Source organism: Hyaena hyaena, unplaced genomic scaffold (assembly GCF_003009895.1).
Source record: "Hyaena hyaena isolate Hyena2069 unplaced genomic scaffold, ASM300989v1 scaffold_0, whole genome shotgun sequence".
Taxonomy (NCBI): Eukaryota; Metazoa; Chordata; class Mammalia; order Carnivora; family Hyaenidae; genus Hyaena; species Hyaena hyaena.
The window spans coordinates 188889-260977 of NW_024080632.1; the positions used below are offsets into that span (position 1 = coordinate 188889).

Here is a 72089-nt window from a genome sequence, read left to right on the forward strand (position 1 = left end):
ACACAAATAGTCACTGTGAGGACTGGAGATCGTAGCGTGCGCTTTCTCTGAAAGGGAAGGATGAGGAGCGTGGTGCAGAAACAGCCATGCGAGTAGATCTCCATGTATTGATGGGGAACAGCATTTAAGATTTATAACTGAGCAAGACAAAGTGAGGGCCAGGACTCAGGGTAGGGTCTGTCCCATACGTCTATTTTTAACGGTGGTAAATACTTGGATATGCACCGCATATAGTTCTGGAAGAGCACGCACACACAACTGAATAACGACTCTGTGGAAAGCAGGGGGTCGCGGAAAAGCTGTAAGATAACGTGAAGAAAATTTAAAAAATTGTACTTTCGCCCTGTATGCTCCTTTGTGCTGTGTAATTTACTTTTATCATGGGCATTATATTTTTATCACGGATACATATGGGTTTATTTTATTGTCCCCTCCTTAAATAACAATAACAGAGTGTATATTGCAAAACATGTCTCCCCTTTGTGCCTGACGTCAGCCTACGGACTTACTCCATGTTGTTTCATTTAATCTTCATGGCATTCCCCCAGGAAAGGGATCTATTAAATAGTCCTGTTTTGCAGATTGAGAAATGGAGGCTGGTGGCTTAAACATTACCTGCGGACACACAGATACACAGATGTCACACTGCGTGCTAACCGTCCACACTCACCGATGACTGCCAGACTCCGAGCTCTTTCCATTTCAAACAGGCTCTGGGCTCCATCTTGCGCATGTACATTTCTGACCCAGGAGTACACATCTCTAGTGTTTTAAAGGTTATTTCAAGGAAAACTAGGCTATAAATGTAAGATAATTTCCAGCAGAAAAGTTTTTATTGGAGTTTAAGCACCTCAGACTTATTTTGTGTTTTAACTTTTTTCAGTATCAATAACCAAAGAAAGAAATCTTATTCATTTTTCCAAATTGCTGAAATTATTTAAAAATTTTTTTAATGTCTTTATTTTATTTTGAGAGAGAGACAGAGTGCAAGTGGGGAGGGGCAGAGAGAGAGGGAGACACAGAATCCGAAGCAGCTCCAGGCTCTGAGCTGTCAGCACAGAGACCGATGCAGAGCTTGAACCCACGAACCGTGAGGTCACCACTTGAGCCGAAGTCGAACGCTCCACCAACTGAGCCACCCAGGCGCCCCAGTTTTTAAAAAACAGCAGTTTTGTTTTTCACAGCAGCTAATTTCTGGAGCCACGGTACCATTTTGGACTGAATTGCCTGATGATAATTTGCATATCATTAAGTAATTGCTTGCAAATTTCACTAGTAAAGTGCAGCTTGGAGCAGTGACATTTTCCTCAAGCAAGTCATTCAGTGAAGGCAGCTTGCATTTACTGATCTAAAATTAAGTAAATATTTGACAAAATCCACTGTGTGTCTGACTTGGGGGAACAAAAGGAACTCAGTCTCCGGGGCTGGGCGTAAACTTCCCGGAACTGTCACGTTTCACTTGGTAAATCTTGCTATACGTGGTTAACCTTAACAGTAATTACAATCTCTCTCTCTCTCTCTCTCTTATTTATTTATTTATTTATTTATTTTTTTGCAAGAAAGTATCTGGATGGAATACTTAGTGATGGCATTCAAAATCTACGTTTTTCCTGTTCTCGGATTGCTCACTAGGAGAAAAGGAAGCGATGGGTCTCATAAGTAAAACAATACTAATTTAGCATAGCCTTAGAGAAACATAAAATTTTCTATTTACTTACTTAAGGACAAGAAATATGAAGCTATTTACTAATGATGACTAATCTTCTTTTCGGTTCTGTATTAGGGCCCATGAAGGACGAGAGCTAAGGGAGAGAGAAACAGCCCACAGAAAGAAGACAGACTGGCGGCCCAGGCAGGAATCGCGAGCCCCGGTCTGCCTGGCCCGGGCCCCATCCCACAAGGAACATTTACTCCAGCTGCCGAGGGAGACAGAAGAGCTGCGTGGTCTCATTCTGCTTCACCCGCGAGTCGGTCAGAGACGGGAGAATCAGGGGCGAAGGAAGCAGGAGAGAAACACACAGGGAGGCATCTGGACGGGGAAGGGGACTTCCAGCTTGTGGAAGGGATCCGTCGGGGAGCGTACAGAACGGTTTTTCTTTTTTCTTTTTAATTTTTTTAATGTTTATTCATTTTTGAGAGATGGAGAGAGACAGCGCGAGTGGAAGAGAGGCAGAGACAGAGGGAGAGACAGAATCTGAAGCAGCTCCAGGGTGTGAGCTCCGAGCCTGGAACTGTCTCTCTCTCCGTCCCTCCCCTATTACATTCTCTCTCTTAAAAATAAACAAACATTAATTGAAAAAAATAGAATGGAGGGGCGCCTGGGTGGCTTAGTCGGTTAAGCGTCCGACTATCGCTAAGGTCATGATCTCGCGGTTCGTGGGTTCGAGCCCCGCGTCGGGCTCTGTGCTGACTGCCAGCTCAGAGCCTGGAGCCTGTTTCAGTCTGTGACTCCCTCTCTCTCTGACCCTCCCCTGCTCACGCTGTCTCTCTCTCTCTCCTAGAAATAAATAAAGCATTTAAAAAAAAAAAAAGAAAAAAATAGAATGGAATAGAATAGGATAGGATAGGATAGGATAGGATAGAATAGAATAGAATAGAACAGAACAGAATAGAATAGAATAGAATTTATAGGCGAGAAGTTTGGGCCAAGAATTTCTGTCTGTTTGTCCAAATGCTCAGTGGGTTAATCGCCTAACTCTTGATTTCGGCTCACGCCGTGATCTTGAACTTTGTGCGGCGACTCTGCATTTACAGGAGCACCTGTGGCCCTTACAGGGCCCACACCTGCGGGTCACGGGTGTGCAAGCCGACGTGCCAGGCTGAGCTCCCCGGGAAGGTTTCTGGCTGACAAAGGAAGGGGTTCAGGAGGAGGCGACCACACTCTCCATCCATTTCTGCTGCAAACGCATCCTCCGCTCCAGGACTGCTCAGGGGTAAGTCATGTTTTCCAGACTTTTGAGGGAATGAAAGAATGTGAGACCAAGTGAGTGATGAGTCCCAGGAGGTGAGTATCGGTGGATGGGAGTTAATCACCTCCACGAAGTCCATCTTCTGTCCATCAGACTGAGTTACAACGGGGAAGACAGGTGGGACCACACAGCGACCGTAGGGGACAAGGCTTGGGCGTGTCCCCTGAAGTGGGGACCCATCCTAACGTCAGCCTCAGTCCTCCAGGACATGGACTTCAGGGCACAGAGGACGTCCCTTGCGAGTGCCGCCTGTGAAGGGGAGGGGAAGGGAGGCTCGGTGGGAAGGGAGACACTTACTGTCGTGCAGGTATGGCTTCTGCCCCCGGAGAGGGTCAGGTGGGCAGACCCCAGACCCGAGCGCAGTGCTGGGAGCACGGGCCAGCCCGGCTGGGGCCCCTGTGCACAGAACCCCGCCAGGGACAGGTGTCCGCTTGGGTGACACGGCCTGGCCCGCCCCCAGCTGTGCTGCTCAGGGGCACAGGGGACAACCGGCTGCACCCCAGGCACCTGCCAGTGACTGTCCTTCCTAAAGGGAGACCTGACCACAGCCCAATGGCACATCAGCCACACATGCCTTTCCAAAATATTTGATGTGAAATATCATGTGATATTACTGTTTTATTAATACTATAAAGTACCATGTAAAAATCCCCTAATAGCCAATCATTTTAGGAAAATCAAGTAGACCATGTAAATAAAAAATAAGACAAACAAGCTGCTCAGTCCCTATGCCACTCAAAGTTTAGGGGCGTCTGGGTGGCTCACTCAGGTAAGCATCCGACTTCGGCTCAGGTCATGATTTCCTGGTTCAGAAGTTCAAGCCCCGCGTCAGGTTCTGTGCTGACAGCTCAGAGCCTGGAGCCCACCTCGGATTCTGTGTCTCCCTCTCTGTCTGCCCCTCCCTCGCTTGTGTTCTCGCACTCTGTCAAAAATAAATAAACATTAAAAAATTAAAAACAAAACATTTGAGTATTTCAGTGTTATTTCCACGGACACGTAAACCTGTCCCTAAGGAGATCTGTGAGGTGGGAGAGTTACAACAGCGTTGCTTTCAATTGTTAAGTAATTTCGGTTTCAAATAACATTGTAAATATGACGTCACATGTGCAAAAGATAAGATCCCAAACCAATTTTTTTTTTTTTTTTTTTTTATTTCTAGGAGAGAGAGAGATAGCGTGAGCAGGGGAGGGTCAGAGAGAGAGGGAGTCACAGACTGAAACAGGCTCCAGGCTCTGAGCTGGCAGTCAGCACAGAGACCAACGAGGGGCTCGAACCCACGAACCGCGAGATCATGACCTAAGCGAAAGTCGGACGCTTAACCGACTAAGCCACCCAGGCGCCCCGATCCCAAACCAATTTTAACAGGCAACAATGAAGGAGGTTACCGTGGTTCTCTGATTTATGACACACGGGTGTCGGGCCGAGTTTCCACGATGCACCCGCGTCTTACAGACCGAACTCTATTGCAGCCTGGTCATGGCATTCGGAGCCTGCGCTGAACTCTGCTGACCGGAAGCAGTTTTCTAGCATAGGCCTCATTTGCGGGGCTATAATGCTCAGCTCCACAAGGTATGTGAGAACCTCTCAGAGGCCAAGCCAGTAGCTTTTTACCGCATCTCCTCTACTAAAAGCAATACCCCATTTGTTCTTTGAATCCCCTGCATCTTCTGAATTTGAAAAGACATCTGCTGCCCCTCATTCCCGGTCAGTTCTGGATGACCGCGTGCCGTTCAGACAACAGGCACACGGCCGGGCAGGAGCGGGTTTCAGTAAAAGCCTAAAAATTAAGACTTGAGTTGTTTCCCCTGACTCTGCCCCCGAATTAATTAACAGCACTTGCAAAAGCCTTTTCGTGGAAATAAGCGAGCAGGTGGCCACGATTCTTTTTATTTGTCACATTGTGAGCCTGTCGCTGTGACTTCCGTGATTTTTCTTCCTCTTCGATACCTTTTTAACAAAACCTTTGATGTACAGTTATTTATATTGCGTGGGTTTTCTCTGTCAGCCATTTACATGGGAAGATTTAGTGAGAAATGAAATCACTGTTTCCCTATTTGCAAGAAAGGTAATGAGCAAAAATGTGAACTTCTTGTCACACACAAACAAACACACGTGCGCGCACACACGCACGGCATTTGTGGAAATGGTGGGGATGGATGAGCTGTGGTTTTGCACTGCAGCCTGCGTGGCCTTCTTCTCGGTCATCTTGATGCCGTCAGAACAGTAAACATTCTCTCCCTTGGAAAAAAGAAAAGAGGGAATCTAAGACCCTCAAGAAAGTAGAAAGACAGACGGTATCAGATGTTAACACAAAACTGAGTAAGTTCCAAGAAGGAAATACTTGTATTAAATAGTGAAGAGAGGTGCTGTTTTCTAGTAACGAAATGTTTTCCTTTTTCTTCTGCTCCTGTTTTCTTTTCCCACTTAAAGGAGTGCATGACAGTGACCCTGGCGATGAGTTGGGATGTGTATACGTTTGGTTTTGACATCCAAGGAATGAAATGGGTGCCTTTCCTGCCCTTCTGTGGACATGAGCCATCACAGGCGCCCACTTCCATAGAATAACCCTCCCCCCTTTTATGGCTCCTGATAGTTTTACCGTATTTCTTTGCTGTCAAGGCCGCGCTGGACCACAGACATCACGGCCACCACCACCATCACATCCACCGTCACCGCCAAGGTTTGCACCCGTATCTGCCTCCAGGTCACTCCCAAGGATCTGCTCCCAGGAATAACCCGGTTGCTCCATCTCTTGGTTCGAATGCTGACTTTGCCTCCAAGTGACCGTGTGGTTTCCAGGAGGTCACCCTGTCCATTCTGGCTGCCCAGGTAGCCATCTCTCGACTCAGGACCCTGCAGGAGGTGATGCTTAACGTTTCTTCCAGCTAGAACTACCTGTGCCCATCATTTGCCAAAGTGACATTTATAAAATACCTGAAGGCTACATGGCAGCCTCAGCAGGAAGAATTATATTTCCTGTGAAACACAGGGCGGTAAACATGTAAAAATCGACACCACGCCGCATGTGCATGCACAAACGCAAGTAATAGAGAGGGTTCCCACTTTAAAATGTTCTTTCAGGGATGCCGTGGGCGGGGGTGTAAGTGGATAACAGTCCGACTCTTGATTTTGGTTCAAGTCATGATCTCAAAGTTCGTGGGTTCAAGCCCCACGTCGGGCTCTGCACTGACAGCCTGGAGCCTGCTTGGGATTCTCTGTCTTTCTCTCTTTCTGCCCCTCTCTGTTCTCTCTCTCTCTCTCTCTCTCTGTCTCCCACTGTTTCTCCAAATAAGTAAATACACATTTAAAAAATAAAATAAAGTTTTCTTTCAAAGTTGTGAGATATTCATTCACTGTTTTCCTAAGTAATTACCAGGTATCTCAATTAGGTTTTGATAACCAACCAAACCCTAAGTGGCTTAAAAGAGCAATCATGAACTAGAGCACATTCTGTGAGCGTTGCTCACAATTCTGCAGGCTGGTGGCTTGGCCCAGGTTTGGCTGGACAGCTTGCCCATGCCTCCTACGGTGTGGGCTGTCATCAGGCAGTTCTCGTGTCTACTGACAACTGGCCATACTCACATGTCGTTCATGATGCAAAGAAAAATATGATCCGTAAGGAGGAGAACATCAATCCATAGAAATAGACACAGAGATGAGACAGCATAGAATCAGCAGAAGCTATTAAAATAGCTGTTGTGAAGGTGCTCCATGTGCCCAAGGAACTGCAGGTACATGTGTTAGTAGAGATATGGAAAGAAAGACCCAAATTAAACTTCTAGAAATGAAGCATAGATAGATAGATAGCTCTCTTAGGCCAGATAAATATTGCAGACTTTAGGCCAGATGGTCTCTGCTGTGATCCATCGCCTCTGCTCTCGCGTGGGCAAGCACCTTGAAAGTTAAGTGAAGCCTTGGGAACAGCGCCTTCCAGCCAGACTCTATAAAAGCAGTAGGTAGATTCGAGTTGGCTCTCGGGCCACGGTTTGCAAGACCATCTTTAAGCTGCGGAGACCTGAGGATCAGTAACCCAGCATGGCCTCACCCATCTTGCTGGACCCAAGAACCACCCTTCCCTGGACACCCTATTAGGTACGCAAACACGATGCTGAACAAGGGCGTCTCTAACCTCAAGGAACCGGGTGTCTGGTAAGAATGGCTACGAAGTACTGGAGAGCCAGTGCCCTTGGAGTAGCTTATGGATGCTGTCACCTAGCATCACAGAAGATGAATATTCTACTCAAACGTGTCTTGGCCTCATATGCATTTCCCCCAATATACCTCGTTGTTGTAATAACCTCTCATTCATGACAGAACTGAATGACTGCTCACCTTCCTGGACTTTTCCTGCTGCCTTTCTTCTCACCCACCCCTAAAAGTGAGCATGGGAGCCGCCCCGGGTCCTGTCCGCCAGCAAGTGTGCTGTGCACATATGCTTCTTTGGATCCAGCTCTCCCTTCAGACAGGGATCCATCCAGTAAATAGCAGACAAATTTGATGTCTTGAGTCATTTGCAAGTAGTCTTCTAAGTCACCACTGAGCTTGGAAGAAATGTGTACTCTTCAGGACGCAGACATGCATTTAGATCATCTTATCACCCCCATATGTGAATTCCAAACTATCTAAAGAAATTGACTTCAAGATAGCATTAGGGTTTTTACATGGATGGTGGGATTCGGTGTAACAATCACTTTTCTTTTTTTCTTTTTTTAATATTTATTTATTTTTGAGAGACAGGGGGTAGGGGAGGAGCAGAGAGAGAGGGAGACACAGAATCCGAAGCAGGCTCCAGGCTCTGAGCTGTCAGCACAGAGCCCGACGTGGGGCTCAATCCCATGATGAACAAGATAATGACTGACTGAACTGCCCAGGCACCCCTAATAATCACTTTCCTATGTACTTTTTGATGTCTTCCAAATTTTCTCTAGAGAATGTATATTACACTGATACTAAAAAAGGAATTTATATGAAAGGACATGAATTGCTATTGCTATTTTAATAAGTCTTCTGATTATTGGACACCTGCTGCATTTGGCACCAACTGCACATTCGACGTCTGCAGAATTCTCCAGAGCTAAGTTGGTGAATTGGGCTCGAGCTTCTATGCACACTCCCCCCCCCATACCCCCCAGAGAGAGGTTTGCCTCAGGTTACTTGGTGAGAGGAGGTCAGAGAGCAGAGCTTTGTGTCAGAGAGTTAGGACTGATTATTTTTTTTAATTACCTTCTTTTTTTTCTTATGTTTTTATTTATTTCTGAGAGAGAGAGAGAGAAAGCGTGAGCAGGGAAGGGTCAGAGAGAGAGGGAGACACAGAATCTGAAAACAGGCTCCAGGCTCTGAGCTATCAGCACAGAGCCTGACGCAGGGCTCGAACCCACGAACAGCGAGATCATGAATTGAGCCGAAGTTGGACGCTTAACAGACTGAGCCACCCAGGCGCCCCAAGTTAGGAGTGATTATTAACATCCGCTTTGGACATAGGAGGGGTGGGCGTGGCCCTGCACCTTGCTGCCCCAAATTTACCGCGCCGAGCTAAGACAAGAGTGATTATGCATCCTTACAGACGCTGTAGGCGTCCACCTAAATCATTTTTGTTTCACAGAAGAAACTCCATGTTAGCAGAATACATAGAAAGCCAGTACTGCGACTCACCCTTCTACCATGAAGTCCTCACCAGCCTGAGTCTAACGTGTGACACTCAGAGCACTAGCTGAACGGCACCAGGTAGCAGAGACTGAACGAGGCCCTAGACACGATGGCGTCTCTCTTATTACCACTGCGTGAGTAACACTGAAGGCAATATTAAAAATGCCACTGAACATGTATTCATAGATGCAAATCATGTTTCCAGAAAATAAATTGGGAAATTAAATTCATCAGCTCAACCCTAAGCTAAAAATTACATGATGAATCCTTACTCTGTTTTCCTTTAGGCAGTGGATAGACTCTCCAAAATTTGAATCTGATGGGTTCCTAAATGAATTGTTCCAGGAAAGCAATACTTTCAATCTTGCATATTTTACCACAATCGCAGGGCAGGAAAGCCATTTAGTCACCCAGTTAGGGGTGCGTTCTCACAGAGTAATTTATTTCTCCCCATCTAAATGACGTTGTATCACCCTTCAAAATTATCCCTTTTGATAGCATTATTGAATTGTAATTGACCAGTATTAAATTTTGTATATTTAAAGCGTACAACTGGATCCGTTTCTACATTTACGTCCACGAAAGCTTTCCCACGATCAAGAAGACATGTGTCCGTGGCTCTCAGCGTTTCTCATTGTCCCTTCCAGACTCTTTCCTTCTGCCCTCAGCAACTGCCGATTGGCTTCCTGTTGTTGATTAGTTGACATATTTTATTTTATTTTATTTTTTAATATTTTTATTTATTTCTAGGAGAGAGAGAGAGAGACAGCATGAGCAGGGGAGGGGCAGAGGGAGAGGGAGTCACAGACTCTGAAACAGGCTCCAGGCTCTGAGCTGGCAGTCAGCACAGAGCCCGACGCGGGGCTCGAACCCACGAACTGCGAGATCATGACCCAAGCGAAAGTCGGACGCTTAACTGACTAAGCCACCCAGGCACCCCGATTAGTTGACATATTTTAAAGTTTATACAAATGGAATGACGCAGCCCCTCTTGCCTGCCTCCTTCCGCTCAGCACATTTGTTTGGACATCCCCTCCTGTGGTTGGGGAGAGCGATTGTCGATTCCTTCTCACTGCTGAGTAGTAAGGACTCCGTCCTAAGGCTGCGCTGCCACATATCTGCGTACCTGTTGATGGACCTTGGAGATGTTTCCAGTGATCAATCTGTACACAGTCACATAAAATGTGTGAACACCTCCTTTTATTTCTCCTGGGTAAACACTTTGGGGTGTAGTAGTTGAGTCATAAGGTAAGCGCATATGCCACTTTTAAAAAAGAAATCGCCAGACTGATTCCACACGTTCCAAAGAAAGTGCATTGTTACATCTGCACAAGGAAGGTCTGAGGGTCACAGTGGTCCTGCAGCCCAACCAAGAGTTGACATGGTCACTGGTTTTAATCTTGGGTATTCTTCTTTAAAATCTTTTTTTAAAATGTTTGTTTATTTGTTTGTTTATTTATTTATTTATTTTGAGAGACAGAGAGAGAGAGGGAGGGAGAGCAAGGGAGGGGCAGAGAGGAGAGAGAGAATCCCAAGCAGGCTCTGTGCTAACAGCCCTGAACCTTGATATCATGACGTGAGCTGAAATCAAGAGTCAGATGCTCAACCTACTGAGCCACCCAGGTGCCCCTAACTTGGGGTTTTTTAATAGTAATAGCAGCAGAGTGGTGTCTCTTGTGGTTTTAATTTGCATTTCCCCTGTGGCTAATGATGTTTAGCATCTTTACAGACTTTATTTTACATCTTACTTTTTAAATGTTTATTTGGTTCTTTTGAAAGAGAGCACAAGCTAGGGAGAGAGAGTGAGAGACAGAGAGAGAATGAGAGAGAGAGAGGAGAGACTGAGAATCCCAAGCAGGCTCTGCACTGTCAGCACAGAGCCCGACACAGGGCTTGATCCCACGAACCTCAAGATCATGACTTGAGCCGAAATCAAGAGTCAGACGCTTAACTGCCTGAGCCACCCAGGCATCCCAATTTTCCATCCTTTAAAAATGTTTTTTGTTAGGTTACCTGGCTTCATATTATTTGAGGGGAGTTTTTCTGTGCTGTGGACGCAGGCCCTGTGTCAGACGCATGCAACATTCAGAGCATTTACACCTGCCTATGTCTTGTCTATTTATTCCCTTAACAGCTGCTTTTGAACAGCAGGTCTTAATTTTCTTAAGTCAGATGCATGCTTGTATTCGTGCGTTGTGTGTAGTAAAGGACCCTCTGACTTGCGTGTCAGCTGACAAAATTTTCTCCTACATTTCCTGAGCAGCCCGGGTCTATGGCCGGCATTGAGTTCGAGCCCCTGTACGATGGGGAATGAGTAAGGACATAGAATTCTTGCAGCTCTCCCTTCTCAGCCCCACAAGCCCTGGTCTCCCGAAGCTCTGCCTGGCCGTCCGCTTCCACCTCGCAGCCTGGACACCCTCTCGGGCAGCCCTTACTCTCCCCTCTCCGGGACCGCCGTCCCACTGCCTGACGCCCAACGTCCGAAACTCCCGTTTCATGGATTTTCTCCTCTTGTCCATGTTGTCGAAGCCAGAAAGGTAAATTCAGGCTTTGTTATCTTATCTTGGCCAGAAACAGAAATTCCTTTAGGTGAAGGAACACAAATAAAATTAAAGTGAATGTATCCGGAACAATTAAACGTATTTTAAAAAATCGATTCCCTGCTAGTATTAAAAAACCACAGCACATTCTAGAAACCACAGAGTCATAGGCTATCAGTGGCTGGCAGGAGCCCAAGGTCGTGCTTAACGTACATACAGAGTTTGTGCGGCAAACTGCTCTCCTCCTCAGTCGTGATTAACTTTCCTGGCAGCCTCGCTCATCCTTAATACGGGCACCGGAAAGACCTTCACTTACATGGGGGGCGGCATCTGGAGATCAGCCTGAGATGTAAGTCTCCCCAAATTGGTGTCATGCCAGGTGGGTTCATTCCTTCAGCAAAGTGACCTTGCTGTACGGGATTATAAAGGTGCACACTCGTTCACACACACACACGGTGTGTGTACCTGCACCCTGAGTGTGTCAGACACTTAGCATGGCACTTCTAGCACGCCTCATTCCTGCCACCTGTTTGATGTGCTCATAAAGACCGAGATATTGACACAGACGCTATGGTGTGCAGCGCCGCGCAGCCCGTGTGGCTCCTCACGCTTCCCCATAAAATAAGCCGAGCATGTAGTTCCCATTGACCTGCCTTTCCTCTTAATGCTTCGTCCAATGCTCCTGAGACTTTGGAAGCTATAAATGGAGTATCAATTACAGAGAGAAATGAGGAAATACAATGTATGGTTCTGTCCTTATTTGTGGCATTTTAATTTTTAAAAATGTGTTGGGGCGCCTGGGTGGCTCAGTCAGTTAAACATCCAACTTCGGCTCAGGTCATGATCTCATGATTCATGAGTTTGAGCCCCGCGTCGGGCTCTGTGCTGACAGCTCAGGAACCTGCTTCAGATTCTGTGTCTCCCTCTCTCTCTGCCCCTCACCCACTAGTATTCTGTCCTTCTCTCTCTCTCAAATAAATAAATAAATAAACATTTTTTAAAGGTGACTTTTTGCCTATTATCAAGATGCGTTATTTCTTTGTGGTCTTTAGGATCACGGTGTGGGAACGAGAGTAACCAAACTGACCAAAGGCAGTAATCCGGCTGCCCGGACACATAGGGGCCTTTGATATTTGATAGCATTGGCCATGACACTCAGTTGGCAAATAATAGCAATTTAATAAATAGATTGGCTTCCTGTACATCAGCATTCCTGCACGTAGGTCCCCAGATCAGTCCACACACCACCTGCAGCGCAAAGTCTCCTTGCAGAGAAGAACCTTTTATACCAAGATCGGGAAGGGAATCAAGATCACAAAAGTGGCCAAGAGCTAAAATTTCAAGAAATGTGGAAGGAATGACCCGGGAGCCTACAGGGGACTGAAACATGGGTGGGGACAGATGGTATAACCAGAGTGTCAAAGCTGGAGCATTTTAGGAGGGTTGAAAGCAAGGTTCCAGAAATGCTGAGCGACAAGCAGGGCATCCCCCTATCTGCCAGCCGCCGAGTCCTTGCGCGCGAGAGATAAACCAGCCAGCCACCTAAAGCCACCAGAGAAACCTGTGTCCCCAGGGGAGGAGGACTCCTCTGAGGGAATTTGGGCTCAAAAGGCAGAGGGGATGTTCCAGAGAAAGAGAGGCTGAAGCGTTTCCTGTGTCAACACGGATTATGAACTGTGCTCAACAAAGTGTGGAAAATCAATGATCTCAAACGAATGTCAGAGTGTAATCCTTGCTATCTATAAGCTAGGTAACGAGGGTTAGATCCTGTCAAGAAATCAGGTCCTGTTGTGGATTAAAAGTTATTCTCTGTGACGAAAGGAGACTTCTCTCGGGGTGCAGCAACCGAAGTGAGACTGATTGATGTAAAATACGTTCAAGGTGAGAAACCATACACTTGCATCCATAGACTACAATCAAGCCTCCGTTTACATTCAGAACATCCCCCTGAAACAAATAAAATAAAAAAACAAGCAGACCTAACCAGAAGCCACATATCCTCAATAATCTAGAAATGATATAAATTTCTTACATCTGGTAGAGTAGCCATCAGGAGCATACAAATTACATAGAAAATCTAATAAAATCCACTAAGCACGTCGGAAACCCCTCCGTGACCATGTCCTTCCCTATTCTGCCTGTCCCTCCCTTGGGCAGCTTCCCATCTCCTGCTTGTTAGCAGCCCAGCACCCCAATCTGGCTGGGGGTCGGGGGGTCCCCTCCAATGACCTGGCTTAGATCATGCTTGGGGCAGAGCCCAGTCCCCGGCCTGCGATCTGGAATCTGGGAATTCACCCGGCCTCCAATATCCTTAATGCAACCCAACTTTCACCTTCCTAGGCTGCCGTGCCCTGAGCCAGCCCCTGTCCCGGCCACGACAGGCTCCTCAGACACACCCCCGTCCCTGCAGACCCCTGGTCCCACGGGTTGGGGGGGCGCTGCATGAGGCACCTGCCAGCCCGAAGTGCCCCTGACACTCTGCTACCTCCTCCCCAGGCACTTCCTGGGGTGACGCCCAGCCTCTGGGTCCGGACCAGAACCTGCTCACACAGATGCGTGCCGTCCACAGAATCTAGTGAGTGTCCCGTTGTCCGTGGGATTCGTGCAGGGTGTTCGGCTGTGAGCAAATTTAGGGAACAGATGGCCGACTCTGAGAGCAGAAACCAAGGTTGGGTGACACAGGCGGGTGGGAGACCCAGCACCGTCCCTGATGCCCCCGAGCCACGTGCAGGGCTCCGCGGCCGTGTCCTGACCTCTGCACTGTGCGGAGGTGGGGGCCGGGCACTCCGAGATCACGGGAACACTGTCACCTAACAGTGGGGTCTTTACCTGAGCACTCGTCACCATGAGGCCCTTTGTCACACGGTTGGTCACTGTATGAGTTAGTGGCTGGCCGTCTCTTCCTGACATTTTATTATTATTTTACTACAAACTCTCTCTGAGAGGGAAGACGTTTCCCGATAACACCCTGTACTCTCGGAAGACCCCAACCGACACCCCAATACTGGAGGTTACTCAACAGCTGCAGGCGCCTAAGTGCCCTTCCCCAAGCCCCAGCGCTTTCTCTGCACTGGCAGACAACCACTCTTCCGAATCTGGTGTATCGTTCCTGGTGGGTGTTCCGATGTGGGGCACGGGGCTGCTGCAGCATACGGATTAAACACCACTGCCCCCCTTCCCCGGATCAAAGTGACTGTCTACAGAAGAGATGATTCACAGTCAGACTTATAGGCACCCCCGCCGAATGAGTCCCCTTATTTCATATCAAAGGCGCAATGCAATTACTTCATCCCGTCTTTCGTTACTTAGTCTAATACGTCCCACACCACGAGCAGTGCTGACGCATCGCACAGACTTCGTATGTACTTGGTCGATATTGGATCGCTCATGCATTATTCTGGGTTTGGGAGCAGGCCTCCTGTACCGACATCTGTGTAGCTTTCTTGCAAATAATCCATCATTTCTAATTATCATCGATTTCAGATGTGACAAGGTGTTTCATGCCATCAGATGGCGAGGTTTGCCAAACACAAAAATGAAGTTGCTTCTCATTACTAGTTTTGATAATCCTGACTTCATTTACAGCTCCCCAACCACACATTGAATGTTACTGAAGAATTATGGGGCGCCTGGGTGGCTCAGTCCGTTAAGCGTCTGACTTCGGCTCAGGTCATGATCTCGCGGTTCGTGGGTTCGAGCCCTGCGTCGGGCTCTGTGCTGACAGCTCTGAGCCTGGAGCCTGCTTCGGATTCTTTGTCTCCCTCTCTCTCTGCCCCTCCCCTGCTCATGCTGTCTCTCTCTCAAAAGTAAATAAAGCATTTAAAATTTTTTTTTAAAGAGTTAAAAATATAAAGAGATGAGCAGAGTTTAGAGCAATGAGCTACATTCAGAATTTGCATTGCTGAATTCGCAAAAGAAAATACAGTCGTTGGATTTTGGGTGGCATGAGCCTCATACAATAACAACACTTTGGCGAACACTTTGGTTCGTATCCACTCTGGGTGTACGGTTATTTGGGGTTTCTTGGCGGATCTTGGGGGTCAGGGCTGTGACAGCCCCTTCAAGCCACCTGCAGATGTCCCACCATGGTGGATGCAGGCAGTACCGGGAGGCGCGCACGAAGGCCCATGGACTGTTCCACCAGGGGGCGCTGCCCGCCTTTGAAGTCCTTCCCGAGGCTCCAGGATTTGGCTGTTAACTTGAGCTCTGAGAAAAATGTGTGCTTAATCCTCAGAGAACCTTCGCAGCATTTCCTTTGGAAAACATTTGCAACCGAAGCCAATATTCTTTAGAAAACAGAACGCGGACCGCTAGGGTATGTCGTTTGGAGAAACACTACTTTTCAGTAATTGAGAGACAGAAAAGGTTTTATTTTGGCAATATCTGATTCAAACACTAAACTTTTAAAATGCTCTTCATATTCGGAAACCACGGGATTCTTTGCCGGAATACTCAGCCATAGAAAATAACACCCTTTTTAAAGCACACAAAGCGGGGAGTCCTTAATAGCCAGTGTCTCAAGCGCCTCTCTCCCTGGACGGGCCACGTGCTTGACTTCGCCCACGGGCTGCGGGGCTCGGGCGTTTATTTGGAAATGGCCATTGTTACCGGGACAGGGACAGGCCTCTCCGTCGTCTAAGTGGGGCTCACGGGATGTGCTGGTTTCAGGATGACAGACGGCACAAAATAGGCCACAGGGGTCTCGGTCAAGGGCCGGGGGCTCCATGGAGCTGCGGCCACGGGCAGGGGCCCCACACGTGTTTCTGACCCGCAGCCCCAGCAGGCGCCCTTCCCCGGGGGGCGTGGAGGCCCAGGCCTGCTGCTGGGCTTCCCCGGCCCCTCTCTGAGCCGCTGCCCCCCAGTGCAGCCGGGGGCGCCCCTTTCCCTGGCCCTCTCCTCCGCCCGCCCTCTGCCCTGCGGACCCCTCTGCGCCCTCTCCCGGGCCCCTGTCTGTCCCAGGCTCACAAACTCAAGGGAAGGTTGGGGCGAGCGAGTGTGTCGACAGGGCGGTTGGCTCCAGGCCGTGGAGATACTCCGCCTCGTCGGCACCCTCCTCCGGGGGACCCACGGTCTCCATTACACCGACGCGTGTGCGGTGACAATAAGTCCTGTCGAAAGTGTAAACCCCAGGGGCGCCCGGTGGCTCAGTCGGTTAAGCGTCTTGACTCAGGGTTTCAGCTCGGGTCATATCCCAGTTTCAGGAGTTTGAGCCCCGCATCAGGCTCTGTGCTGATAGTTGGGATTCTCTCTCTCTCTCCCTCTATCTCTGCCCTTCCCCTACTCATGCGGTCTCTGCCTCTCTCAAAATAAATAAATAAACTTCAAAAATTTTAAAAAAAAGTGTAAACTCCATTTTTGGCTATACATACATAGTCTATACATGACTATAGATCCATTAGTATATAAAATATGTATACACGTGTATGCATATATATATGCACGTGCATATATAAATATGAATTAGTCTACATATCGTATATTTCTTATTTATATATTAAGAAATATATAAAGCATATATTCATAAATACATACCTAATATATACTTTATATATTTACTAATACATAGTATATAAATCTCCATACCTTATACATATATGCGCATATGCATATAGACATGCATATATATACAAATGTGTGTGTTGTACATGTGTTCATATATACATGTGTGTATACATGTACATATAGTTTGTACTGTATGTATACATACATGCTTGTGTCTATTCACCTACTTACCTGACAAGGCAGCATAGGTTTGAAACTACAGAGAACGGTCGAAATGGTTTGAACATTTCCAGCGTTTACATTTACCAAATCTGTACTTTCCAAAGCCAAAGGGCCTCTTAACGCTCGACAAACCCAAACCCTTGCACATGTTGTTTGCAACGTATCGTTATCTCGGGATAATTAGATCCTTGGTAAAGCTGTTTGCCGCATCCTACACCCTTTGTCCAGCTGAGGTTCCTTAATGACCGTTGGTCCTGCTGGGTGTTGGCTGTGCCTTGTGACGCTGTGCCAGTGGAGGCTGGCAAGGGGCCCCCGCACTGGCCCTGACTCGAAATGACACTCACTGTGCGCCCAGCCCGTGAAGAGGCAGCCGGGCAGACTTTGGAGGCCCCGTAAAGAGCACAGCCTGGGAGTCAGAGAGGCGGGACTTCTCTCCAGCTCTACGACTTACTAGGCATGAAATTTAATTTTTAAGAAACTCATTTTTCCTCATTTGAAAATGTTAACTTGTCAGACTCTGTTCTTCTTTGCTGGATTGTCGGGGGGAGCAAATGAGGCAACGTGTGACAGAATGAGCACCGTTAGTAACATGGTAACCAAGTGATTGTGCTTCTATATCAGCAGCTACGTCTAGATTTCCGAAGTCGGAGGACTGACTTCATGTCATGCAAGTGTCCTCGCACAGCATTGCTTATGGACACATGGCTTAGAGAGTATTTGTAATTTGCATTTATTGAATAAAAAAAATAACCACCCACTTTATACGGTGTTTTTTCAAGAAGAGTCAGTTGGCTCCAAGCAATGGTAATAATTACCTAATCAAAATATATACAAACTTTTGGACATGTTATTCCTCTGATTTAAAGCAAGTCATTTGTTGGGGTCTACTTTTGAATTATGAAAAAAAATGTTAATAATGCATGCATATTTTTCTTTCTTTTGTATCTAAAGGCAATTCTGCAAAATAAAGATTTACAAAAGCCGGGCTGTTCGAACATGGGTTTTGTTAAATTCCCAGAGTATTTTTGTGACATAATTTTCTTTTTTTTTTTTTTTAATATTTTCTTTATTTCTAGGAGAGAGAGAGAGAGAGAGACAGCATGAGCAGGGGAGGGTCAGAGAGAGAGGGAGACACAGACTGAAACAGGCTCCAGGCTCTGAGCTGGCAGCACAGAGCCCGACGCGGGGCTTGAACCCACGAACCGTGAGATCATGACCTAAGTGAAAGTCGGACGCTCAACCGACTAAGCCACCCAGGCGCCCCAAGTGACATAATTTTCTAAAGGTTAATAGGGTGCTCACTGCCCTGGGCCAGCAGGACCTTCGTAGACCAGTGTCTTGTCCCTGACCTGGGGCTGTAGTTCCACGATGTCACCTTCGAAAACCGCCGTCGACATATCTCATCATCACCTAGAGCCTGGCTCTGGGCCGACCCAGCCACCACGCTTACGGTGCGGCTTTTGTCTTTATGAGGCTTGGGCGCAGGGAGACATCACCTACGCGTGGCCATTCCTACTGGTCAGGGGCTCGCGGACTCACTTGTGAAAATGATGGCATCCGTGATGTCCAGAATACTCGTGAATACCTGGGGTCCTCCCGGGAATCTGTGGACGCACCGGGGACCGTAAGTAGGATCTGCCTCGGTCTTTAAGGCGCCTTACACGGGATGGCACACTACCGCCCCGGGGGCCGAATTCTGCCCACAGCCCATTTTTGTCAATAAAGTTTTATTTGAACAGAGCCAGCTCCGTTTGCTTATGTGTTGTTACTGGTTGCTTTTGTGACAAAGGCGGAATGGAATACAGTTGACCCTTGAGTAACCCAGCTTTGACGTGCGTAGGTCCACTGATGCACAATCTTTTTCAGTAAGTACAGCTAGGTACTATAAATGTATTTTCTCTTCCTTATGATTTTCTTTAATGACATTTTCTTTTCTCTAGCTTCCTTTATTGTAAAAATACAGTGCGTAATACATAGAACACAGAAAGCGTGGCTGATTGTGTTATCGGTCAGGCTTCCAGTCAACCATAGGTTTTTAGTAGTTATGTTTCTGGAGAGTCAGAAGTTATATGTGATTTTGAGGGTGCCAGGTGAGAGGGTTGGGGGGTCGGTACTTCTAACCACCTGATACAATTCCCGCTTCTACTTCTTCAATGTGGCAAGAACTCAGAGAACTTCATGAAGTGATCTGAGCAAAGATTGCTTCAGGATGTTTATGATTTTTTTTTCCGAAATGATGGTCATCTATTATACCTAATTCGACAGGATACGTTTTTAGCCATTTGTATTTTATCCAGTTTTTCCAATGGATTCAATTTGGTTTTCAAATGCTCAACCTTTCTTATTCTTCACGCTCCATTCTCCTTGTTCGTAAAGGATCTGATTATTGTACGCGAGTAGATGACAGGCAGGCATCCCCAAATGGGTCTACTGCACGGAGGAAAACCAATTTGCTGATGGATGAACTCGGGATGGATTAGAGCGGATGAACGATGAATGCTGGGCACGCGGGGAGGGGCCATCCTGACTGCACAAGATCCAGGTGAGGGTGGTGCTTCCCGGCAGGAAGGAAGGGACAGGTCACTTCTGCCAGACTGTGCAGCTAAATCCGACGAGCAGCAGGTAACGGGGCGGCGGGAGGGGGAGAGGCTGGAGAATGAGAACGAGCCGGGAATATGGGCAGCCTCTGCACACCTCTGAGTGACCGACTGGGCGTCTGGTTCCTTATCTGAGTGGGAAAGCTGCCACAGAGGTGCAGTGACCCTGACCCAGAAGAGTGACGGGCAAAAAGCCCCCAGCCCAGTGCCCTTTGTTAGCGGATGGAAACTTGTAGAAGTGAAGTACGTACATCTTTTCCTGCTCATATTCTCAGCTCAGTGTGCCAGAGAAGCACTGATGGGTTTAAGCCTGAAACTCTCCCACGGCCCTAGGGCCCTGTGTATAGCAGAGGACTCTGATGCTAAGACTGTAATGTCTAAAAGAGTAAAAAACAGGGGCTCCTGGGTGGCTCAGTCTGTTGAGTGTCCGACTTTGGCTCAGGTTATGATCTCACACTTTGGGAGTTTGAGCCCCCCCTCCGGCTCACTCTGGCTCAGCGTAGAGCCCGCTTCAGATCCTCTGTCCCCCTCTCTCCGCCCCTCCCCTGCTCGCTCACTCTCTCAAAAATAAATAAACACATTTTTTAAAAATAAAAAAAGAATGTCTCTCTCCAAATATTACTTACTATGGCTGTATACCTTCAAGTTAAAAAATAATTATAATAAATACTCAAAATATTACAAATCAGAAACATACTCAATTGCTTAATGTGAATGTCCTATATATTCAGATAGACAGGTCAGGGAAGAAGAAAAAGGAGTAATTTTGTGTCCTTGAAAGGAAACTGCAAAGCTAACTACATATTTTGAAGTTTGAAAAAATAAGGATCTTAGTGCCTTACACACACACACACACACACACACACACACACACACACCACACAATGGACATTTCTGTATTTCATAAAACTAGGAAAGTCTGATGATCTACTTACATATACACATACATATACATATATTTACTTACTTAATAAATATTTCCACATTTTATACATTTATAAACATCATTTTTAATTGTTTTATTTAAATAAAAAATAAATTTTATCAATGTATTAAAATGTATAAAAATTTATAAACAGTTCCTGACCGTCTCCTAGGAGCTGTGGGGAGACAGAGGGGCTTTGGGAAAAGACACATCTTGTGCAGATAGAACCCTTGAATAGTCTAAGCCACGTTTTCTATTAGCTATTACTGTTATTAACCCTTTCTACTTTTATCAGCCACCCGTTGTTTCCCACGGCTTTCCTGTAGGCATCCGGAGGCTCCACCACTAACCCTGTGTGGGGCTCACGACCTGAGCGGTCAGGCAGCCACGGATCCCAACCCCAGGGGCGGCTCCTCGCTCCTCCTCACCCCTGCGGAACGGTGGCGCTGACCCAGCCCAGACCGGACACGGCTCCCCACACAGGACCAGGACCCCACGGTCTTGAACCAGATGAAAAATACAGCCAGGGGCCCCAGCAGCAGAAGGACTCAGTAATGAAAATATGAACAACATAGAGTAACTTTATGTCTCTTCGCCCCTCCCCTGCATCTCGGCATCCCCGGGGCTCCTTGCACCCCAGGCCTCTGCCGGCATTTACAGACACCCCTGTCTTCCCGGGGTCCTGCTTCTCCTTCTGTGCCTGCGTGCCCCCCTCTGCACCAACATCCCTTTCAACTTTATGTTTCCCTGGGTTCTCAGAGCTGCCGATTGACAGCGAAAGAGCTACAGAGAGAAGGTATTTTAAATAACAGCAGCTCGTAACTGTCATCCGTCACCTTTAATCTCTGAGAAAAATAAATCAAACGTGAAGCTTATGCATAATCCGAACTGCAGAGTAAAATCATACTTAAGGTATTTAATAAATGCCAGTTTGGGAAACTAGAATTTATAAGGAGGTAATATTAATAACCTGAGATGCCTATGAAGGATTTTATATTTTCAAATGTTTCCCGTGAATATCTTACAGGATGTAAAAATAAAGCAGCCTACTTAGGGGGGAGCTAGGCAGTCAGAGGCATTTATTACTAGAGAGAACTCCTCTTCAAATAAAGGATATTAAGCTGCTCATTATACATCTCCAAAGGCAAAGACTTTTGGGGTGGGCATGGGGTCATTTAGTAACTTTAAGGAGATTTCTGAAGGTTGCCAAATTAAATTGAGGAACACAAATCATTAGAATTTCATTAGGCAAAAATATTTGAACAAGAGCCTTCCTTTCGGCCATGCAAATTGCTATCCTAAAGTGTTTTTTCACTGCGATCTGACAAGGGGTTACCTGGAGATCTATTTTCCATAATACAATTATTCAAATGACAGAGTCACTCTCCAGCAAATGGAAACGAATGGGCAAACATCCTCTTTTTTCTTCCTTTCGTAGTTTATTGTCAAGCTGGTTTTCATATAACACCCAGTGCTCATCCCCACAAGTGCCCTCCTCCATGCCCATCCCCCCCTTCCCCTCTCCCCACCCCCATCAACCCTCTGTTCTCAGCATTCAAGAGTCTCTCATGGTTTGCCTCCCTCCCTCTCCCCCACCATTTCCCCCCTTCTTCTCCCCCACGGTCCTCCGTTAAGTTCCTCCTAATCCTCCTATACGTGCAAACATATGGTATTTGTCCTTCTCTGCCTCACTTATTTCGCTCAGCATCACACCCTCAAGGTCCATCCATGTTGCTACACATGGCCAGATTTCATTCTTTCTCATTGCCATGTAGTATTCCATCGTATAGATAAACCACATCTTCTCGATCCATTTGTCTGTTGACACACTTAGGCTCTTTCCATGTTTTGGCTATTGTGGAGAGTGCTGCTATGAACACTGGGGTACATGTGCCCCTGTGCATCAGCATTTCTATATCCCTTGGTTAAATTCCTAGCAGTGCTATTGCTGGGTCATCGGGGAGTTCTATTGTCAATGTTTTGAGGAACCTCCACACTGTTTTCCAGAGGGGCTGCACCAGTTTACATTCCCACCAACAGTGTAGGAAGGCAAACACCTCTTCATAACATAAGTCCTTTGTGTGTCCAAGAAATGATGCTTAGGGACCAAAGAAAGCCAGCACTTGACTTTCCAGCCTACCGCAGCCCTCACGCCTGTGTCTGTCCCTGACCAGAGAAATAAGAGGTGACCCCTGTCTTTGGAGATGGAAATGAAGCCGAACGTTTGCAGTAGAGGCTGAAGGACACACCAGAGTATCAGGAAAGGAGAGGAAACCAACAACACTCTGTAGAACAAGGTGTGCAAGAAGTCAGGGCAGACAGTGCGCACGTGATTTCTCAGCACTGTGGCCGCGCAGCAGACCCCAAGTGGCCCGCCTGACTGGAGATTCCCCAGGTGGTGGGCACCACACGTTTGTCTAGAAGGACCCCCTAGAAGAAGAGGGCGGAGAATTCCCCGGAATAGGTGGATAAGGATTCCTGAGCAAATCAAACAGATATCCCTGTGGTGCTTTCACAATGATACTGCCAACAATTGGGAGGGGTGGGGGTTTTTAATTGTTATTTATTTTTGGAACAGAGAGAGACAGAGTGCAAGTAGGGGGAGGGTCAGAGACAGAGGGAGACACAGAATCGGAAGCAGGCTCCAGGCTCCAAGCTGTCAGCACAGAGCCCCGATGGGGGCTTGAACTCATGAACCACAAGATCGTGACCTGAATCTAAGTCAGATGCCCAACTGACAGAGCCACCCAGGTGCCCCAGGGGGGCGTGTTTTTTAAGTCCTTTGGAGGGCAAAATAGACCCACGGAGCCCATGTGTTCATATCCGTGCTGTTATGAAGATGGAGGTGTGTTGGATTCTAGGAAAGATTCCCTCTCACTTTGTACTAACTGCACTGAATTTCGTTATTCTCGAGGCCAATGTCGAGTGGGCATTTTCGGTGGCACAGCTTTGTGCAGCACGGACGGGTGTGGTGAGCGGGTCTCCCTCCCTACCTAAATAAGTGAGCATCTGTTTCCTAGGCCAGAGCTCTCAAAAAGCCAATGCCATGGCCAGGGATATACCAGAGGAGCACGGCATCATAGCTCGGAGCGGGAAGAATGACTAGAAAACAGGGTTTTAGGCAACCTTTTTTAAAACTTGTCAGTAGGCATTCATGCAGGAAGGGATTAAGTTGGTGTAGAAAGTAGCCCCATAGACCAACACTGTGCACACACACACAAAATTCAGTAATAGAGGAAACAATGTTCATCATATCCTCACGTCCCTCTCTCTCTCTCTTTCTCTCTCTCTGTCACACACACACACACACACACACACACACTGTGGGCAGGTCTACATTGAGATCTGCTTCAGACACCAAAAATGAAGAACTCATTCTGGAAGGAGAGCACGTAAAACAAAGTTGCAACATTCCGAGAGAACAGGATGCAACGGTAGATGCATCAGGGAACCACCCGTGTGCAGCGGTGAAGAAGTTGTACACTCTTCTAATAAGATCTAATATGTACAAAGACCTCGACACGCACACACCAGCACATGCGAAGCCTGCCTGAAAAATCAGAAAAATCAGACATAAAGTTCTGAGGCGCCTGGGTGGCTCAGTCGGTTGGGCGTCTGATTTCGGCTCAGGTCAGGATCTCACGGTTCGTGGGTCCAAGCCCCGTGTCGGGCTCTGTGCTGACAGCTCAGAGCCTGGAGCCTGCTTTCGATTCAGTATGTGTGTCTCTCTCTCTCTGCCCTTTCCCTGCTCATGCTTTGTGTCTGTCTCTCAAAAATAAATAAACATTTAAAAAAATTAAAAAAAAGAAATAAGGTTCAACACGGGAGCCAACAGAGTAGCTGACAAAGAAGCAACGTTTCATTCCTAAGGACAAGTTTCAAGAGAGGACGTTCCAACCTTAGCCGCACACTCAAGGCGAATGTTCTGTCCTGCAAAGACCAGCTGTTCTGGCTGGGAGTCAGTTGGCCCCATCTTGTCTCGACGCCCAGCGGCCACGGCCTTGGCGTCCCTGCCTCCCCGACGCCCTTTCTTGAAACCGGAGGAAGATGTGTTTGAAAGGTCCTCTCCCTCACACACATGTAACTCGGTATCCAATGGCCTTTCAGAACATGCCTGTGGATGGAAAGCCCTTTCAGAAACTGAAGGGATCGTTCCAGGAACAGATTTCCAGTGGAAGAAAAATCAGAGGGAAGCTAAAAATCTAGAACAGAGAAGCCTCACGCAGAACTTGGAAGACGCTATCTATCATTCCAAGAACAGAGCTATTAATTTACTACATGAGAACATTAGGGGAAAAATCCTGCAGCCCAAAGGGGTTAAATGCCCCAACTGAGATCCAGAAGACAGGCCCAGGATTATAAAGCAAAGGGCAACTCCAGGGTAGAGAGAGATCATTTTAAAAACACCATCTTGGGGCGACTGGATGGCTCAGTCGGTTAAGCATCCGACTTTGGCTCCAGTCACAATCTCACAGTTTGTGGGTTCGAGCCCGCGTCGGGCTCTGTGCTGACAGCTCAGAGCCTGGGGCCTGTTTCAGATTCTGAGTCTCCCTCTCTCTCTGACCCTCCACTGCTCTCTCTCTCACTCTCTCTCTCTCAGAAATTAAAAAAAAAAAACCATCTTATTTCCTGTATCAATTCTTGCTGCTTCTAAAAATCAGGAAACTGAGTGCAGCTGGCGATGTCTTTATGACCCTCTTAAAATGTGTGCGTGTGACTAGTGTAAATTCCATCCAAATGGCCAGATGTTTGGTCTACTTTACCCCTCCCGGTGACGATGCTTGCAAACACGGGGATGTGTGACATCACAAACACTGTCGCTTTGGGGATCCCCTGCATGGTGAGAGTAACTTGTCTCAGGCTTGGCCCCTGTCATCCAGACTGGGGGGAATTGATCTCCTTCCTGGGTGATTTTATTAGCTCATCTTGTTCATCTGGGACTTTGATGAACCCCAAATGAGCAATTATTGTAAACTTAAGTGAAGTTTTGTCTTTCTAGCACAATAACAGAAAGGTAATTCTTAGAAAAAATTAAGGTTATGGCATTAGGGAAAGGGTAAAGTTGACGGAGTGAAACGATGTGTGACTTTGGGAAAATCAAGTACTGAATATAAACTTAAAGATGTCTACCATGAACTTCACAAAGATGAATTATCTCGATCTAATGATAATTTTTCCCTGCTTTGGTTCATTTTCTTTGTCTCTGCCTGTTAATCTTTTTATAAAAGGCGCCAACAAGCCAAGAGTATATTTTAAAATCTCTCCCTCTTAATGTTTTTATAAAACGCACCAATAAGAAAAGAGTAGATTTTATTTATTTATTTTTTAAAAATTAACTTTTATTTATTTTTTTGAGAAACAGAGACAGAACATGAGTGGGGGGCAGGGGTGGCGCAGAGAGAGGGAGACACAGAATCTGAAGCAGGCTCCAGGCTCCGAGCTGTCAGGGGCTCGAACTCACAGTGAGATCATGACCTGAGCCAAAGTCGGACGCTTAACCTACTGAGCCACCCAGGCGCCCCAAAGAGTATAGTTTAAAAATGCAACAAAGAAATTTTTCCTCAAGTACTGTTCTTGATATCTTCTATCACATACATGGGATTCACTTAGCACTAACCCTTTACACCAGAAGCCTCTAGCACCGTGCAGGTAGAGTATTATCTTCCACAAACGGAGCGCTCATAGGGATATAGGAGTAAATGTGAATAAACACAGTAAGGCAGCAAAACGATAAAGGGAATTATAGTACATACTCATCCTTTGAAACGTCAAGGTACAAAGAGTTTTTGTTTGCCAAACCTCACACCCAGTGCTCTCTTTTATTTCCCTGCCGAGTTGGTTCTGTATAAAAAATGCAAATTTTACCCATTTTCCAGTCTGGGCCATCAATCATTACAAGACGTAGCATGTGGAGACCCAGGATTAATTAGCATTAGGGTGGCCCAGAAGCCCACGCAATCACTGTCAATTCAGACGGGGTCGCACGCGCTTGACGCCTACTCTGACCTTGCTCTGGCCCTAATGGACAGGAAACAATATTATAAAGGGGCCCCAAGCCCTAGACGTTAATTTGCAGATCGATGAGCTGGGAGAAACATTCCAGCCACAAGCTTCCCTGGAAAAAGTAACAGATCATTACTTTCTTGCTCGCTCTTTAAAAAAAAAAATTTTTTTTTTACATAAACCTTGGCTTTCCTTCAAGCTGTGCCCAACTCAGGGTGGGGGTGGGGGTGGGGTGGAGTGACTTCATTATCACAAATAGACGGTGCTGACTTTTTCCGTCTTTGTGTTCCTGGGTAGAAGGCACCGTGCAGGAATTCGGCACTCAGGACTAATCAAGAGGCAGACAATAAATTCTGGGAGCCCCAAAAATAACTCTGATTGATATCAACATTTTGAGTTTTGCACTAAATTATAATGTTGCCTATGGAAGTTAAATTAATTCAGATTTTTTTTTTTAATTCAGGAGATCCATGTTCGGTGAAGAAGGCGATGTTTTCCACTTCCTCGAGAGCCGCTAAAACAGCAGGAAGCTGGTTTTATCTTCAAGGTATTGCTGAGCAAGGACAAATAAAGGGTGGAGGAGAAAAGGGAGTGCAGGGGTGGGGGGTGGGGGCAGCTGGCCTCTCACCACAGGGCAGATGCAGGGCAGGTCCACTGCCCTCTAATCCCCAGCCCTGTGCCCCACCCCCCACCCCCGACTCCTGACTCCCGGATCCGCAGTCCCAGCCGGGTCTGCAGGAGGGATGATCTAAGGTGCCTGATTTCCAGGGACGCCGGCGGGGGTCTCAGTCGGTGAAGCATCTGACTCTTGATTTTGGCTCAGGTCATGATCTCCTGGTTTATGTGTTCGAGTCCTGCATCGGGCCCTGTGCTGACAGTATGGGGCCTGCTTGGGATTCTCTCTCTCTCCCTCTCTCTCAAAGTAAATAAAAACACTTAAAAATTGATAAGCTCCTTGGTTCTCTGGTAAGAGGCCATTAGAGGCATCTGGAGAAACCATCTGTTTTAGGTTTTCCTGTTTATTTAAGTCCTAAAGCGCAGTGTTGGTGTAAAGGAAGTGTCCCCACGCAGGCTTTTTGAAAAGCATTTTTAAAGCTTATGATCTCGAGCAATAATGCGGGAGGTCCTTCTCTGATGCGGCCATTCTGAGAGTGTGCGCCTCAGAGCAGCAGGGCTCTCTGGAGAACGTGCCAGAAAGACAGCTCGTCAGGCCCCAGCGCAGAGCCTCTGGGTCAGGAACGTGGGGAGGCGGCTCGTGAGTGCTGGTCCCGGTGAGGCTGGGGCCGTGGATGGGGGGTCCCACTCTGGGCGACTGCACTGTCCTGTGGCAGGCATGGAGCGTTGCCCAATGGGGTTTAATCACGAAACAAACGGCGATAAACGTGGCCGGAAGACAGCCCAGGAGGGGCTTCTGGTTTATTGCTCTCCTGGGTTATTGGCTCCTGGTGGAAAGACTCCTCGATGCTCCCTGACCCCCACATTCGACCAGAAATGATCACCTGGTGATCAGTGGTGACACTGATCACCAGCCAACTACGCTTAGGAAACCGATGAACGATTGGGTCTAACGAGGGAAAATTTCAACAACTAAAATCATAGAAATGGAATACAAAGTTTCCGAACCAGTAAGGAAGAGGGGATAAAAAGCAACTTTGGGGCACCTGGCGGGCTCAGTCAGTGGAGCGTGTGGCTCTTGATATGGGGGTTGTGAGTTCGAGCCCCACATTGGGTGTAGAGATCACTTAAATCCATCTCAAGGAAGGACAGAAGGAGCTGAGAAGGAGGAAGGAAGGTCCAGATATATTTTCTTTCTTTCTTTTTTAAATATTTTTATTTATTGCTAGGAGAGAGAGAGACAGCGTGAGCAGGGGAGGGTCAGAGAGAGAGGGAGTCACAGACTGAAACAGGCTCCAGGCTCTGAGCTGGCAGTCAGCACAGAGCCCGACGCGGGGCTCGAACCCACGAACCGCGAGATCATGACCTAAGCGAAAGTCGGACGCTTAACCGACTAAGCCACCCAGGTGCCCCAATATATTTTCTTTAAAAAGATAATTCCAAGGGCGCCTGGGTGGCTTGGTCAATTAAACATCTGACTCTTGATTTCGGCTCAGGTCATGATCTCACAGTTTGTGAGTTTGAGCCCCACATTGGAATTCTCTCTCTCCTTCCCTCTCTCTCTCAAAATAAATAAATTAATTAAAAAATAATAATTCCAGCAACCCTCAAATTCCGGCCATCAAAGTTTAAGTACCAACCAAGATATCCGTTTATGAAGATGTCAGTGTTACGTGGTGTGAATCTCTAAAACTCAGAAGTTGCAGAATTTGATGAAACAAAATCTTTAAATCCAAACACCAGCCAGAATTCCTATAACAGCCTTATAAACCCTCCATCAAGGAAACGTACCAAACTCATTTTATTGTCTGCTCTATTATGTACTCAAATATTTGCATATTTAATACATTCCTTGTTAGAGAAAATCTTTTCTTTGCTTTTATGGGTAATTTACTTTACTCTCTGTTAAGCTATAAAGAGCCAATCATCTGTCGCATTAGCCCAGAATGTGCGAACACCAAAATGTTTCTCTCCCACAATCTCTGCCTCTTCATAATTGACCCTTCCTCCCAATTGAAACTATTAGTTCAATTGTTCTCACTAATGTTCTCCGAATACGAATCACTTCCTACCCCTCATGCACTGAGAATTATCACAGGAGGTTGAAAAGCTATAAAAGCGTTGCCATCCAGTTGATAATAATGTTTCCCAAAATGGGATCAAATACAATCTCAGAAACCACTAGATCCCACTGGCTTAACCTTCTAGTGCCCGATCCTGTGTGTCTGGTGGAGGGAAGCAGACGGCGCCATTTGGATGCCCCGGTTTAACGGGCTGTGGATCTGAACGGGGTGAGTATCCAACCCCCCTTCCCCCCTCAGCCTGAGTTTTCCCACCTGCAAAATGGTACCAGTAACACTACCTTACTCTAGGGCTAGTGGCTGTTCTCAGCGACATGAAACAATCATATCGTAATGTGCCCAATGGTTAAGATGGCAGTTTTGAGGGCGCCTGGGTAGCTCAGTCAGTTAAGCACCGGACTTCAGCTCAGGTCATGATCTCACGGTTCGTGGGTTCAAGCCCCGCGTCGGGCTCTGTGCTGACAGCTCGGAGCCTGGAGCTGCTTCGGATTCTGTGTCTCCCTCTCTCTCTGACCCTCCCCGCTCTCTCCTATTTCTCTCTTTCTTTCTAAAAAGTAAATTTTAAAAAATAGCAGTTTTTTGGTGTTATTCTGGCGATAAATGGCCCTCGGACACCTCTGTGCATTTGAGCAGCTCCATTTGTGTGAATGAAGCTGCTCACATAGATTTATTTACTTATGTGTCTACCTGTCCCTTTACACTTTTAAATGCTTAGAGGGTGAAGGGGGAGGAGGAAGAGACGGAAATCGAGGACTGTGGGGAGAGCAGCAGGGAGCAACCCTGATTACAGGAGAGGAGGAGGAAGAGGCGAGCAGAGAGGCCAAGAAACAACCAAACTATATGTGACTCACAAAGCCTAAAATATATTCTTTGCATCTCTCCAGAGAAAATGTGTGCTGAGTCATGCCTGAAGCCAAGCAGGCTGTGCTGGGGCATTAACAGCCCTGGGGGCGGCCCTCAACAGCAAGAGCAGGGTTTCAAGCAAGACATAGATGAAGTTCTTCGTCGACTACTAGCCCGTCTCTTCATGTCTAGGCCAGGAAACTGATAACAGAGTCACTTTCCCCATAACCAATGGTCAGAGAGCTAGAGTCAGCCAAGATTTAAAACTCAGGGACATAGAGCCCACCTCTCAGTGGAGGAGGAGGAAGGAATTTGAAACCAACGTTTATTCAATCATAGAGAATAAGGACTAAATCTAAGCCCTTCCTCGCCTCTTCGTCTGGAGTCTCTTACTCAGTAAACAACCTGAGCTGCTGTACATGGCAGCCCTGCCAGGAGAGATCCACAAAAAGAAGCGTCTGGTTCTAACTGAACATTCATCTCCTGCAAATGACTCCTTCAGGCCAGATCAGGGAGAACAGCTGTTTCACTGTGAAACACTCTGTCCTGATTTCCCAGCTGAGAAGATCTAGAGGCATTCCAAGTTGTTCAAGTAGTTTCCCAAATGCGTGACAGCAGAGTTCCTGCTTGGTGCAGGCCTTGCATGTACCCAGGAACCCCCTTCAGATAATGCCACCTAATGGACCAGATGATATAATTAGGCCCCAGTTACTGAGCCGCCCACCCCATTTACCCCATGAATCGATGCCAATCTAAAGTTTAATCGCTCGTGAGAGACTAATAAAGAAATGCCTCTCTGATGAAACAGTGCACCTGGGACTTTTTACGACCTCGTGTTCAGGAGCATAAATTCAACATCGGTAGCCGCACGTGGGCTAGACACACGCACTTCTGGGAGATGATGGCCGTGCCGGGTCATTGCCTGCTCCGTCAGAATCCCGTAGAACTTGATGTTGTAAGGACAGTTTTGTTATTACTTTTCTAGATCTTATAACGCACGGGAAAGAACTGTTACAGCATCTGGAGGCTGAATATTTTGTCTCCCCAAACTGCTAAATGATTCTTGAGAGATTCACACAAACATGTGCTCAAGGGATGAATGAGAGACCCGTGATGACAGAAAGGGGGGTGCCGTTCAAATAAATACAATTTGACGTTAACAGGATGCCCCTTTAAAGAAAACAAAAAGGAAAAGGAAAAGACAAAAAATACCGGAATACTGCATTATTCAGGAGATGCCTGAAATTAGGATTTCATCTTAAAAAGATGTGGTCCCTAAAATCCCAGAGTGGGATAAAGAAGACACATTTTTTTTTTCAGATCCCAAAGATGGAAAAAGTGATTAAAAAGACTAGCCCAGACTTATTGCCCAAGAAAGAGTTTTCAAAAGAATTCTGATGTATCAAGTTTGGCAACAAGTTTTTCTTTTCTTTTTTTTAAAATTTTTTTTACATTTATTTATTTTTGAGAGACAGAGTGAGACAGAGCATGAGCAGGGGAGGGGCAAAGAGAGTTGGAGACACAGAATCCAAAACAGGCTCCAGGCTCTGAGCTGTCAGCACAGATCCTGACGCGGGGCTTGAACCCACGAACCCGTGAGATCATGACCTGAGCCGAAGTCGGATGCTTAACCAACTGAGCCACCCAGGTGCCCCGGCAACAAGTTTTTCTTGATGTAAACTTTTTTTCCCCCGAGATCTTTCACTCCTTAAATGAACGACAGGGGCTGGGAAAATGTCTCACTTTCTCTCCTACTAATATGAGTAGCAGCTAATACCTCCATTTCAGGGTTACCCTATTCACTAATTCAAAACCTTTTAATAGTTCCTAGAGATAGAATGTTGCTTGGGATTTGGTCCCCACAACCCAACTCCATTTGCAACCACCATTTGCTGGCACCCCACCCTTTTTGAGTTAGCCTTGGTGACAAAGGGCACTCCAAAGGTGTGACAATTCAGTACGAAGTCAGGTGTTCCATCAATGCAAGTGGCTATATCGTGAGCACATATTTCACTGGCACCCCTCCTTTTTTACTCGACTAGCAGATATTTGAGGAAATAGAAGCGCCCATGAAGAATGAGCAGGCTTTTCAGAATCATTACTACGTTTTCACCCCACGTGAAACGCAGAGAGGGGATGGTTGGTTTGCATGGATTCCCAGCACTGATTGTGCAAGAGCTTTGACTGGTGACCAGGACGCCCCTTCCTGCCTACCTCACACCAAACATCGGGGAGACCGGGGTCTTACCCAGCCCTCATTTTACCAACAAGGGCAGATGGGCGCCAGAGAAGGAGGCCACTTGCTCTGGACTTCACCCCAGTTGCAGAAAGAGCTGGCAACTTTCCTGTGTTCTCGTAAATCAGTCCTGTCCTATTTAGTAGCCGTGGTGAGGCCCCTCAGGGGTCAAAAAGTGACTTTCCGAGAGCGGCCACCTGCACAGAGGTTCGCCCTTCCATCAAAGCACAGATCACGGGAAAGCGAGCACCAGAATCTTGCTCAGTCCTTAGAGAATCCCCTGTCTCAGGAAGCCATTCCCCAGAACTGGTGCTGTTCCAGCTCTGAGGTGGAATGGTGGGCACCCCCTCCTCCCCCACCTTCCCCTCCTCCCCCTCCTTCCTCTTCTTCTTCTTCATCTCCTACACACACTTTGCACTTGGAAGTAAAACAGCTCTTTCTTTGACGGGGTCTGAAGACACTCTAGCATTTGCTCCAATAATAATTAATGTTTTGCCCACGCAAAGGTCACTGTTCACCTTACTGTGTCTTTGTGTTTGAATCGTAGACAGTCATCAAGAAGTAAAAATTTTGCCTGGTGCAGGAAGAAGAGAGGCTCACAAGATCTAAGGATGATGGGGGGCCCAGGGCGTCAGTTGGTTAAACGTCTGACTCTTGGTTTCAGCTCAGGTCGAGATCTCACGGTTCATGGGGTCGAGCCCCACATTGGGCTCTTTGCTGACGGTGCTGAGCCTGCTTGATATTCTCTCTCTTTCCCTGTCTCTCTGCCCCTTCCCCGCTCACTCTCTCTGTCTCTGTCTCTCTCAAAATAAACTTAAGAACATTTTTTAAAAAACAAAAATTAAATTAAAAAACAACATCAAATACAAAACATCTTTTTAAAAAAATCAATTAAAGAAACAAGCCAATTAGAATTTTCACACAGAGACCCATTCCTGGATCAGAAGGGAATTCACACATGCACAGTGATAAATAGAGAATCCAACAGAAAGGCTCCTGTTATTTATTATCTCTGTAATGGGTGTCTTGGTGTCAAGATCTGTAATTAATTCTAAGCAATCAACAACGGTCCAGAGCAGCGGATGGTCAGCCTCCCGTGACTTACGACATCTTGCCATACTGAGGCTGGCTAATTTGTTAGACGTTCGGTCTTACCCAGGTGAGCCTCTAGAGATAAATTACTAGAAATACAGAACAACTTCTGGAAAATTCACCCCCCGTGACATGAAGAGCCAGTGAGAATTCCAGATGGATTTTGCAAGTCTGAGGGGGCTTCCCTCCCTCCATGGCTATCCCGTGGCCTCGACTGTGAGTGTCCCTGTGTCCCCAGCACCAAACATGAAGCCAGGCACAGGCTTGGTGCCGTTCAATCATTTTTAAGAAATCGTTTGCATTGAACTGAGTAAAACAGAATATAATACAATTCTGGGGAAAACCACAGGAGGCCGAGGCCCCCAAACCCGAGTAGACGAAATGGTCCCCAGTTCCCAGTGACCAGTTCGGTGCGGCTGAGGAACTGGGTGGGCGTGGGAGCCCAGGGCACAGATGAGGTGAAGAACTGAATTTTCCAGAGAGCTCGTGCTTGTTCCAGAATTAGGGGAGCCAGAGAGGGAAAGGGCTTTTCATGAGCTTTAGACGCACAAAACAAAGGTTTGTCTGATAAGAGATTCCTTTCCTTTGGAAGCTCAAGGACGTCTTCTGGCAAATCTGTGGAGTTACTTGTAAGAAGTGAACAGTGAAGGGGCGTGCTTGCCCCGCGTCCTCGGGCGCCCCCAGAGCCCAGGAAATGCCCTCTGTTTCCCGAACCCATGTGAGCTTGAACTCAAGACAAATGTGGAAATGACATCTCTGTACCATGCAAATAAACGGGTAAAATTCTATGAAGGGCCAGATTCAACTATTTGAACCAAATGCCAACCTTCTTGGAGATGGGGGTGGGGGGACTCATTTCATTTACATTTTGATTTTTTTTAACGTTTGTTTATTTTTGAGAGAGAGAAACAGACAGTGTGAGCAGGGGAGGGGCAGAGAGAGAGGGAGACACAGAATCCGAAGCAGCTCCAGGCTCCGAGCTGTCAGCACAGAGCCCGACGCGGGGCTCGAACCCACAAACCGGGAGATCATGACCTGAGCCGAAGTCGGATGCCACCCAGTCATGCCAAGACTTTGAATCTTTGATCCCTGTCTTCACTCAGCCTTGGTGTAGGTGCAGCCATTTCAGAGAGAGGACACAGGTGGGCTCTGAGTCTCTGGGTCTCAGTTTATTAATTTGTTAAATCGGGCTGATGTCTCGCCTCCCTCATTAGCCGGGAGGCCTGCACAGGCCGCCGTGAGGACAGCACAGTAGCAGCGCCTGTGTCCATGGGGAGCACCACGTGGACGTGAGCTGGGTCGTGAGCCCCTGTTCCAAAGATGCTGGTAACGGCTGGGTTCATGAAGAAACACACAGATTTACTACCTGATAGTTCTGGAAATCAGAAGCCGGAAAATCGTGCTTCTGGGAGGCCTGCGTTCCTTCTGGAGGCTCTGGGGGAGAATCGGGTTTTTCTGTGTATGGGGGGGATCTTTTCCAGTGTTTAGAGACGGGCTGCGTTCCCGGGCCTTCGCTCCGTCATCTCTGTGACCTCCGTTTGGATCATCACGTCTTCTCGGCCTCCTTCTCCTAAGAACTTTGTGATTCTATTGGTCCCATGGGGACAAAGCAGGAAAACGGTCCCATCTCCAGATTTCTGGTCACACCTGTGAAGTCCCGTTTGCCACGTAGGTAGCACATCCATGGGTCCTGGGGACGGGGACGTGGCCGCCTGCCTGTCTTAGAGACACACCTGCCTTAGCCCAGAATTTCTCCTAAGCGTGCTCCTGTCTCCCTCAGGCCTCCTCCTCCCGTAAATAGCAGAGACTTCGCTAAATGTATGTTTAATGACCAAAAATGGCTGTGATTCTGATAAATTTTTCAAAGTCATGGCACCCCTTCACTTGGTGTTCAAAAAAAAAAGTACCTATTAAGCAAATGTACATCTACCAATAAAAGCAATAAACAGATGTCTCTCATTAGCGAAATAATGTACCCAACTTTAATCTTCTTTCTTAACGCTCATCAATAGATGTGATGGAATAAAGCCTTTGCCAAATACTCAGTTTTGAAAGTTTACCGGCAAGAGGAACTTTGTAAAGTTGAGGCAAAGGACGCAGCAGCTTGGCTAGATTCTGGACAAGGAGACAGCTGCCATGTTTTGCTTGTTCTGGGATCATATTCCAACACTGTATTCAAATAAAACAGGTTCCTTGAGGGAGACTGGATGGATCCCTCCAGGATCAGAAGAGGGACAAAGAGCAAGCCTGGGAAAGCGTTAACCTTGACCCGACCTTGAGTCTACCACCATATCTGTGCCTGGCCACTGTACTCAGGGAATTTAGAATGACCTCTGTCTCATCACTGGACCAGAGATGGGGTCTGGGTCTGTCTGGTAGAAAACTTGGTTGACCAGGCATCATGAAATCCAGGTGGGTGGGAAGGAGTGGAGCTTGCCAGGGGCATCTCTGATCTGCACAGAATTGTCTAGAAGTCACTGGCCCTCTTCACCCATCTTTTGTTTTCCACTTCCAATAAAGACATGGCTTCCAAGAAAGCCTGACTTTCCTCTTAACCCTTCCACAAGAAACATCCGCGTGAATGTCATGGTGAATGTCACGGAGAGTGTCGTTTCCACTCCCCCTCGATGTCAGCGGCAAACAGTGAGAGGTGGGGACTTGGGCACACACAGAAGGTACCCCTTGTAAAGGGAACCAGCCTCCCCACACCTACCACCTGCTGCCAGGCAGGAATGTGAGTTCAGTGTTACCAGATCATCATGTTTACACAGCGGGAAATGCTTATTTTTACCTGTGGTCTTCTAATTGTTTCCCCAAAGGACTGAGAGTGTTTTTTATTATAAACACACACACACACACACACACACACACGCACACACACGCACACACGCATGCACGCATACCTGTAACTACGTCTTATGAACAATGTATGTGAATGCCTGAAGTTGCTCTCTGGCTCAGAGAAAGAAGCACGCACGGCAGTCTGCATGCATATGGATGCATTGTGGTGCTGGTGCTGCTGACCTTCCCAGTCAAGAAGACCAAGGTCAGGGAGGAAATGAGCCTGAGGAAAGTAGTCTGGGTCACTGAGGGCCCCAGGGACCCCCACGGGGTCATCCAGTGGTCGTACAGCTGCTGCTTCATCCAAATGTCTGAGGATGGAGTTTGGAGCCCCTCTGAGTTTGGGGGAGGGGGTCACCTGTACAGGACTGTCTGAAAACCCACTGATGTCATCCCCAGGGGCCGACTGTACAAACACTCTCAGGGCCTCTGTGAGCATCGGGGCAGTGAAGGCCTCACTGAAGGGCACCTGGACCCAGGCAGCGGGGTGCCCTTCAAACGGTGCTCCCAGCAGGTCCGTGGGCCCCTTTGCGAGGACAGGAAAGAAGGTTGGTGCTGTTGCTTCCTCTCTTTCTCTGTTAATTTATGTTTCATCCTAGGAAAGATTCATAGACGATGTACTTGTCTTCTTTGACTTTGACCTTGGAATCATCATCGATTGCTTTTCACAACAGTCTCCACGACGAGGCTGTCTCACCCTCGGCGAGGAGTCTGGTTGACTGAGGGGCCACCGTGTCTGTGATGGGCTCGCTGGGTGTTTTGTCACTGTGTGTACTTCGGTTTGGGAACAGTGGCCAGAAGTCTGACAGGAGGCTTGGAACCCAACACAAAGCCTTCTCTGCACACGATCCGTTCGGGGTCTGAGAGAAGAGGGTTTCCGCCACTCTCTTATCCCAGTTCCCCAGCTTTGTGTCCAGAGTGTCGTGGGTGACCTGTGGTGGGTCCACATCAGGCTCGATCGTGCCATCTGCTGTGTGACCATGTCCACTATGCTCCCCATGACTGCCTTGCAGGAAATCTGGTTGTGTCTCATTCAAAGTGGTGAGGTCAGCTTGGTTGGCAGGGGGTCTTTCCAGAACCTTCTTCTTTGCATCTTTGATTACTTCTATCACACTCTGAGCCACTCTCTTTATGAGGCTTTTGGCAAAGCTATCAAGTTCCCCAGCTCATCCAAGAGTCCAACGTGGGAATGTAAGACCTTCACCCTGAAGTCAAGAACAGAGAGTCTGGACTTGTTAAGCCAGGTTGGGCTCACTGGCGGCTACATCCATCCTCTCCAGAGTGTGCGAAGCTTCCTTCTCCCCAGGAGCAGAAACTAAGAAAACCCTGACAAGCGTCCAGTCCTCTTTGAAGCAGTTATCAGAGCCCGCAGGCACAGGCGTGCGGTGAGGTCACCAGCCCCGAGGACGCTGCCGCTTCTGGACTGGTGCCTGTTGTCAAATATTTCTGTTTTTTCCAAACCTCCTTGCTAGCGTGGAGTCTCTGGGGTGTTGATGGGGAAGGCACCTCATTAGTTTGGTTCTCTGGGAAGTGAATGCTGACAGGGAGTCAGGGGTACACGCCGTTGATTGGGGCAAAGCCTGTGGTAGATGCACGTAGGAGGAGGCAAGGTTGGGCAGAGAGGATTCAGGAAATGGGGCTGAGAACGGTCCAGCCAGCACAGCGGGAAGCCCGGAACAGGGGGTGCTGTTATCAGAATCCTGCACCAGGCAGGGTGTCCCTGCCGTGACCTGCATGGTCCTTGGCAGGCCGCCTGGGAAGAGGGTAAACCAAAGCGGATCCAGAAGGCAACTAGTGGAGACTGTCAGCTAACCGACCTATTGCTGCTAAGTGACACTGTGTGGAGACCCAGGTGGTGCCGCCGTGACGGCCATGACAAGGCACCTGTAATGGACCCACTTCTGCTCCCGCGCTGGGCTTTTTAGTACCTGAGTCTTTGCTGGAGAAGCAGATCTCATTCACACACCTGCCCAGTCACTGACGCCGGCGTTCGTTTGACAGATACTTGCAGGGCGATCCCTTTCTCCAGCCCTGGGCCACGGAGTCTCACTCCTTCTAAGAGTGCGCCCTCTCGGTGGCAGTCGGGCCGCTGACCAGGTGTCTACATTGTGGGGTCCCAGGGCGCCAGGGGTGTGCCGTGGGGTGTGCCGTGGGGTGCGCCGTGGAGAGGTGTGCACCCGGCCTCATGGGGCCTGGCCAACTGTCCAGGGTCCTGAAGAGCCAGTCCGTCTCCTGATCCTCCTGGTGGCTAACATCTGGATTATGGACACGTGACACGTACACATCTCATCTAAACCGCACGACTCATCACTGAGATGACCCTCATTTCCTGTTCAGGTGGGACCCAGCACTGGACGGACAGGTTCTTTCTCCTCCGGACCAGCCCTCCTGTCTGCAGCAGTGAGCTGTAGGGAGCTGACGTCCAAACCCAAGCGGACGTGGGGTCAGCGATTATACGTGAGGCCCCAATGCCACGGCGAGGGGAGAAACCAGATGGAGGAAGAGGGCAGCAGAGACGAAAGCAAAGCCGGAAATAGATCATAAAGATAAAAGCCTGCACTTAGCTACTTAGTGATAAACCAAGCCCGAATCTAAGCAGGAGACAGTAAGATATTTAATAGCAGTTACTAATAATAACAGATGTTATTATCGTCTCTGTTTTATAATTGAGGCAACTAAGTTTGAACGTGAAGCGGAAGCACAGAGAGAGGCTGGAGGAGGTTGCATTCAGCTCCCGGCACAGGATCCAAGACGCTACTAATCCCGCCAAGCCCAGTGAGATGAACGCTTGTGGCGGATGAGGTGCATGTGGGCTCCCATGGGTGACGCCCATGGAAGCTGGAGGAAGAGACAGGCCCCCATGCCCCACCCCTGACACCTTGCCTTGTGACGGTGGCAGCTGACTGGGGACGGACCGCCCACTCCCCAGCCGGGCACCAAGCACGGTTCACGTCTACACACGTTACTGGGTCCCCCTCTCCTGTTTGTGGAGCCGCTTACTTGAATCTTTCATGGCCACACTTTACTTCTCCAGGATCCCCGAGTCACCACCCGGCTGCCCAGAAATTGAAAACCCCTCATCCTGGGCCAACATGTCACTTGCGCCGATCGTGTCCCCGGGGAACCTAACGCAGGGACACGCTGCTACCGAGGGGAAGACAGGTGGAATTGGGACCGCAGACCGTGTGATTAATGGGGGCGGCGAGGAGGCCATTCGCTGCATGCAGCCAAGGCCTGGACAGCTGTGGGCCGGGGAGCTTCTCCCAGGAGGGGGATGGACTGCTCGGGAGGAAGCATCACGGGCGCCCTCCTCGGCGACGCGGATGGTTCAGCCTGAAGTTGACAGTGAGCTATATCGGCCAAGAAGACAACACTTCACTGATTGTCTGCTGCGGGTCGGGTGCCACCTCGGGCCTGAGGATAAGACATGATGAAGGCAGAGGAAAGTCCCCACCGCAGGCAGACTTATATTCCGGGGCGGGAGTCGACAGGGGTCAGGTGCGTTAGTCACGTGCACAGCACTGATATGAGGAACGGAAGGGCCATGGGTGAGCGTAAATCAAGGGAGAGGTGCGGGGAGTGTGGCTGGCGGATGGGGGTATGGCTTTCGGAAAATGGGTAGGAATCCCTTGGCGAGAAGGTTGGAGGAGCTCCGTGTAGCCACCGAGAGGCAGAAGCACAGAACGGTAACGCTGACGAACCACACTTATAAAGGCCCTACTATGCACCAGGGACGGTCGCCCTCGATTTACTTTACTGATTCTGCAATTTACAGATAAAGAAACGAAGAGCGGAGAATGAAGACGTTTGCCCAAGTCACTCCGGCAGTGAGCCTTAGGGACAGGTCACCCTGGCTCTGATGCAGCGTCCCTGTGCGCCCCTGGAGAGCAGACAAGGGGTACGGGGTCAGTCTGTTACCGTGGAGAGGGTGCCAGGGCCCTATCTTCCCGGCAGCGCCTCAGGGATCCTAATAGGACCGATTCACAAGCCTCTGGTGAAGGTCACAAACGTATAAAGCCCTAAGAAGAGTTCTGGGCAGAAGTAAGTGCTCAACAAAGGATGTTCGTTATTCTTACTGATGTCACGGTTACGAGGCGCGCCTGTTAAACCATGGCTAAGACGTGGGAACGAGTCAAGGTCGTCCTCGGTGGAGAGAAAGTCAGGAGCCATTTCCCTGCTGGGCCGTGAAGGGTGTCAGGAGTGTCTATCTATGTCTTTGTTTCTGGAATTTTCCAGCTGCCTTCCTGGTCCTCTGTCCCCAGCCATCACTGGGGATTGAGGCCGCGTGCTCACAGGAGGACAGTGATTGAAACCGGATGGCCCAGGCGGGTCCCATGGGGGAAGCTGTGTCCTTGTGGCCTCACCCTGTGGCGGGGGGGACTCTGGGGGCCCGGAACCTGGTGCGGGACCACAGGAACCAGACACAGCTGCTCTTTAGTGACAGGTCTCTGGGGGGGAGGACTTGCTATGGCCACCGTGATTCTTTCAACTGTCATCATTCTCTCTTCAGTTTATTAATTTATTTGAACACGTGCAAAATCAGCCATCCACCCACCTTGTTAGCCCCATCGGGTAACAAGACTAGTTTTATTTTTTAAGTAGTGGACCCAAGGCTCCTTGTCTGTGGGTTCACGTGTGAGAGTTGAGCCTCGTCTACAGAATTATGTATTCACAGCAGGTTTCAGCAAAGTCAAGGTCACTCTTCTCTTTACTTCCAGCTCTTGCTCCTTACGCTGGAAATTACACCTTTCAATTCCCCCTCCCATTATCAACGTCTCCATACGGCACATAAAAGGGCGCTCCCGCGGGAGGGTTCCCCACCCCCACCCCACACCGGAGTATAAATAGTAAGGAGCAGTTCTGGAAATTGCTTGCTATTTTATGGGAGGAAACTTTAAAAGGCCTCATTTTTAGAAATGTTTTCAAACTGAAGTTTTAAAATTTCCCTCAGCTTATTCTAGGGGTCCAAACATAGGGAAAGCAACACACAAAAAAGGGAAAAAGATAAATTGAAGACTGAAGGGGGAAAATGCAGGCTGATTAATGTTATTAACTCTCCCTTTCATCCGTGTAGCTGGGAGGAAGGTGTGGTCCTGACCACACGCCCGCGTGTGGCCGCCGCCTCCCCAGCTCCAGGACGTGGGTGTCCCGCAAGAAGAGATTTCTTATTTTACAACAGGGTTTATGGGAAAATTAAGTGCCAGGAAGGAGCGTCCTGCAGCATCAAATGTGAACTATACCCATTTCCTTTATCCAAGGACAAAGCTTTATTCTAATGGTTTTGAAACGGCCTCATTAACTTGTGTTTTCAGAAATAAAGGTTTACAGGAGGTTTCAGTGTGTTGGGCTGGCATCATCTGTGAGCATTTCCATGGCCTCATGCATCTTTTTGTCAGGAACATGCATCCTTATCTGAGACAGAGGCCGTTGGACCTGGAGACCATCACTGTCCCCAGGAGGTAACAGTGAAGAGCCGTGTTCTCCACGGGCCACGTTTCACAAATGCGGGGCTCACGCCACGGCTGCTTCAAAAAGAACCATCCCTTTCATTGCATTAAAATAAGTGCTCAGTGTGACGCTAATACATTCCGAACACCTCTCCAATGCCAGCAAACTCGTTTAATGGGGAAAAAACTGGTCTCAGGTCAGAGTCTCTGTCAGTCAATCAAACAGGAATTTAGGGACATCATTTTGCATCCATTATGTACTTGGAGAAGAATTGTTTTGTGTGTGACAGCTGATGCCTAGTTCTTTAGCCATGTATTCATTTAAGCACAACTCTGTTATCACTTTTTTTTTAATGTTTATTTTCGAGAGAGAGAGAGAGAGAGATAGCGTGAGCAGGGGAGGGGCAGAGAGAGAAGGAGACACAGAATCTGAAGCAGTTCCAGGCTCTGAGCTGTCAGCACAGAGCCTGACGTGGGGCTCAAACCCACGAACCGTGAGATCATGACCTGAGCCAAAGCCGGACACTTAATAACCGACTGAGCCCCCCAGGTGCCCCAGATGTATCATGTTTCATTGGTGCCCAGCTTCCTTCATTTAGGTGCCGGCAAAATCCATCACCTACTGCACACGACAGTCTTGGGCCTCCTCGGGGCTGTGTGTTCTTCCACTGAGGGGACAGACCGCGATATATCCGTCTGCTGCACTTTCGGTGTGCGTTTGGACACTGCCCTATGTGGGTCTGGGTGAGGTGCGCATCCTGGGGTTGCGTGTGCGTTTCTAGGGTGTGGGTATGCTCTAGAGTCATGCGTACGCACAGACGCAGCCTGAGACGGGGGAGTGGGGGGCAGGGGTCAGGGCCCAGATGAGATCCTGACGTCACGGCTACACCGTCAGAAGCGCTGTGGCCACATGTCCTTGCCTCCCAGCCTGGCCAGGAGGGATGGCCGTACAACCCTGTGTTTCCAGGCCCTCCTCCATCCTGGGTCTGAAAGCTACCACAGACGCCTTCTGTGTCACTGATATGTTCATGTCACCCATCTTTTTGGAACCCTTTATAGCTCCCGGGAGCCGTTGGAGACAGACCGATAGCTTAGCAGTCGCCCTGAAGCCCCAGGGTCTCATCAGCCACTCTTGCTCCGGCATATTCTCTGTCCCAGCCACCCGGGGAGCCCTCACCTGCTGGGAACACACCAGGTGTCTCTGTGGCTTCCTAACGCTGACAACTGAACAGGACCAAACACTGTCACAGGCTCAGCAGTTTGAATGAGATGGTTTACGTGTGACTCTGCATCCCACTCTGTGGGGTGGGCATCTAGTGTGATTTTTCTCTTGTTCCTAAAGAACGTTAGGTGCTGGGCCAGTCAGGGAAGGCTGGGCTTGGCTCCTGCTGCTGGTGGCTGCTGTCGACATGTTTTATTACTTGATGATGTTCATGACTGAATTTGCCATCTGACGGAAGGGACAGAGTCTCACTCGCCTCTCGTGCAGCTGAACCAAAGTGAACGAACAGGGAATATACATTGGATGAAAACCAAATAAGCCATTTCATACTTGTTTTTGTAAGTATCTCTTCTCTTCACGATGAGCGTCTCATCCCAGCCAGTGATGTGTCCGTGGGGTCCCATCAAGAGAGCAGAACCAGGGGTGCCTGGGTGACTCGGTCGGTTGAGCATCCAACTTCAGCTCAGGTTATGATCTCACCGTTCATGGGTTCGAGCCCCGCGTCGGGCTCTGTGCTGACAAATCGGAGCCTGGAGCCTGTTTCAGATTCTGTGTCTCCCTCTCTCTCTCTACCTCCCCTGCTCATGCTCTGTCTTTCTGTCTCTCTCTCTCTTTCTCAAAAATAAACTTAAAAATATAAAAGGACAGAACCTGCCTACACAGTTCAACAGAGATAATTTTATATGCTATTTATATACCTATATAATACGCTATTTACAGATAATACACCGTACTTATAGCATCACCATAAGAGCGTAATCTAGAGGAAAGCCGGGCAATCTGGAGATGAACAATGTCAGAAAACTGTCTGTTCCCTCAGGGCCGGGCAAGCCAAGGATCCGGGACTTTGAGGAAAAGTCTAAACCCTCAAAGAAGGCACATCCTCAGGGCCAGAGCCAGTGTGGGAACTCTCCCAGCTGGAGTCAGGGCCAGGAGGAGGTGTCCCTTGGGGATGCAGGTGGGACTGGACCAGAGACGGAAGACAAAGCTGATGCTGGAAACACCCCAGCGCAGAGAGAGGGTGCTTAACCTTCTCCTCCCTCACGGTCCTGCTGGTCAAGCCCACGCAGACGTGGGAGCAGAAAGAAGGCTCAGACACAGAGTCTGTGGAGGTCGGCCCCGCCGTGCAGACCGGAGAGCAAGTGGGGAAGACCCAGCATGTGGGGAAATCCAGGGACCCATCACTCCCCAGGCCCATCACACTGCCAGCTCCCACCAGGTATGCCCTTCTCCCATTCTGAGTATGAGCCTTCGAGCTGGAAAAACAAAACCAACCAAAGCCATATCCTTCGTAGGAAAGATGAACTCCTCTGAGTCATTTATCTTACGGGGGGTGTCGTGCATTGGCTGATTCCAAAGGCTTCCGGAATCTCCACTCTCTTCAGTTCACACATGGGATGGTTTGGCACATGAGAGAAGGAAGCAGCCAGACTCAAACGGGAGAGAATTCTAGAAACATGTCAGCTTTCTTTTCATCACTAAAAGACCACAGCGACATTCATGACGCTACCCAGGCAAGTATTCTTTATTTCACTTTTCTGTACATTGTGAATATGCTCTTTTCTTAGCAGCAACTCCCAGATCCGCAAACTGATGGAAACTCCCAATGCTATACGGACACAGCAGGGGGAAGTTGGGGGTGCGATGCTGGCAGGGGCGAGGTGGCTCCCCGGTGACAGGGAAGAAGAGGAGCATCTCCATTGTAGGACTGCAGCTTGTCCGGCCCGTGTTCTGTCTTTCTGTAACACACAAGTCCCAATCTCTACTCTTCGTGTTGCAGACTAGGCTACTCAGGTCGAGGACCTGTATGCGCTTCCTTCTTCATCTCTCTCTTAGGCAAACAAATGAATTAAATTCCACACAGAGTCATGCAATCCTGTCTGAGGGCCAGGGCCCCGTGGCGTTTCAGAGAATGGTGTTAGATGAGTGTGATTGGCCCCAACCCCAAATGCCTCCTCTTAACATGCTCAGAGGTGTGCAGACAAACAGTATGGGAGACATTTGTAATTCTCAGCAAATGTCCTCAAAATGCCCCCCCGGGAACACAGATGGATGTGCTAGCTGGCTTTCCAACAGTGTAGAATAAGCAACTGAAAGTTCTGTCTTCAGTTATAAATTAACTTGGGGACTTTGGAAATACATCACAATATCTGTGAGCTGGAGAGATCTATGAATTTCAATCTGTCGATCCCCACAAATACTTCTAGAGCACTAAAAATACATGGACCCAGGAGCTTGGGACATCTGGTTTACCAGTCTCTCCCTCTCTCTCTCATTCTCTCTTTCCTCTCCCACCTCTAGCTTAGCTGCTCAACATGTCCTGGTTTGTACCAGGGGCCGTGATGATTTTGTGCAGGTGAGAATCTTTCTACCTGAGTCAACCACATTTAACTCAGTCAATGGAGCTATGGCTCTGAGGCCAACATATCTCCATTTCCCGTCCTTAACTTCTGTTTCTCATATGAGCGTGGCGTCCGTCTCCAGCTCTGACCAGCAGAGCCCTCCCAGCAGTACGAAACGATGGAAGAAATCAGAGGAACGTCTGCTGAGCGCTCCCCGGATATAACTCTTCATTGCCGCAGATGTACCGCTCAGTGAGACGGAGATTACAGGCTTGTGGAAAGTTCCATACCAGACCCGGTAAGTGACAGGAGCCTCCCGTCCTCAGCCCTTCTCATTTAGGATGTGTTCCTCCTCTAATATGTTTATTCTCCAATTCCTTGTGTCAGGAAAGCTCTAAGACAGAAGCTGTAAAGAGCCTGAGATTCACGGCCATGTTGTTTGGCGAGAGTGCCAGATTTGCAGCTGTCTCCCCTCTGTCTCTTTAATCTGAGGCTAAATACAGGTTTTGGCTGCAGGTGTCTGTAACTTGAAGATGTAAGATTGTCAAAACGACCTTGGAACCCCCGCTCAAGAACTGAGTTCGATGTCCTTCTCCTGAGCTCTGGAAGGGGTGCTGGAGTCTGATGACCAGCTTTCGTCTTGAAAGCGGTGTGCGTTTTCTCTCAGCTAATATGCAGGTACCCCTGGCTCCTGGGCTATTGCAACACAGCCAGCCCACAGCCAGTGGGAATGGACACCGGACAAATGGAGAAAATCGCAAACCTCCGGTGACATCTCCAAATTCCATCACACTTAACCCATAAACACTGATGAGTTGCTGACCACCACACACCACTTATATTTTGGTGGGGTTTCCTGAATCTAGAAAGAAATTGATGCCACAAAATTCTAACTTCTAGGGAAAAAAATAAGGAAGTGGAACAACAAACCAAAGAAGTGTTTTTTGTTTTTGTTTTTTTTACTTTTTTCTTTAAGAAAAAACTCACTCCTTCCAAGCCACCTAGTTTGGGATCACATAGAATTTTGCATGTAAATAGTCCAAAATGGCCTTTTTAAAAAGTTTATTTATGTATTTTGAGAGAGAGTGGAGGGGTGGAGAGAGAGAGAGAGAGAGAGAGAGAGAATCCCAAGCAGGCTCTGCACTGTCAGCACAGAGCTCAACTCAGGGCTCGATCTCATGAACTGTGAGATCATGACCTGAGCCAAGATCATGAGTCAGACGCTTAGCCGACTGAGCCACCGAGGCTCCTGAAATAGACTCTTGAGCAGTGACACCTATAAAAGGATCACACAATTTACTCCCCTCTGATCCTCCAGCTGAAGCTTCTAGACCCTCCCCTCTTCCTGTCTGCAGTCCATTCCAGTAGTAAAGTCTGTGACTTATAACAGGCTGGTCTCCTGATGCAGACAGATACACTATCCACATCCATACAACATCCGAAAGGATGTCTTTCCCCTTCTTTGTGTAATATTCTTGTTTTATCAGAGTTTCATCCCAAGAGATTTCAACCCATGTAAGTTTTCCTTGCACCCTCTTTGTGAAGCTAAAAGGATGAGATTTGTGCAGGACAGTGAGAGGAAGTCTTTGCTCGTTAAGAGTCCAGGATCATAGGATGAAGTCAGATCTTGGGAATGAACAAGACACAAGTGTATTAATTGTAAATGTGTCCAGCTCAAGGCACAGAAAACTCAGCCAATGGTTCCCTAAACCATAAGAATACGTATTTTTAAAAGTTTATTTATTTATTTTGAGAGAGACAGAGAGTGAGTGGAGGAGGGGCAGAGAGAGAGGGAAAGAGAGTGAATCCCAAGCAGGCTCTGTGCTGTCAACGCAGAGCTCAATATGGGGCTCGAACTCACGAAACTAAGATCATGACCTGAGCTGAAATCAAGAGTTGGATGCTCAACCGACTGAGCCACCCAGGTGCCCCCAAGAATATGAATTTTAGAGTTTAGAATATGGCGGTGAGTTCAGACGTGGTTTCGTCACCAAGGTCCTAGACCCTCGCCATCTTTCCCACACTCCTTTCAAAACTCTACATCAGGATGGGAAGACCGGCCAGCAGGGCTTTCTTGCAGGATAATTATCAAGAGAAGGAGAGTCCCCAGAAGACCCTCCCAACGTCTGGTTGGCCCACGCTGGACCACACGCCCTGGCTCTGGCCCATTCCCTGGCCATTCACGATCCATCCCCTGGGGTGGGCGAGGGCAGCCAACCTTGCCCACCCCAAACGGGGAGACATCCCCCTACTCCAGGTTCTGAGGCACAATTCTGGGGGACGTGACAGTCATTGTCACGGTGACTCGCGACTCCCTTCCCACGACTCTGTGTCCTTCTGGCCCCTCAAGGAGAAGTCGTCTGGTCGGTGTGTGTGTTCCTGTAAATGCTTCCTGACTCTCTGGAATCTTCCTTTCAGACGTAAAAGAGGCAGAACTCAGGCGGAAATCTTAACGAGGGTAGCAGCCTCTGGGCCCCGGTGTTTTGTATTTATTTTCTTTATCTCCAGAGTCATCTATCATTTTTGATAAGAGGCTGATTTTCCATCTCTGCTTTCCAGTCATACAGTTTCCGGTATTTAAAATTCCCTTTCAAAATACATTTGTGTACGTAAAATAAGTACTTGAAAGTAAACGTGACACAGAAAACAATCACACATTACGGCAATTGTGGGAGACGTTGTAGGAATGTTCAACAGAAGATTAAAAATTGGGAGGTGGTGTTCGGAGATTAGCAAAAAGGCAGGTTTGGAAGAGAAACAGGTCTACAGGGCAACTAGACCCTTCGGGAAAACCTGAACGCTGCCTCTAGATTAATTTCCAAAGCAAAACATCCAGAAAATAAGCACCCTGTGCTAAACCTTTCCTCCTTCAGACAGCACCTCACTACTCTTCAGTAAATCTCCAAACATACAGACTGTTGCAGATTTAAAAGTCAAAACACAGCGTCGTTTCAAGATTTGTTGGAGCCTACACGGCACTTGCCGTTAACTGCTGCCACCTATTCCCATTATAACAGCCCGATACAGTCCAGGCCATCAGTAACCATTATTGATTTCTGGTTCTTAACTTTGGAACTAAAATGACAGAATTCAGGAGCAGATGCACATGTGTGTATATCACAGGCACACGTACCCACCCACACACAGCGTTTTAAGAGTGTTTCTCAATCTCTGGTTCATCCAAGCAAAAAGTATTTCAAAAATCATGGTGAGTAACATCAACAGTCCTACCTAGAAAAATCTGCTGCGTCCTATATTTTTCAACTAGGCTCAGAGGCATAAAAATATCAGTTCTGGTTAATACCCATCTTATCCGTGTTTTCTAAAGCGTAGACTGGCCCACAGGTGATGTGTCATATAACTTGAGGTAATGCCCAGAAAGCATTCAGCTTATTTCCTATTTGGTTTTCATTTTAATTCTTTTCCAATCCTTCTCATTACATTGGAGAGAAGGTCTCATTCTGAGGATGGAATCTCTCTCTCTCTCTTTTATTTAATGTTTATTTACTTTTGAGAGAGAGAGACAGACAGACAGAGTGTGAGCAGAGGAGGGGGAGGCACAGAATCTGAAACAGGCTCCAGGCTCTGAGCTGTCAACACAGAGCCCGACGCCGGGCTCGAACCCACAAACCATGAGATCATGACCTGAGCCGAAGTTGGACGCAAAGTGACTGAGCCCCCCGGGCGCCCTGAGGACTACGTCTCTTTGATGACTCCAGCACCTACTGGTTTCCCCATTAATCAAAGACAGCCTAGCATCACCCCACCCCCAGCACTTTGGTGAAGATCAGGATGTAAGTAGAGATGCTTCCTTTGTACCTGCTGGAATATTCGGCTACATTTAACACCCAAAAGACACGGATGAGGGATTAGCTCACACAGCACGTGGAGGAAGGCAGGTCCGAGGGGAGCTTCTCCGAGCAGGTGCAGTTCCAGCGGGTTTCCTTACGTGGACACACGTGGATGTCTGGGCTTTGCACGTGAAATGTTCAAACATCAGCCTTCCAAGCAGGAAGGAGGGGAGCAAGAAGAGAAGAGTCTTTCTTTTTGAAAACCTCTTTTTTTTCTATCTTGGGAAGTTTTTTCCCTCCCCCCCCCCACCAGTTTTGTTTATTTGTTTTCTGAAACACTGTTCCTCTGACCTCCCTCTCTGCCTCTCTGGCCTCTCCTGGGTCACATGACCATCCTTAGATGGATCGTGGGCAACGGGGTGATGACGCTTGTGTGGCTTGGCCGCACTGGCTCCCTTCCTCAGGATGGGGGGGTGCGATGTCCTGCCCCCTCAGTAGGAAACGTGGATTGGTTCACGGGGAATGGGGAAAAGTGGCTTTGAGTTGGCCATGAACAGAGCGGGCCACACTGTCGCTTTGTATTTTCCTGTTTAACTTCCACTTAGGACGGCGACCTAGAACACGAAAGTGAGACGACCTGAAGAAGCACTACATGGTACCAGGATGGCGTGTGGGGACCAGTGGTCATGAGCGGCTTTGGCAAAGATCTTGAATAGGATTCTCAAATGTCTAACACTTGGGAGATGGTGTGTGTGTGTGTGTGTCTGTATTTTCAGAGCTCCTGGGTGGCTCAGTCCATTAAGCATCTGACTCTTGATTTTGGCTCAGGTCATGATCTCACAGTTTGTGAATTCTAGTCCCCTATTGGGCTCTGGGCTGACAGTGTGGAGCCTACTTGGGATTCTCTCTCTCTCTGTGTCTCTCTCTCTGTCTCTCTCTGTCTCTCTTTCTCTCTCTCCATCTTTCTCTCTCAAAATAAATAAATAAACTTAAATAATTATATTTATGGGTAATCTGTTCTAGGTTAGAGAAGTAATCAGAGAGATCTCAGGACCTAGAAGAATCATTAAAGTCAGATTCAGTGTTTTCCTTAATTTACATCCTGTCTTCACCGGAAGGATGCTTAATCCACCCCACGTGGAGAAGAGGGTCTGCATCCTAGACGCCGTGTAGCGTGTCCAGGGAGGTGACCAGCGCAGAGGGCACCGCTGCTCCCGGGGAAGAACACCCCACGGGCGCTCCGTCTTCCCACCTCCCGGTGGGAGGGGCCGGCCCTTCCCTCTCCAGCTTCCGCCTCATTTTCCTCTTCTTGCGTTTGAGGTTTTATGGAAAAAGCTATAAGCCTGTTGTTCTAGAAGAGCTGGCGAGTCTTGGGTCAGGCACAGAGGCACCAGGCACCAATTAGTGAAAACAAAGTCAAATTTCCTGTTTTATGGATTTTTATTTCCCTCCTTTCCAATGAAAGCTCTGTTGAGAATTCGAGCCAGCAGCCCAGCACCGTTTCCCACGATTCTAACGGAAGAAACACGAACTCCTCGTCAGCTTCAATTTGAATGATTAAAGCTTTGAAATCAAATATAATTATTGTCGATATGGTACCCATGGCATTTCAGAGAAGGCTGAGAAGCATTACGCTGCAACTTTATTTTTTCTCAGACCTTCTTAAAAATGACTGGAATAGACCACACGGACACAATCAGACCAGGTGATAAGGGCCAGCCGGGCTGTTCGCCCCTCGGAAGAGGTTGTGGCATTTCTGTATTTTTGTTACTTTAGACTATTGTTTAGACACCTTTTCTTTGCTCACCACATATTTTCTTAATTCATGACTTTTACGTGTCCACATTACCCATGATTTCAAATTAAGGGCCTTTGAATTACCGACATCTATAGGTCAAAGGATTTAGACCAAAAGATCCTTTAATCGAGTCTAGAAAGATACAGAAGGCTCTCTCTAGTGCCTGTCCCCAGCTACTCTACTTCCCGATCTCGATGATAGAAATGGCTACCTTGAGGGTCTTTCTGGCCCCTTTGTCAATGGCATGTGATTGAAAGCTTCACAAAGTCACTTGGGAGGAAGTCTGATTGGGGGTGGGGCACAAGAGGCTTCTAAATGAGACTTTTCACTAATTATAAAGACGCTTGACTTTGTCCTGCTTGTAAATGTTTTTATTATTTTTAAGCTTATTTATTTATCTTGAGAGAGAACATGAGAGCACAAGCAGAGGAGGGGCAGAGAGAAGGAGAAACAGAATCCCAAGCAGGCTCTGCACCATCGACTCAAAGCCCGACACGGGGCTCGATCTCAGAAGCCCTGAGATCAGGAGACCTGAGCCGAGATCGAGAGTCAGACGCTTAATGAACTGCACCACCCAAGAGCCCCTGTCCTGCTTTTAAATATGGTTGTATGAGGGAACACCTGGGTGGCTCAGTCCATTGGGCGTCTGACTCTTGAGTTCGACTCAGGCCATGATCCCAGGGGGGTGGAATTGAGGCCCCCGTCAGGCTCTGCCCTGAGCATGAAGTCTGCTTAGGATCCTCCCTCCCTCACCTTCTCCCTCTCTCCTCCTTCCTTGCTCACACCACTCTCTCTCTAAAATAAAAAATACACGAGGATGTGATGGTAGGAGCTCTGGCAGCTATTTTGGGACATGAGGAGACAAAGAAGCCAATAGACTGAAGAATCTAGAGGGGAAGCCTGGGAAACCCCTGGGTGTCTGAAGACATCTGAAAGCTTCTGAACCAACTGTGTGACCACCCAGCTTTAAACATCCTGTTCTGTGAAATAATAAAACCCTACTTTGTAAATCCTTCTTCTTGAGTATTTGTTGGTGAGCACTGATACAAAGCAACCTTGGGGGATTCCCAATGAACCTGAGATTCTGATGGTGAAATTCTAGAAACATATGGCTGACTCTATTACACGTAGGGGAAGAGAATTTTCTGGGTTTCTATGCAGCTTTCCCAGAGATCCTAAAAAATAAAAATTAACAGTGCAGAGTGTTTTTTATTGCTTTGTCATGAAATTGACCTTAATGCCATTACCTTCTCTGCCAGTCAATGTCAAATGCTTTTCCACGCACGTGGAAGAACTGACTGACTTCCTGACATAAACTTCGCAAAGTATACAGACCCCTTCCGAGCCTCTAGTCAGTGTTTCAGAGGATCCGAGGCAGCTACACGAAGCAGAGGGTTTCAGTAAAGAAAGTTGCTCAATGCAGTCAAAGCCACAGGGAGATGGAACTGAGTTATGGGGTCAGGGAATCTTGCTAGTTTTCTGTTCGCAGCGGAACACGCTACTTCCTGATATCACAGTCTTCCCGAACATCTCATAAGAAAAATATAAAAGTGCATTTCTTTTTGTCAGCTTGATAAGCAACCCTGTAAAAATCCCCCAACTCCCTTCACAGACAAATATGAAAATTATTTTCCGGTTCAGTTATGTTTATTATTCCTTTTTTTTAAACACTGAATCTGAGGTCCCCTCAATTGTTTCTATGACTTTACTGGGTTTATAACGAATAATAATTTTGTTAAACTGTAAGACCATGGCAGATGGAGAAACCATAATTTAGAGAGATTAAATGAGCTGAATTTTATGTGCTTGTAGAATTTAAGGCATTGAAAAATAACAGAATAATTGGTAAACGACGCATGGTGGACACCAGGCTATTTCTCAGCTGAACAGCTAATAATCACTCCTCACAAGGCTGCAGATGTGTGTTTCCTCTAATAATGGGGAGATAAAAATAACATTCCTAATTCCCTCTCCAAATGACGATCAGCTGTCCCCCACCGCCGGCGCTCCGCGGGAGGGGCCGTTGCTGGGTGTCTTGAAGCAGCTCGACAAAAAATAAATAAGCGTGTTCATCACATTATTCAAATGCAGTCTTAATTACTTGCTCCAAACTTTGCAAGCGGGCTCCTGGGTTTTCGGCTGCCAGCTCACGCCCTGACGCTAACTGGATGCGCTGCGAGATGAATATTTACGAGAGCTGGGGCACTGCTCCGTCCCGCATCTCAGGGCCTAGCGGCTCGATCCCCAGCTCACCCGCGAACCCAGCCCCCGTCCTCGCCTCCGTCTTCGGGAGGTGACAAGATGACAGCCTGCCGGTGCTGCACTGGATGCTTCTCAGCTCGAGGGACTGACTTGCCGTTCGCTTTACAGACGCGGAAGTGACTGGAGCCCTTACTCCCGGCCAGCGCCCGGTGACGCGGGACAGAGAGGCCCAGTGTCTCCCGCGCTCAATGTCAGAGGGCAGCAGGCTGACACCATTGGCTGCCTCAACGTCCCAAGGGCAGGGGTGGCCTTCTGATTTGGCGTTTGGGGAACGAGCCGTGGGATGGGGGGAGGCCTTGAACCTTAGCTTCACTTCTTTCACCAAAGCACAGGGCTGCTGGGCGATGTCTAACCGCGAGGGCTCCCATCTGCAAAACGGAATCCTAATATTGAGACCTGCCTGCCTCCAAGAGGCTGCTTCTCCAACCACGTTCTCCTCCTTGTGGCTGGGGTGGCCCTGGGGTCGGGATGTCACACGGGACGACAGAGGCCAGCCCCTGCAGGTGCTCTGCCCTCCCTGGGGTCACAGTGGAGGAAGGAGAAATCACGACAATGACGTCATAACTGTGACTTTGGTCACAGCACAGCATCTACCCCAACCCCGCGCCTACCTACCCCCCGAGTCCGCATTCGCACTCACGTGACATGGGACCATCGCACAAATATAGGTCTCCCATCGCCTCTTTCAAATTTATTCAGAGAAGACACGATCCCCCTGACCCTGCATCAATTCGCTTTTCTGTCTTGTTCGCATAAGAGGCCACTGTGTACGGAAGTCACTCCGTCCAGAGTGAGGCCTGTCCTTCACCCTGCCTGCTGGGAGGGGAGCCAGGAGCCCCGCCATTTCCTCACCGGTGGCCCTGTCCTTGAGTTGCATGTGGCTCCTCGGGTCACACCTGATAGTTTATGCTAATCAGATGACTGGGGTGGGGCTTGGCCAGGCCGGAAGGGTCACCCAGTTGCTTAGAGGTTGGGGGATTTGAGCATCGGCCTCACCTCCAGCCAGGGATGAGCCGGAAGTTGAATGAAACCAGGTGGAAAGAGTTGCATCATTCATACCTGTGTACTGACGTCCCCACAGACTCTGGCGCAAAGCTCGGGTGAGCTTCCTTGCGGGAGATGCTGGGTTGTGCCTCATATGTCGCAGCAGGGAGGGGTGCCCGGCCCAGGACTCCGCAGGGTGGAGGCGGCAGGAGCTCCCGTTTGGACCTCCCCCCCACACCCCTTCCTTTGACGTGTTCTGACTGTATCCTTCCCCTGTAAGAAAATTGCAGTCACCAGGGCAGCGTTTCCTGGACCTGCGACTCATCCTAGTGAATTACCAGAACGGAGGGTGGCCGTCAGAAGTCCCCAGGCTGGACTCGGGTTCACAAGTATCTAGTGGGGACCCTTCTCCCTGACTTGGCAGTTTGCCTCTGACTCTTTACAACCATCCCTGGACAGTACAGCTAACGCGCACAAGCTCACTGCGTTCATTAGAACGTCCTGTCCAGGCTGAAGATCAAAGTCGTTCCTGGATATCGCCGCAAACCGCCCTCCCCTAGCCTGGGTCTGCCTCCAGCCGGAAGCCGATGACAGGAGCGTTCCTTCCTCCTCGCTTCGACAAGCCTCAGCCTTTTAGCCATCCTGTGACCCCCTTGGGTCTGAGCAGGGATCCCGAAGAGAGAGAAGCTGTTAGGGAAAGTCTTCCTTGAACTGGTAACTCAGTAAAAGAGCTTCATGCTCCGGACCCAGCACACGCCCACCCTGCACCCTGATTCTCTTTTCGAGTAAGTTCTCTGCTGGGCTGACCTGCCCTGCAACTTCCAGGGCTGAGTGGGCGCGTCACCGGTCCCGCCGGCCGCCTGTCCCTCCTCTGCCTGCAGAAAGCCCCACCTCACTGTCCTCCAGACAGTTTCCCGCAGACCCTTCATCGGACAGTCTCCCAATTTTTGCACCAGCCCACGTCTGGCCCCAGGAGCCCAGACCCAACCCACTGCCCTGAGACCGTGGCTGGGGACTAACGTGCGGCACGCACATGAACAGGTGGTAGGAAGGCGTGTTGTTTAAACACAGATCGTAGAGAAGCAACGCCAGCAGCATTAAGGTGCCGCTGGTACGGCATAAACCCCTTTTCTGCTGAGAGCCTGGATCATTCGTAGAATATCAAGTAACTTCCACAGCGTGTTAGAAACACTGCTTTTCCCCTGGGTTGGATCCTTTCTGTGTTAATTGCTTTTCTGCTCCCATCGCTGACCCCTGCTGCTCCTTGGGTTTGTCTAAACCTCAGAGGCGGTGAGGGTCCCCAGAAACTCACCCATAGGGAGTGGGGGTCCTTTAATCTGTTTTTGGAATTCAGGACGTGGTCCACAGTAGGAGACCTTTAGGAAGACAAGGCTCCCCACGAAGGGTAGGTATTGAAGAGGGTGTGGAGGGGTGCCCGCGTGGCTCAGTCAGCTAAACATCCAGCTCTTGATTTCGGCTCAGGTCATGATCTCCCGGTTAGTCTGATTGAGCCCAACATTGGGCTCTGTGCTCACGGCGTGGAGCCTGCTTGGGATTCTCTCTCTCTCCTTTTCCCCCTCTTCTGCTCACTTACTCCCTCTCTTTTTCTCAAAACAAATAAGCATTTTAAAAAATGGTGGAAACCAGAGAGGCCAGCAAAACCCACGCTGTGGTTCTGTGTTCTGAGCCAAGAAGGAGCCCTTGAATCCTTCCGTGTGCGGGCGCTGGCGTCTCTCAGCGTGGCGTCTGGCTGTCGGGGTGCAGCCTGGGTGCAGCTGCGGGGTGCTGGGTCCAGCACCAGGACACAGACGTGCGGACGGAATCGTCAAAAAGTTAGAAAGAACTCAAAGTCCCTGTACCGGGAGGCATGCGCTCCCAGACGCCGGCTGTGGTCCGCCCGCATCCGCCTACGATGTTCTCATGGTTGGGAAACACTTGCCCTAGAGGGAGAGCCTTGGAACTAGAGTAAGAACATTCTCAAACGGAAAGAAAACCCCTCCCCAAGGAAGGGGGAGAGGAGAGGTATGAACTAAGTACGTGTCATAAGCCATGCCTATACCTGTCATTTTTATATATTTTCTCACTGGATCAGACCTGTTTATAATCTATTATTTTTATTTTTTGAAGTTTATTTATTTAAAAAGAGAGCGAGCTGGAGAGGGGTAGAAAGAGAGGGAGAGAGAGAATCCCAAGCAGGCTCCGTGCTCACTGAGTGCAGAGCCTGATGTGGGACTCAAACCCATGACCCATGAGATCACGACTTGAGCCGAAATCAAGTGTCAGGCTCTCAATCGACTGAGCCACCTGGGGGAGGGAGGCAGGGGGGGTCTGGGTCAAACTTTAACATAAAAGGAATGGGCTGTTCAGTTCCAAACTTTAATGCTATATGAGAAATGTGAGGGACCCCTATTTTTGTGTGATGTGGGGCGGAAAGAAGTAACGGGAGTGTGGCAAGTCAGGAGTGACCAAAGCCGTCCCGGACACACAAAATGTGTTTACATGGGTAGAAAAGTGAGCCTCACACACAGCCCGGGTTTCAAAACCACACCCATCTCACTCTAAAGTGCAATTTATCCTAATGAAAAGAAAGTTTGTTTCTACTCCCAATGTCGGCTGTCTCCAGAGGGACCACCCTTAACCTAAAATACAATGCACACATTTCTTCTAAACAAATGACCTAGTCAACAATTAAAACCAGTCATTTTCGTGCTTCTCCTAAAACACAGATACCGACTGGTTTTATCCGTTGATAGCATCTCAGTCTTCTTAGATTGAGAAGAACATTTATTTCCCTGCTAGAGTTTAAAGCCCTTGGATTACTCCCACCTACGGGTCTCCAGCTAGGGAAGAGTTTATATTCAATTCTTCCCCACACTTTGCTCTGTATTTTAAGATTTCTAAAAACGAGCAACACCCCTACTGTGGTGATGCATATACATTATATAGATTCAGTAGGAAATCTTCAGCAAAGGTATTAAGACCTTTAATACCGGGCTGGCTTCGGCAGCACATATACTAAAATTGGAAAGAACTTTAATACCAAAACAAAACAAAACCCAAAAAAACCTCAAATGCAGCATTTGTACTTTGCACAGAAACTTCTAAATCAAGTGACTGTTTTTTTTTTTTTTTTTAAATTTATTTCTAGGAGAGAGAGAGAGACAGCGGGAACAGGGGAGGGTCAGAGAGAGAGGGAGACACAGACTCTGAAACAGGCTCCAGGCTCTGAGCTGGCAGTCAGCACAGAGCCCGACGCGGGGCTCGAACCCACGAACCGCGAGATCATGACCTAAGCGAAAGTCGGACGCTTAACTGACTAAGCCACCCAGGCGCCCCTGTTTTTGTTTTTGAGTTACATTTCAAACTTTCTTCTATCCTGGAATGCAATTACTAAGCATCAGTGCACACTGAGGGAGAAGCAAGAACTGTCAGTGGCCAGTGGCTCGGCTCTGTTTTCTGTTAGAAAACAAACAGGATGAAACTATTAGTGAAAAATACTTTTTATAGTTTGGGAATTATGCTGATGGGGAAGAATGGATTGGGAATTTGCAAGAGCATCTGATTCATATTCTGCCAGCCCTTTTGAAGCAGGCAGCCACAGCCTTTCACAGACTCTTTCACAAAGACCCTTTGCCATTGGTGCCTACTTACTTGTGAGTTCCTATGGGGTGCGGACAAAGAACAGGCTTGGCTGAGGGGATTTATTAAGACTTATCGAGCGATTCAAACCCTGGATTTCCAGGGAGATCTCTCTTTTCATCCTGAAAACAAAGTGTGGCATTTGCCAAAATGGCCAGGGTGATGCTGGTAGCTTTGAAAAGTGCACATACAGCTGAGAGAACTTGGCAAATGCACCTGCCAGTCTTTTGGCTGAGATGTCTGCACAAATCTTCGGAGATCCAACCAGAATCCCCAGCTGTCTTGCATTTTTCTTAGGTCTCTAGAGCTCTGTCTGCTGTGGAGCACCAGACAGATCATGCGCCCATGCCCTGCCCCCATCACAAACACATACACACACGGAGCACACAGAGACATGTGCATGAACACAAACACATACATGCACACAAGACACATAAAAAACCACACATGTACAGGTACATGCACATAGCAACACACATAAACAACCACAAACACATATGCAGACACAAACACATGCATAAACACACACGGACACCGACCTACACACCATACAATACACACTACACATACATGCACACAAATACACATACATGAACACACACATACATGCCCACATCCAAGCTGTTCACAAATATAGCTCAAAAGAGGAATGAAGAGAACCATCTGCTAGACCTTGAATATTTCCTTCTTCTGAGTTTTAATTTGGTTTGACCTGAGTGGGATGTGAAAAATACCTGACCTCTTCCTATCTTTAGTATACTGGGACAACCATCTATAGAAAATCTTGCCTGGGTGTCTACAGGAATAAAGAAAATGTTTCTTTATTTAAGTTTATTTATTTATTTTGAGAGAGATGGAGAGAAAGAGAGAAAGTATGAGCAGAGTAGAGGCAGACAGAGAGGGAGAGAGAGAGAATCCCAAGCCGACTCCATGCTGTCAGCACAGAGCCCAATGCAGGGCTCGAATCCACCAACTGTGAGATTATAACCTAAGCTCACATCAAGAGCTGGATGCTTAACTGACTGAGCTACTCGGGTGCCCCTAAAATGTTTCTTAAAGGTAAAGTTTCTTATTGTTTTTACGACTTTTAAGTTCACATTTACCTTAACTGATTTGCAAAAAAATCACCAATTGTTTACATGGGAATATTGTGAACTCATAGGGCTGGTTGCCAAGCACCTGGATCACTGGAGGGCAGGACCAGGGTCGTAACCTCAGACAACATGCACCCACCCAGTGGGGTCAGTCCTATTTGCCAAAACGCTGGGGGAAATGGAGTGTGTGGACAGCAACGGCAGGGAATCCCGAGTATTCTTGGAACCCGGTCTGGGAACCAGCACACAGAGCAGAGCCAGCCCCCTCTCTCCATCAGAGGGATAAGCCGGATCACTGACACCTTCTATTGAGCCCTAAGTTCATGGTATTAGTCAGGTATATTTTCGACCCGGGAGATGGCCGTTATTTCAGAAGGCACTCATATTGTGTTTACACGGACAGAGAAGTGGGCTGAGGCTTTTGAGGGGAGAAAAACCCGTTTCGGTGCTGTTTTGAGATGGGAGGCAATTTCCTTCTGCCGTCGCTGTTGACTGGGGTTGTACCCAGACGGCCCGCCTGCACTGCCGCCCCCACGAAATGGGGTGAAATCGGCATTCTGCTCAAACCGCACAGTCACGGTAAACTCGGCTGCCCACGTGGCCGTGAAACCAGGAACTCCTCTTCCCTCTTGCCTCGATGTTCTCTGTCCCCCGTGTTCTGGAGGGGCTTCTGGATGGTTTCGGTCTGGGAATAACTCGGTCTGTTTGCAAAATAAAAGCGAGGAAGTCCGTTCCGCTCTGTACACGTGGTGCTTTCTGGGAGGTGCTGGGTGCTGTTTATCCCCAGGGAAGATGTCGAATGTCTTCTGTCCTTGCTGTCTCCCGACTCAGCGCGCCTGTGGATTTCAACCCCACTGTCTCTGTGAGGTCTCCGCTTCCCCATCCCCATTTCCTGGTCTCCAAAATGGTACCCCCAGCCAGACCCAGGACACGGACCTCTCACAACTGCAGTGTGTGAGGTGAATTCTCAGAGAATCACCTGTACCTTCTGTGTCTTCAAGGATGCACAAAACTGGGTGGCTCCCAAGACGGATTGACCAGGATTAATCTGAGTCATTCCATCCTGCAGTGAGGGCCTTTATCTATAGCACGCATTGGATGGAATTGTTTGCTCAGACCCACAGTGTGAGTGTCTCATCCACGAAAACCCTGCTCAATTTAGGCAAACGGCCTGTGACCCCAGGGAGCTGCATCTCAGAACTAATAACTCGCGTCCATTTTTCCACGCTGCGTTTCGCTTCTCGGGACACAATTCTGTTCCGTAGATGGAAGACAAGAGTAAGGACAGCCCACGGCTTCTAATCAGCAAAGGAACTTTCAGAGCAGACGTAACGCCGGAGAAATTTTGCTAAGTGGATGAGAGCCAGTGCCAGAGTTTGCCGACATTTAGAGGCCCCGTGGCTTCAAACCAAAATGTTTATTCTTTTGCTCTGTAACAAATATTACACCCCCCGCAGACATATGGGAAAGGGGGCAGTTTGGAAAGGGGATCCCAGACCTCGTCCGGTTTTTGACTTTATGCTGAGCTTTAGCACAAGCTGCAGATGGACTGCCCAGGAGCGACTGTATCTCGCTGAGCGAGCTCACATCATCTCTGCCCACAAACTCCTCTTCAGGGACGTGGTACATTTCCCAGTCCTGACGTCCACCTCCGCCACGTGTCCACATTGTCAGTTTGTCCTGCACCAACACGAGTCAGCCAGCTCGCCGGGGGAGGTGTCATGGTGCGCAGGCTGCTATCAACAGGCTATGGCCCAGGAGGTGACATCCATTGTGTCCCCACCCAACACACAAACCCCTCACCCCCAAAGTCTCCTTTCCAGGGGGCGTGCCTGGCTGACTGTGCATGACTCACCCTGTAACTGAGTTTAGACGCTTCTATTTCAGAAGCGAATTCCCATTATGCTTGAGCCAAATGTCAAGTATCCAAATGGAGATAAGGGAAGTGAGAAGGAGTCGACTTCATTTGAATAATTATGTTGGAATTAGCATGTTCTGTCTGCTTGGTGAGGCTACCCCTCCAGGGGATACTGTGGGAAACCTCGGAATCATCCAAAGGCTAACAAAAAACGCTTCCTGCAAGCCTCAGCCACTTTTTAAATAATCTTTGTCATTATTGTCAGTGGTTATTTCTGACATTTTATCTTTTTTCCTTTATACATGTATACACTTTTTAGATACCTTACAATAGATACCAATCTCCTTGATAATCATGAAAACAATGATTAAGATAGACAGATCCTGGGCACCTAGGTGGCTCTGTTGGTTCAGTGTCTGACTCTTGATCTCAGCTCAGGTCGTGGTCTCACGGTTCATGAGTTCGAGTCCTGCATCAGGCTCTGTGCAATGTGGAGCCTGCTTAGGATTTTCTGTCTCTCTGACTCTCCCTTTCTCTCGCCCATTCTCTCTCTCTCAAAAAAAAAATCTAAAAAAATTGTACTTAATCTTACTACCCTGAATTCTTTTGCTTCTGACCATTTCTGTGGTTTATCCAGTAACATGTTATACTTCATAAGTTATGCAAGAATCATGCAATATGCAATTTCTTCCTTCTTTGCCATGGATTTACACCCACTGTGTTTTCCCTAAAAAAAGCTCAATCTTGGAATTGCCATTTCCTTTCATGATTTTTGTGTGTGTTTTGTGTGTGCGTGTGTGTTCACATCCAGGCCAGTTACTTTCCTCTCTCCACTGTGCATCCTGTGGATGTTTTGAATTTTTAAAAAATATTCATTTATTTTTGAGAGAGAGAGAGAGAGAATGAGAGAGAGAGAGAGAGAAAGTGAGCAGGGAAGAGATAGAAAGAGAGGGAGACACAGAATCCGAAGCAGGCTCCAGGCTCTGAGCTGTCAGCACAGAGCCTGACACGGGGCTTGAACTCACAAGCCATGAGATCATGACCTGAGCTGAACTCAGACGCTTAACCAAATGAACCCCCTGGGCACCCCTGGATGTTTTGTTTCTACCACAAAAACAATTGTGAACATCTCACTTCTTATCATACAGCTGGATGTCAACATACTGTTAAATTGGAATATCATCCATTTCTCTTTACTTTTATTCACACAAATGGCAGGTCTCATCTGCTGCTGTTTCCTTGGCAATTCCTCCACTGTACATATAATCACTATTTTTAGATTTCACTTTGGGTGCAAAAAATTGATGCTCATAGTGCTTCATAAATACAGCTAACAATAGTTTGAGAGATTGGACGCCTCCAAGGAAGGAGCCGCATTAGTTTCCTCATGAAGCTATAGCGACCAGAGGAAACACAATAAACATGTTTGTGATGTCAACATTTCCCCAAAATTTATGTGGGAAAAAAGCTTCATAGAAAATTATTTGTTAAAGAGCACTTTTTATTGACACATATATTAAGTGAAGCCTTTTGTACAATTCAGATACAAAATATTTCAAATAAAGAAAACTAGGAAAGATAAAGTAGGGACATGAATTTATTCACTGCCCCTGAACACTGATGTGAGGGCAGGTGGAGAAAACCAATGTCCAGCATGGGCACTCAGTCAAGGCAAGACATGACAAATCCCAGGTAACAGAACTTGTATGACAATCAAACAGATCTTGAAGAAAGGACTAGACTTTTCCCTAGTCATGTTTGTGAAAGAGTAGTTGACTGTGGAAAGTCTTCTGGGAGCCGCCGTTGAGAAGGAAGTTCCTCTCCTCAAACTGCCGCCCCCTGTCTATCATGGTTGTGCACTCCTCTGATGGGAGGGTGATGTCCACGGGGTTTTCCAGAAGTTCTACTTCATTCCCAAGCCAGAGCCAGTCATGGGAGTGGGAGATGTTGCCTTGTTCGCTCACAGCGAATCTTTTGTGTCTGTATTTCCAAGCAAATGCCACACAGTTAATTAAGAAGACCAAAATGCCCAGGCAGAAGACACAGAGCAGAGCGTACATGCTGATCTCCAAGTCAGTTAACCCCCTTGAGGTCACTGTAAGGTCACTGGGATTATTGGGTTCCGGTAACTTCCCTTGAGTGGGGAAGCTTGTGAAGACGTCTGGACTGACACTCTTGAGTAACTTCTTATCCTTTCCTTCCAGCGGGGACTGTGGGATTGTGCTTTTGTTGCTACGTTCCTCTTGGCCAACAGAGGCGCCATGTTGGAACCACTCCTGAACCGCTCTCTCCTGGTTTCCTTCACGCCCTATGGAATTAGTGAAGTGGTCTTTATATTCCCGACTGAAGCCCTCGATATCGTTGATGCCTCCCAGGTGCTCATCAACGTTTGGTTCAAATTTGACCTTGACATTTCCTTTACCCACAGCAAGAACACTCTTCCTCTTGGTCTTCTGACAGGGCTCACTAATCATCATTTCTAATTTAATCAGGGGACCTTGGCCTTCACCTTGTGCAACCACAACCGGCCATTTGGACTGAAGGTTTGCCTGGACAGACACCACCATTTCATCCAATGACGACACAGTAACTGAAAAATCCTCAGAATCATAAATGTCTAAGGGTGTCACTGAACCATCACTGAACAAAATCCAGTGACAAAGAAAAATGAAATTAAAGCTTTATGTTATAATTCACTTCCTTCAAATGGGTAAACACGTACACAAATGTATAAAGCACACATGTGGTTTCCTACGAGAGATGTTTTCAATACCTAGACAGAGAAGAATAACTATGTTTTAAAACCTGGATCGGTTGCTGTCATATATCAAACTGGCATAAATAACTGACTGTAATCGTACGGGTGTGAGGAGCAAATGTGTAGACCGTGGTGCATGCAGTGCTGTGTATATTAACGTATTGAATGTCCTATAACAGAATTTGACTTTGAATTCTCCAAAGAGTGTGAAAGATCACATGATGCATCTGAATCAATTTCAGGTGCAACTAATCAGGCTCAAGATAATATCACTTCAAGCATTCTGTATTAGGAAGACACGCTCATTTGAAGTATCTGAGAAATGATGTACTGTGGGGACTGGCATGCTTGAAAGACACAATGACCTTGGCATAAATCAACTAGATTTGCTACAAGTTTAAAGTTGTCCATAATTAATATAAACCAACAGATGTCTGGTGCCCATTAGCCATACTTGTTTAAGTGGCAGAAATAGAATTTGCAAGTATCAATGATTACTTATTTTGGAAAAGTTAATATATGCCATCTTTTGGTTATGGTCTATCAGTAGTTTCCCCCCCCCCCCACCGCCCGTCACAGATAACTTGCTGCTAAGTGGTATTTGGACACATGGTCAGTATGTAAAATATAAGAGGACAATTTATCCAAAGTCCGAAGCACTTTTCTCAGAGATGAGACAGACTGGATAGAAGCAGGAAGAAGCTGCAAAGACTTGTCCTAGCTACAAGGGCTCTACTGATGCCGTCTGCAGATGCGAGGGGGAGGGAAGTGGTCTCAATGACCGGGGACAAAAGGACTCTGGAATCCCACCTGCTGCGGGGCCTGGAGAACGTCCTGGGCGGCCACCATCGAGACGATGGCTCTTTTGTCCGCTCTGTGAGGCTTCAGGGCAAGAGACAAGCCAGCCACCAGCTGCACGCCCAGGTCGGCGATGGTGACGCGGTCATCCAGGACGATCACCGTCTTCTCGGCCAGGATGGAGTCAGAGAGCGGGGAGAGCACCTTCAAAGGAAGCGAGCAAGGCCGTCTCTGCTCCACACATCATTAATGAGGGGGAAAAAAGGAAAGAAACTGGTAAAATTCTTGCAAAAGAACGTGGGGCTTTGTAAGCAGGTGAATGCCTTATTTTCAATAATTTCTTTGCTCATCATCCTTTAAACCCCAAAGTGTGTTCTCAGCGCTAAATGAGTCTCCAGAAAGTAGGAACTACTCAGACCAAGAGAGGAAAAACCTGCCCTTCCCTTTATCTGGCTGCGATGACAGACATGGCTAAAGTCACCTGCCACATCAGCAGGAAACACTCCTCCCAGGGACAAGATACAGCTGCAGTATCAGAATCAACCCCTTTTTTGGGGGGTGGCTGCTATCTTCTTTGGCCCCTGAGGAACCCTGTTCTCTAAACGCAAAGATTATCGGAAACTTTGCTCTTTGAAATCCTGTCATCACGCAGGATGAATCCGTCTCTTGCCTTCTGGATCTAAGTCACTGTGACCCAGGGAAGCGAGTCTGATTTCCACCTCCAGTGCAGGACTTAGACAAAGGGTTTCTGAAGCTACATTCCCCACGTGTGTGAGATCTGTGCTTCGCTATCAAGCAGAACCCTGGGGCCGTTGCCCCGTCCAGTGTGTCCAGAGCTGCCTTCTGCTTGGTTAGAAACTTCCCTGCCCTCAGCCCTTGCCAGCTTTCTTCCACACTCTATCTCTTGGGTCCAATAAGATTTCCCACATTTCCTCGGCGTGTGGTCTTCCCAAGAGCAATAGGTCAGGATACTTGACTTTGTCAGACAGTAGATTTGTACCCGATGACAGATGGTGTTGGGCTTGGGCGACTCGCTGAAATGCATATGGTTTAGAAGAACATTTTTAATGTTTAATTGCATCCCCCTCATTGGAAAACACGGAATGATAAATAGATCTACCCAATACATATTATTTCCTTTGATTTATACGTTAGTCAGTTATGTTCTCCAAAGAGCTTGATTTAATTTAGCGACAATTCCCCCCAAATTAAGGAATATTGTCTCCCTGCTGGTGTTAGCCCATTAAAGCACAGAAAATGTGACATGTTGCTCAGAATGAATAGTTATATTCTGACATCTTTTTACTAAAAATATTTAGGGAAATGGTGTCTCGCCCTCTTCTCCCATTTAATTCTTTCTCTTTGGATAGTTAGATGTTTATCAGACAGTAATTACAGAGCCTTGTGGCATCTCTGAGCTTGCTGAGAAGATTCCGTGGAAAAAGGAATCTTAATGGCCCTAAAATGTTACTTCACCTCATAAAGCAACAATCTGCAACCAGAGTGTTTCAGACCTGGACTAATGCAGTATCAGTAAACCAGCTTTTGCAAAATCAGGTTTGGGTAAGCCCTAAATCGTGGTGTGATAAGGAATATCTAAACACTTTGTAAAGATAATGATCCATTGTATAATCTCTTCACAGCCATCTTATTAAAATAACTATGAAATATTTTTCATAATAGTCTAACAAAAGAGAAGGCTTAACATTGTGAAACACGCGGGTACTTGCAAATACACACGACAAGCAGAATGTGTCCAGACTTCGCCAAGTGTCCTGTGGCTGGACACACAATGGAATATTACTCAGCCATCATAAAGAATGAGATCTTGCCGTTTGCAATGATGGGGATGAAGCTAGAATGTATTCTGCTAAGTGAGATAAGTCAATCAGAGAAAGACAAATACCATGTGATTTCACTCATGTGGAATTTAGGAAACAAAACAGGTGAACACATGGGAAGGAGGGGAGAGAAGAGAAGGAAATAAACCATAGGAGACTCTTAAAATTCTTTTAAATGTTTTACTTATTCTGAGAGAGAGACATACAGCGTGAGCAGGGGAGGGGCAGAGAGAGAGGAAGACACAGAATCTGAACAGGCTCCAGCCTCTGAGCTGTCAGCACAGAGCCCGACGTGGGGCTTGAACCCACGAACCGTGAGATCCTGACCTGAGCCGAAGTCAGACACTTAACCAACTGAGCCACCCAGGCTCCCGAGGAGACTCTTAAAGATAGAGAACAAATTGAGGGTGGACGGAGGGACGTGGGTGGGGGATGGGCTAGGTGAGCGACGCGTATTAAGGAGCGTGTCCTATGTAAGTGATGAATCACTGAATTCTGCTCCTGGAACCAGCAGTGCACTGTACGTACACTAACTAGAATTTAAATACAAATTTGAAAAAAAAAAAGATGCTAAAAAAAAGAGGGTCTCTAATTTGAAAAGCTTTCTGTGGTTAATTAGAAACAAATTTCTGAAAACGGGGCACAAACCGATGAACTCCGTGTATTGCTTTCATCATCCCCTCTCACGGACAGACACTCACATGCACAGAAGCACCTCACACTAACATATCCGGACACGAGCAAAGAATGGGTCTAGTATTTGGGGAAAGGGTCAGGCAGTGAATTACAGCCGCATGCTGGGCATCCCCGGCTCCCGGCCCACCAGGGTCCAGCCGCCCTGTAACTGCGCGATCCTCGGCTCCTCCACCTTCATGGACTCCATCACCAGGTCAGTGATGTCGAACTGCCAGTCGGGGCCCAGCATGTAGCTCAGCTGACCCAAGTCGGGCGCCTCGGCCACAAACGGGGTGAGGACACACACCGTGGCGTGCTGGTACTGCAGGGAGCAGCCGCGCCCCTTCTTCTCCTCGTCCTCCTCATCCTCACTCCCCCGGGTGGGTCTGGGGACACAAACAAGCCAGAAGGAGCATGATCATCGTTAGGGGTGTTTGAGAAACCCTCAGTTGTCCAGCAGTCGCGGGACTGTGCTCATAAAATGTCAGGACGTGGCTCTCTCCTGGCCAGACGTGCGTGTCCACAGATCCATTTACAGCATCTTCGCCATCGGGCACGAAGGGTCTTCACCCTCCGCCACAACTGTGGCTTCATGCCCCGAACCCAGGAAACAAAGACGCTGTCTCTTGACCCCAACTTGTCTTTGCTCAAGGGTGGGATCCAGCCAGCGGGAGAGACAGTTCCAGAATGAAGAAGGTGGTCAGGGGTTCCCGAACTTTGCTGCACTATGGAACCTCCCGGGGAGATCCTACTCCCCAGTTTCAGCCCACAGAAATTTAATCAGGGTGACTTGAAGTCGGAGCCCAGCATCCGCATGTTTCAAAGAGCCCCTAGCGTTCCAATAGGAAGCAGTTGGGGAAGCAGTTGTTTGAGCTCCAGATCGTAACAAAACTAGCCCCGTAGCCCTGTTCCACACTAACTCAGACAAGGCCTGGGAGCACTCTGGTCCTCACTCTCCTCTCCTGGGAAATCGGGGGTGCCCACGTCAGCGGCGGCTGTACAGGAAGGGGAACAGACGAGCCGTGCTGTAGGGCCTGAGGCCGGCACCCGACACGAGCAATAGTAGGTAAGAGTGATGGTGGTGTTCACATTGCCAGAACAGGTGCGGGTGGGGATCTCACAGGGCTCAGCTCCGGCTCCAGGAGAGGCAGGAAACAGGGTGGGTCGGGAACCTGTGTGGTTACAAGGGGCTCGTTATGAATATCCAACAGGCCTTCTGCCTTTATGACTCCCCACTCAAGACACAAGATCCACTATGGTAACGGCAGAGGCTCGAAATTGCTCTTACCACTTAGAAAACCCCAAGGGTCTTGGGGGCTGTGAACCAGGAACGACAGACAAAGACCAACACAGAGATCTCTTCTAATTCACAACATCCCCGGCGGTGTCCAGCACGGCATCGGCTGCTGGGGCAACATCGCTGCTCTCCCTTGGTGGATTTACTTGGTTTCCAGCCACGGAGCTACTTCTAGTCGCCCGTGGTCTCCCAGAGGGGCAGCGGCAGCCACCTAGCGTGCACGACCCCGGGCACCTTCCGTCACTAAGGACTCCTTTGCTATCATTTCAATCTGCACGGCTACAAAACAGGGAGAGGAGCAGAGCGGCCATTAGCAGCCCACACTGCCTGTCAAATAATAGCATCCACTTAAGCGGCTGTTAGACTTCATAGGACATAAACGCTTTCCTCTCTAATCCACTTTCTGTTTACACACAGAATAGGCACTTCATCCTCTCATTTCAGCTTCTCTTCTGCCTCAAAAATCAGATACTCAGCCCCAGGCACTTATCGGCTCCCTCATTCTGCCCCCATGCTGGGGGATTCATTGCCTCAGCAACGCTGGATTCCGTGAGCTGATAGCTATTTCCAAAGTCAAAGCAAAACAACAACAAAAATCGCTTATTTATGATGATACTTGAGAGAGTTTCTTTGTCTTCTTTCTCCCTCCAGGGTGTTTATACTGGGTGTCTCTTTATAGACTCGGCTACACCTGTTACAGAAGACCTATTATGAAAGCAAATTTATGGTGCTGCTGCTTTGTGTTTTGTTTTGTTAGCAACCAAGAAGATGCAAGTCTGCTACTCGAGACGTGGGCCCCCGTGTTTCTTGATCAAGTGTTTGGATAAACAGAACGCAGGCCCACAGCTGGTGAGGGGAGCAGCTGGGAAAATGACCTCTGAATTCTGCTCACGAATTCCCAGTCTCTGTTTCCCGGGGAAGCCAGGGCACCCAATTTGTCAGAAATCTGGCCTTTTCAAATAATAATAATAATGCCGATGATGATGATAATAATAACTCCTGTGGTAAGAACACCTAACGTAGGAGATTTACCCTCCTAACATATTTTTTACTGTAATGTATACATATGCTTTCCAGAGCACACGAAACATAAGGAAAAGATTCGGCTACAGGAGCAAGGTGTTTGGGAAATTGGGTTTAAAAGCCACCCCCTCCCCATTATAAATAAATAAATACACCCCCACCCCCTGGGGGCTATTCTCCCGGACCACAGAGGTCATGACTCTCCCACGGGAGAGATGTGCCTGTAACCGCCCCCCGCAACAATCTGCAGCGCAGACGGAGACGCCACCTTGGAAAATCAGAGGGCAGATGGGCAGGTTTCCAGCTTGTCCCTGGCCACCTGAGTTCAGTCCAGGATCTCAGAAAGGGTCCCCAAGCTGACTTTTAAATGTTCCATTCGTGACAGTTGAAAAGGAAAAAGCAAACCAAGCGGAAAACAGAAAGCTTCCACCATTCCCTGAAAGACAGTGAGTGTCGGGTCATGAGTTTTCTCGAGAAGTTCTGCCACCCCATGGCCTCAGAAGTTTCATGAAGAGTGAGAAGTAGGTGTCCAGGAAGGTGGAACTTCAGAAGATGCTCAGTCTGCAGGCAGCGGTGTTCTTCCTGAGGTCAAGGGCAGCCCCCTCTGGCCAGAGCCTCCTGCACCATCGTGAGACCTGCCCCCACGGCCTCAGGAGCAGGGCCCTGCGGATGCGCACGCACCCTGCTGGTGGACGGCGGTCACATCTACCGGGGCTCCTCTCCATTGCCTCCCGGATGTGTTTCTCTACCTGCCCCTCCCCCACCCAGCAATACACATGTTTACACGCGTGTTCATACGTGTAATGTGTGCCTCCCCACTGAGGCTCTCTGCCCTTCGCCGCACATTTTTCTAACCCCATTCATTGCTTTTCTTATGCTTCTCCAGGCTCTTTTGGTTTCTGATGTCATTTGCAGTTACAAGGGGCCAGGCTTCTTAGACGCATGGATGATTCTAGGCTGGGCAGACAGTACAGTCGTCCCCTGATCCAAAGCTTCACTCACCTGTGATCAACTGTGGTCAGGAGCAGATGGTCCTCCTGACTTGTCCTCATATGGGCAATAGTAGTAGCCCAACACCGGGTCACAGTTCCTGCATCGTTATCTTACCACAGGGGCAAAGCACCTCAGGTCATCGCAAGAAGGGGGGTCATACTGATTAGACACTCTGGGTGTGGGTTCAATACCCATGTACAGTCAGTAACATAATATGTAATGATACAATGTATAGTAATACAGTATGTGACTATACATATGTAGTACGTATAGTACATGACTATACATATATGTTATGTATAGTATAATAGTAATAATATACCATGCCTATACATATATACTGTGCATATTACACTATAGTGTATTATTAGTATACATATATACATAGTATATACAGTATATATGTATAGCATATACATAGAATATATGTGTATATATACATAGTGTATATGTATAGCAATCATATATAATGTGTATGTATATCATATAGTACAATACATTATATATATCATTATTAGTATTATAGTACATATATATGTAGAGCAATGATATATAATTTGTGTCTAATGGATTATTATGCATTTTGTACGTATTTTATATTTACATTACATATAAATACATTGTATTTGTAGGCATTATGTATTCATTACATATATTAATGTTACATAGTACAGGTACAATTTGTATGTATGCTTTATGGGTTATTGTGTATTTCATGTATACTTCAGAAGGTAAATGTTTTATATGTACATGCATTACACACATTTGAGTTATAGAATATAGAGGTCTTGGGTTATAGAACTATCATCTGGAACGCTGTTATCATTCCCAATGTCATGAGAGGAAGCTGAGGACCGATGGCACCAGTCACCAGCCCAAGGTCACTGAGAGGAACAGAGGGCAGGACTCGCAGGGAGCCGGCATCCATGCCTCCCACCATCTCACTGTCTTTAAAAAGAGAAGGGAGAGGTTAGTGTGTGCGCTCACCCCTGGCCTCTCGCTGAGTTTGCCAGTGAATCGATCTGTCTGTCTCAACTTCAGGAAGCCTGGCTGAGCATTATAACTCCCCTCATCACCCTGCTCTCAACCTGACAGATGGGAAGCTGCGTAGCAAGGAAGAAAAGCTACAGAATCAGATGGCAAGTTTTGCACACATACACAGAAAATGCACAAATCTATATGAAGATACGCAAAATACATTAAGAAAAACTTTTTAAATGTTTATTTATTTATTTTGAGAGAAAGAGTGAGAGAGAGAGAGACAGAGATGGAGAGAATGTATGAGCTGGGGAGGGGCAGAGAGAGAAGGAGAAAAAGAATCCCGAGCAGGCTCCATGCTGTCAGCACAGAGCTCGACGTGGGGCCTGAACCCACGAACGGTGAGGTCATGACTTGAGCTGAAACCAAGAGTTGGACACTCAACTGACTAAGTCACCCAAGCGCCGCTTAAAAAAAAAACAAAACAAAACAAAAAAAAAAACTTTCAACAGTCATTTTTTTTTTATGTTTTATTTACTTCTAGGAGAGAGAGAGAGAGAGAGAGCGTGAGCAGGGGAGGGTCAGAGAGAGAGGGAGTCACAGACTGAAACAGGTTCCAGGCTCTGAGCTGTCAGCACAGAGCGCGACGCGGGGCTCGAACCCAGGCGCCCCTCAACAGTCATTTTTGATACAAACCTAAAGGCTGTTTCATATGCTTGATGTAGTTTTGCAAAAATGATGAATTACTCTCTTCCCCTTAAAGAGCACTTGCGCACATTTTGGGGCGTTGCCTTAACATCATGAGCCTGTATGGAGCGCGCTCCATGCACTGGGCATTGTTCTTAGAACTTAGTATGTCCTTTATGCACTTAATCCTCATGACAATCGTGTGGCATGAAGTATGCTGACTCTTCCACCAGAAGGCACCAGCTGAAGCTAAGAGAAGCCAACTCATCAAGGGCACAGAGCCTGCAAGAGACAGAGTCAGGATTTGAGCTGAGTCAGGATAAGGGATAAGTTTGGGAAGATACTTCTCTAGAAATAGCAAAACCTTACTGAACATGGTTTGGGGAAGGGGTGCCCGGGTGGCTTGGTCAATTAAGCACCTGACTCTTGAGTGTGGCTCAGTTCACGTCCTCACAGTTCGTGAGACTGAGCTTCGTGTCAGGCTCATGAT

General features: G+C 47.9%; 1 protein-coding gene and 1 long non-coding RNA gene across 2 annotated transcripts; one reads left to right on the plus strand and one right to left on the minus strand.

The window, feature by feature from the left end:
• The first annotated feature begins 1821 nt into the window (after window positions 1-1821).
• Window positions 1822-6142, plus strand: LOC120248166. The gene is made up of 4 exons (XR_005532518.1): window positions 1822-1971; window positions 2755-2933; window positions 4335-4538; window positions 5400-6142. It is a non-coding gene; the product is annotated as an uncharacterized LOC120248166 (long non-coding RNA).
• Window positions 6143-62297: 56155 nt separating this feature from the next.
• LOC120219770 (transmembrane protein 132B-like) lies at window positions 62298-69993 on the minus strand. Its single transcript, XM_039216658.1, is given in 5 exon segments — window positions 62298-63245; window positions 64118-64309; window positions 65078-65081; window positions 66741-67007; window positions 69944-69993. Coding segments are annotated over 5 exon segments (1461 nt in total).
• Window positions 69994-72089: the final 2096 nt, after the last annotated feature.